Source organism: Lytechinus variegatus, chromosome 13 (genome assembly GCF_018143015.1).
Source record: "Lytechinus variegatus isolate NC3 chromosome 13, Lvar_3.0, whole genome shotgun sequence".
Taxonomy (NCBI): Eukaryota; Metazoa; Echinodermata; class Echinoidea; order Temnopleuroida; family Toxopneustidae; genus Lytechinus; species Lytechinus variegatus.
Genome location: NC_054752.1, coordinates 1015488 through 1087576, shown reverse-complemented (window position 1 = coordinate 1087576; position 72089 = coordinate 1015488). Strand labels below are relative to the sequence as shown.

The 72089-nt window shown below is 35.3% G+C and overlaps 1 protein-coding gene across 2 annotated transcripts; it reads right to left on the bottom strand.

The window, feature by feature from the left end:
* Nucleotides 1-14309: 14309 nt before the first annotated feature.
* LOC121426042 (serine-enriched protein-like) lies at nt 14310-41614 on the bottom strand. 2 transcript variants are annotated; one of them, XM_041622175.1, is made up of 5 exons: nt 41439-41614; nt 19441-19726; nt 18695-18945; nt 17591-17748; nt 14310-16431 (listed from the first exon to the last, which is right to left on the bottom strand). In XM_041622175.1, the coding sequence occupies exons 1-5, from the start codon at nt 41491-41493 to the stop codon at nt 15541-15543; spliced, it is 1641 nt and encodes a 546-aa protein (XP_041478109.1). In that variant the 5' UTR covers nt 41494-41614; the 3' UTR covers nt 14310-15540. The 2 variants fall into 2 exon arrangements, with proteins under 2 accessions (XP_041478109.1, XP_041478108.1); XM_041622174.1 differs by lacking the exon at nt 41439-41614 and adding an exon at nt 32106-32359.
* Nucleotides 41615-72089: the final 30475 nt, after the last annotated feature.

The window sequence follows — 72089 nt, the reverse complement described above, 5'->3', positions numbered from 1 at the left end:
GATGTTTGATTTGAGAAAATTCAGAGAGCATATAGATGTATGAATAAATTTTGATTAGATACTATATTAAGGGTGTTGACAAGATAAAATCAGGTTTGAGTCTTATTATGGTATTAGCATCTAGATTGCGTAAGATGCTACGGATAGGCCTTATATTACACAACAAAAACTGTGGTGTTAACCGGTGTACATAGAGGACCACACCAGTTATTTTACACCGGTGTTAAATTGGTGGTGTTAGTTTTACACCTATAGGTGTTATTACAACACCCATGGTTGTTACATTTACACTCTTTGGTGTTACGTTCAATCTCTAGGGTGTTATTTTTACACCTCAGGGTGTGGTTCTCTATTATCAACACCAATTGGTGTCAGTTTTAACACCACAATTTTTACAGTGTATATCAAAGCCGTTTGTATCATATTTCAAATGTATTCATCTCATTATGTTTGATGTTTTGAATTATTTGTGAAATGAAAATAAAATGCAGTTGATTAACGCTATTGAAATAAAGATACTCATCATACTTATTGTATTTGTATTGTCAAGAAATTAGGAGGAACCTAAAAATGTCTCATGTATTTTCCCTTTTTTCTACAGTTTGCTCTATCCAATTAAGCATCTAATTAGAATGATAGTTTGATGTGCAAACTATATGTTTAATCCTTCCCTCCCTCCTTCCTTCCCTCCCTCCTTCCTTCCTTCCTTCCTTCCTTCCCTCCCTCCCTCCTTCCTTCCTTCCTTCCTTCCTTCCTTCTGTCCCTCCCTTCCTCGCCCCTTCCTTCCTTCCTTCATTCATTCCTTCATTCATCATTCTTCTTCTTTTTCTCCTCCTCCTCTTTCTCTTCCTCCTTATTAATGTTGCTGCTGTTGGTATCATTATTATCATTATTTTTGTTATTAGTAGTATTATTATTATGATTACTATTAGTATTATAATAATCATTATCATTAGTATTGTTATTGTTGTTATCATTATCATCAATATTATTATTAACATCATCATCGTCATTGCTTTTATGAATATCATCGTCAACATCATACTTAATTATAGAACATGTGGATTACCTAGAATAATCATTAAAAAGACAAAGAATAAAAACCGATTCTAGAATATTTTGATTTTTTTTGTTTAAGGAAGTCAGACAGGCTTTTCAGTGGATCCCTAATTTTTTTTTAGATCGTTATAATGCTAATGATAATTATTTTTCTTATACCTGTTGATGTCCTGTCCTCAGCATATCTTGGTCTCGATTTGTTGTCTTTCTTCTGTTGTGTATTTTTGATCGAAAGATTAACTTGGTTCGAGGAGGTCAATGAACGTCGACACGAATCACCCATGGTGCTATGCCGTGATACCAATCTAGGGTATACTCCATTCTGTAAAACACCTTCACATTTACTGAACACTGGATATAGTCTTGTAGTTATACTTGATGCAAGCATTTTCGGTATAAATCCTCTTGATTCTTAGGAGTGAAGTTTTCTTTCCACAGAATGCTCACGTGGTCCTTATTTTGTCCTATAATGTAGAGTTTCCAAAATCGTGACAAGAATGGCAACTGAGTACTTTCTGTAAGGAACAAATATTATGAGAGCATTTGAATCTAGTTGTCTGATAAAGTGAGAACACCCCTCTGCATGGTCTGATCTGGTTGAAATGTAAGAAATGATAGTACTGACTAAAGATCGTTCGCACGAGGAAACACAAAAAGTATGGCAACAATATCTAAATACTATTCTCTCTGTTCTTTTATTTTGTGCGACCAACCAAGGATTTCCGGGCAGTCGAGAGGGGGGGGGGGGGGCGGCTTGAACTAAATAAAGAAAATATCGCTCAATATTGACTGAAATTTATGACCCGTAAAGTATTTAATATTTACATCCCCACCGAGGCCCGCCAATTATTCGGTATGTATGAGGGGTCCACGTACTACAAGTATTTGCTTTTAGTGGATTCCTCAATTTTTTCAGATCTTTATAATTCTATTAATGATTTGCTTATATATAACTTCCAGACAACTATTTGTGCACGCGTCAAAACTTTGGTTGGTGCCACCAATATGGCAATCATTGTAATGATGAACAACGCTCATCGTGAAAACAGGTTTTAAAAGGTCAAGTCCACCTAAGAAAATGTTGATTTGAATCAATAGAGAAAAATCAGACAAGCACAATGCTGAAAATTTCATCAAAATCGGATGTAAAATAAGAAAGTTATGACATTTCAAAGTTTCGCTTATTTTCAACAAAGTAGTTATATGAACGAGCAAGTTACATCCAAATGAGAGAGTCGATGATGTCACTCACTCACTATTTCTTTTGTTTTTTATGTTTGGAATATGAAATAATTTGATTTTCTTGTCATTGCCATGTGAAATGAAGTTTCATTCCTCCCTGAACACGTGGAATTCCATCATTTTAACATTTTGTGCTTCAGGCTAGGAGGTCCTAATCATCAAATTCGTAAAAATTGAAATATTGTATAATTCAAACAATAAGAAACAAAAGAAATAGTGAGTGAGTGACATCATCGACTCTCTCATTTGGATGTAACTGGCTCGTTCATATATAGTAGACTTGTTAAGAGGTTGAACGCTGCATTTTTGAGTACAAATGTCCCACTTGGCACAAATGTTCCTTGAGTCAAAAGAAAAAGATTCATCCAAAGAGACACGCTGTATCTATGCAAATAAGCAAGTAATTTGCATAAATTTGCATATTATGTCAATATAGGAAAACAAGTAATTCAGAATAAATATTTCACCAGAACTGCCCTAAAATTGGAAATAAAGACTTAGGGTAAGACAGGGAAGAAAACTGTCATAAAATAATTGGGCTATCCTTGTTTATTATTACCTAATTTACATAAATTATGCAAATTATAATTTAAAAAAGAGTATTTTTCAAGAATCCTGAACTTTTTTAGAAATAACGGCAATTAATACGAAATGTCAACATTCTACATGAAAGAGAATATATTAGCGAAAACATCGATATGTTTCATGACAGTATTAGTGTCTTAATTTGCTTAGAAAGAGGGCAAATATGTCAAAATGTATGACGTGATATTGCACTAAGACGAGACCAAAACATCCTCTATGTCACAGTCACACTCACGAATCGGACAATAAAGCGATCAATGGTATGTCATTCGAGATAACACAATCTCAACACAATAGCTTCCATCGGCTTCTCGTATCGCTTTTGTTGGTGTGTCTGCCACATCGTAATCTGTGATACACACGGGCAAAATGCATTTCGGTATCGGTAAAACACTATGAATTTTGTTTTATTTGTTTCTATTGGAAAATTTACAGGAGACATTGCTTTGCAGGTTACTGCTTAAATGAAGCTCTGGCACATGAATCCTGACGAATGTAACCTACCTCAATCCATATTTTAACTTTGTTAAAATATATATCTTTTGGGGACCCCAAAGTGGCAAAACTGCATCTCCCCGGCATTCCCGCTACTATACAAAACCAGTTTGACTTGTATTATCTACTTGGAAAACACAGATGTATGAGACATCAGACAACATGATTCCTGAAAAAAAAATATTTTTGATTATTTAAGCCAACGGGAGCCTTTCGAATTTACCCCATCCCCTCTCCGTATTTCGACTTTAAATACAAAAAATATCTTGTTTTAAAGCCATCGGCAAGGCAAATTGCGTTTTTTGTTTTAATAAAGCAACTTTTATATCTATATATCTTTATATTTACATTCATCATTATTGATATTATTATAATTATTATTAATATTATTATTGTTATTATAATTATTATTAATATTATTATTGTTATAATTATTATTACTATTATTGTTCGGCCGTTTGTAATAGTGCTCTAGCACAGTAAAGGCTATAACCCAACAGGAGCATGCCTAGGATACCCTTTCCTTTTTGGTTTTATGTATTAAAAAATAGTTTATTGTCTTTAGAACTCTTAAAAGATTACTTTTGTTTGTATTGATACCTTGGAATAGATTGAGGAGAAAATACTCTTCAATTGACATGTAGAGGAGCTGTGGTAAATTGAAGAACAGCCACACGGCCCTTTATTGATTCCACTTTATGTTGAATTTAAATATTTTGAGAGCCCAATCGGAAGAAAGATACATTTCTTCTCAGTGACGTACCGTGGGCCACGGCAATGGGGGGGGGGGGGCACCAGCAAAAAAAATCGAGTCACTTAGGGAGCGAAGCGCGCTAAGTTTTTAGGTATACTGACCTAATAGAAACATTTTAAGGACATGCAGTGCTATTAAACGGATATGTATCTCACTGATTGAATAATGTGAGCGCGAAGCGCGAGCTGAACATTTTTGATATTCAGACCTAAAAAGGGACATTATGAGCAATTTTTTTGTAATCATGATATGTACCTGCCTCGCTATACAATGCGAAGCGCGAGCTGAAATTTTTGTATATATTGACCCAAAATGGGGAATATATTTTAGGAATCCATTAAGATTATACATATCTCAGCAAAGTCATCTAATGCTAGTACCAACCTTTGTTGATTTTGTTACAATTACATATAAACACATTAAGCATTATTTGGAGACATGGTAATCATGATTATCATACGCATCTCACTAATCAAATACTGCGAGTGCGAAGCGCGAGCTGAAAATTTCGGAAATTCAGACCTAAAGAGGGGCATTCTAAGTCTTGTTTGTTTGCAGGAATTCACTAAGACTGTACGTATTTCATTAACCAAATGATGCGAGCGCGAAGCGCGAGCTGAAAATTTTTGATATTGAGATCAGAAAACTAGACATTTTAAGGACTGATTTTAGAAATTCATTGAAGAGTAGACATCTCACCAAATAACTAATGCGAACGTTAGCACGGACAGGAAATGATTTATATTAGACCTTAAATAGGGCAATCAATTTAAGTAGTCATAAAAAATAGCAAATGTCACTACATGAAAAAATTATGACTCGAATTGCGAGGTAATGTATTTGGTGTACAGTATTGATTTGAAAACAGGAGGTTTTAGTACATCAGGATTATTTATCTCTTTAAACGGTATATGCCAGCACCAGGAACAATAAAGTCATAGGCCCTGTGAGCAAATAATGTTTCATAAAGTTTGAAAAAAATGCTTTTTCATGTAATATAACATAATTATAATATAACATTTATAATGAATATAATTTCTTCTTACCCCACTACGTTTCTCTTCCTTTCTCCCGCTTTTTCTTCCTTTCCCCCTTTTTTGGCCAGCCGATTGGGGGGCACGTGCCCCCCATGCCCCCGTAGTTACGCCACTGTTTCTACTACACACAGTAAAGCCTCTTTGCGTTCTCCTCTTGAAAAAAAAAAACATAGAAGGCATTGTTTTATTTCTCATAATATAAGTTCGTGTACGTGACGGTGGCCTGTCGAAGTTGCCAAAAAACCGTTTATTTTGTTTTGACAATATATATTTAGAATATCGTCTAAATGAAGCCCTCATCTGGAAAAGGGCACTTATTAAAGGCAGCATCTACATTATATAGAGGAGGCCTTGGCACTTGGAAGAGGCTGAAGCTTGTTTGATTTCTTGGGACCAAAATTTTACATTGAACCTTTTTCGTTTTTCAAATTTACATCAATAAATTTTACAGGAAATAAACAAAAAGGATTGCACTACAAAATGATTTTTTTTGGTAACGTTTCTTTTTCGTTTTGTCACATCTGCCGGAATTCCAGGGGGTGCTATCTATCGAGAATAACACACGCAGCACATTTTGCTTGTCAAATATATTTTCGTCAAAATGACCTTTAATTTTTAGGTAATAGCGTTTCATTTTTTTGCTTGTCAAATTTTCCAAACCCTTGTCCCCCTACCTTTTGGGAGAAATTTCCGCCCCTGATACAAAGAGAAGTAATCTTTTAAGAGTTCTAAAGACAATAAACTATTTTTGAATACATAAAACCAAAAGGGAAAAGGGTATCCTAGGCATGCTCCTGTTGGGTTATAGCCTTTACTGTGCTAGAACATTATTACAAACTGCAGAACAATAATAATAATAATAATAACATTAATAATATTATTAATATAGATAAATATGAAATATAGATATAAAAGTTGCTTTATTATAACAAAAACGCAACTTGCCTTGCCGGTGGTTTTTAAACACGATATTTTTTTATTTAGTGTCGAAATACAGAGAGAGGATGGAGTAAATTCGGAGGGCTCCCGTGGACGTATAGGCTTAAATAATAAAAAAAAACTCTCTTCAGGAAACATGTTCACTGATGTTTCATACATCTGTCTTTTCCAAGTCGATAATACAAGTCAAACTGGTTTTGTAAAGTAGCGAGAATGCTGCGGGGGAATGCAGTTTTGCCACTTCGGGGTCTCCAAAAGACATAAATTTTAACAAAGTTAAAATATGGATTGATGTGGGGTACATTCGTCATGATTCATGTGCCAGAGCTTCATTTAAGCAGTAACCTGCAAAGCAATATCTCCTGTAAATTTTCCAAGAGAAACCAATTAGAAACAAATAAAACAAAATTAATAGTGTTTTACCGATACCGAAATGCATTTTGCCCGTATGTATCACAGATTACGGTGTGGCAGACACACCAACAAAAGCGATACGAGAAGCCGATGGAAGCTACTGTGTTGAGATTGTGTTATCTCGAATGACATACCATTGATCGCTTTATTGTCCGATTCGTGAGTGTGACTGTGACATAGAGGATGTTTTGGTCTCGTTTTAGCGCAATATCACGTCATACATTTTGACATTATTTGCCCTCTTTCTAAGCAAATTAAGACACTATACTGTCATGAAGCATATCGATGTTTTCGCTAATATATTCTCTATCATGTAGAATGTTGACATTTTGTATTAATTGCTGTTATTTATAAAAACAGTTCAGGATTCTTGAAAGAATACTCTGTTTTAAATTATAATTTGCATAATTTATGTAAATTAGGTAATAATAAACAAGGATATCCCAATTATTTTATGACAGTTTTCTTCCCTGTCTTACCCTAAGTCTTTATTTCCAATTTTAGGGCAGTTCTGTTGAAATATTTATTCTGAATTACTTGTTTTTACTATATCGACATAATATGCAAATTTATGCAAATTACTTGCTTATTTGCATAGATACAGCGTGTCTCTTTGGATGAATCTTTTTCTTTTGACTCAAGGAACATTTGTGCCAAGTGGGACATTTGTACTCAAAAATGCAGCCGTAAGCCCTTTTTTTGCAGTTAACAAGTCTACTAATAACCGTTTTGTCAAATAAAGCGAAAAATTCAAAATGTCATAACTTTCTTATTTCATCTCCGATTTTGATGAAATTTTCAGTGTTATGCTTGTTGAATTTTTCTCTATTGATTCAAATCAACATTTTTCTGAGGTGGACTTGACCTTTAATAATTATATCGTGATTTTTGTTTATTCTCAAATCTGTCAAAGGCGATTGTGCTAATCAATCTAAATGTGGTAATAGCGAATTTTAAAGACAGGGCTCGAGATTGCTCAATGAGCCTGTTTAAGTGCAAGTTGTGCCGGTTACAGTTGATTGAAATAACCTTATATTTTGGTTGGTGATAGATAACATTGATTTATTTTAGTTGGTTGGCTGGACATGTGTCTGGGTAGAATTGCATTGGTTGCAAAGGCTTGTATTAGTTGACCGGATGGGCTTGTTGGTCAGATAGACTTGCATTGGTTGGTTGGGTGATATGTTTGGTTGGTTATTATCATAGGGATCCATGCTCTACAGGCAGGGCTTTTAGTGGATCCCCTCATTTCCAAACAAGTTCTTGTTAATACAATTGCACAAATTTTCTTAATTTGTCTGGAGTTGATTTGTAATTATAATTGATACGTATTTGTGTTTATGCATTTGATGCACATTTGATTTGTACCGTAATCTTTTATGATGTACACGACGGAAGTTCAAAATAAACTTGTTTTATTCGGTAGGTTGGGCTTGCGCTGGTTGGTAGGATGGGTTTTGCTATGATTGGTTGGTTGGTTATTATGATCATTGGGATTCACGCTCTCCTAGTAGTTATTTTAGTGGATCCCTTCATTTCTAACCAAGCTATTAATACTTTTGTACAAATTCTAAAAGTTTGTCTGTAGTGGATTGGCAATTACAATTGATATGTATTTACAATGGTTTATGCGCACGGTGATGCATATTTAATTTGTTTTGTATTTGGTAATGATGTACAAGGTGAACTTAATCTTGTTTGGTGGGTTTGATGGGCTTTATATGGTTGGTTGGCTGGGCTTGTTCTGGTTGACAACAATTGCACAAATTTTCATAATTTGCAGTTGATTTGTAATTTTAATTGATATGTATTTGTGTTAATGCATTTGATGCATATTGATTCGTACCGTAATTTTTATGATGTACATGACGGAAGTTCAAAATGAACTTGTTGTTTGGTTGGATGGGCTTGCATTGGTTGAATGTTTGGGCTTGTTATAATTTGTTGATTGGTTATGATTATAGGGATCCATGCTCTACAAGCAGATCTTTTGGTAAGATCCCCTCATTTTCAACCAAGCTGTTAATACTATTGTACAAATATTTAATGTGTCCGTAGTTGACTTGTAATTACAATTCATATGTATTGTCATTGTATATGCATCATATTTGATTTATGTTTGTATTTGGTAATGATGTACAAGATGAACTTTAACTTGTTTGGTTAATTAGATGGGTTTTACTTGGTTGGCTGGGCGTTTGTTTGGTTGACTAGTTGGGGGTGTCTCGAAAACGAAGACCGCGGACATGCGTTATGTCAATGGTAGTAAAATTTTAATGCCAGCTGAGCTGAGCGCGATTATTGCTCAATCAATTATCATTCACATCACGATATCCATACAATTAATCATTAACTTATCAACCAATCATAACTGATTACATATCCAATATCAGAATATTCCTGAATTTGATCTGAATATAATAATGGTTTATTTTAGCTAGACGGATGCGATCCCCGGTCTTCTGTCTTCGTTTTCCAGACACCCAACAACAGGTTTGGAAAACGAAGACCGGGGACCCACGCATTGTCAATGGGAGAACATGTGTAGGGGGCAAGGTCCAAAGTCCATTCTAACCCGCGCACGTGTTTTGTACACACTTTGCACTGCTTTGTACACACTTCGTGCGTGAACTACAATTAAACGCTTTCACACGAGTGTGATATGTGTCCCCGGTCTTCGTTTTCCAGACACCCGACTATAGTTGGGCTTGTTATGGTTGGTTGGTTGGGCTTGACTGGTTGGGATTGTTTTGATTGCCTGGATGGGCTTGCATTGGTTGGATGGATGGGCTTGTTATGGTTGGTTGGTCGGCCTTGTTATGGTTGGTTGGTCGGGCTTGATATGGTTGGTTGGATGGGCTTGTTTTGGTGTTTGGCCTGATTACTGATTAATACTGATTGAGACCGTTATATTGAGTAGAGCTTATGATAGACGTCATACACTATGTTGCCCCCGTTGCCCCCCCCCCTGCCTGTTACACCACTGGTTCTCATTTATCGTTTTGCCATCCCTATCGGCCACGTGTGTATCCATGCAGGGCGCGTCGTGGTCTAGTGGTTCTGACTCTCGCCTTCCAAACAGACTCTGGGTCATGGGTTCGAATCTTAGCCATGGCGTGTTTTCCTTCAGCAAGAAATTTATCCACACTGTGCTGCACTCGACCCAGGTGAGGTGAATGCGTACCTGGTAGGAAGAAATTTCCTCGAATGCTCGAGCGCCCGATCAAGGTGGCCGTTCTAAAGCCGGGGTATAATAATAATATTATCAATCATGTTAAGCAGGTCCCGCTGGTAGAACAGTTTTAGGAACAGTAGTGTCTAACCTGGGTAAAATATGACGTTATTAATATTCTTCTTATTATTATCATTATCATCATCATTATGGTGCATCTCTTCGTAACCAGGGGCGGTATTCTGAAGATTGTCTTTTCTCCATATTTTGTCTTATCTCAGAGATATGACAAAATCGGTATTCTGGTGGATGTCATAACTTTTGTCACAAAAACTGTCATAAATTTTGTCTCTTCTCTTTAGCGCGCAGCAAAAATACGCGGCTTTAAATGCGCGTAATCCTTTTATACAAGCAAAAGATATGACAAAAGTTATGACAGGGGGGTAGCAGTCATAAATTTTGTCATATCTTTTAGTACCATATATCCCGATACCCTGCCGACTGAATGTCAAGCAAATAATTATATTATTTAGATTAGATTGTGGTATTAGTTTCACTCATCTTCCATGACAATTTTCAAAATTATTTTTTCATGCTACAATTAGTTAGGCCCTACATATTTATTCCTCCTTTTTTTCTCTGTTTTCCTTACTTTTCTACTTCTCCTCTAAAATTCTTCACAGCTCCCTAGCTGTCTCTCTTCGTAATTAAGCGCATCAATATACGCGTAGTTGCGCGATGCCAGCAAATGTTTTGGGGATACGCCCTACCTGCCACGGGGCTTTCCTATTGGCTAGTAGGGCTCCAACTGGGAACTAACGATGATTTTGATTGGTCTGCTTCCGAAAAGATGGGTGGGAACTTTGAGAGATATGACGGGGAAATGACAATGTTCAGAATACCGATTTGTGACAATCATAACGGTGTCACATCTCGGAGAGAAATGACAAAATTTATGACAAAAGTTATGACAGAGTTCCAGAATACCGCCCCAGGATAACACTACATTTTAAAGCGTTGTCATAGGTTGGCACACACTGGTTATTGTTTGTGACATCACATCACCATTTCGAACGACCATAGACATATTTGTTTGAATATCATGATTTTATGAAAGCAAGCTTGATAATGATAACTATACATAATTGACAATGCCCAAACTAAAATTGATTTAAAGATAAAGTGATTACAATTATAACACTAGAGTATTATGATTGTCTGATACAATGATTCTCCAATTTTTGCCTTAAAATATAATACAAAAAGCATGGTTTGATTAATTTGTTTATAACTTCCTTTATAATATGGAATAGTAGATTAGTAATCATAAAGTTTCAAGAAAAAGAGAGAATAGGTATAAAGAAAGACTCAAGGAAAGAATCAAGATTAGAAGGGATAACAGGAGGAGGGGAATAAACATACACATAACACAAACACATTTTTTAAATCAATTTAATTACTTTACATCATGGTTGAATCTACATCACTTGTGTAGATAAACAACAACATTTACAAACTGTTGACTACTGCAAGAAATAAGATGGAGTACTTATGTCATCAGAAAACATAAATAACATGACAAGGTTTCAGTAAAAACTTTTCATTCACAACTATTTTATTTTGATTGGCTCAGAAGCGTTGTTACATATGACGGGATTTTCTGGTACTCATTATATATTTACTGGAAAGTGCACTCGAGGACAAACTGTCAAGATTCATTAATGTAAAATGCCTTCTAAAATTCAAATGCATAGCAAAAAAATGTGAGTATTATACGTCTATTTATCTTTTATTTATGATTTTGTAATGCATGTCTATAGTATAACCTGTCCTTCAGATATTTATGATATATTAAAATCAATTGACCTAAATTAATTTTGTTTAAGATAGATTAATTCTAAATCAATCGCAGGGCCGTAGCCGGGAGGGGGGGTCCCTTGGTTCCGGAGAACCCTGCCGCTTGCTAAGAGAAAGTGGAAAGTCATTCATTTTAGCTTAAGTGGAGAGTTCCAGGGTTCCCAATGACCTCCGCTCCCAACCCCCTCCTAAAAAAATTTGTAAATTGGGTTTTCTTGGTATTTGGTAAGAATTTGTATGGGGAAAAGGTTCACTTTTTTAATTCAGACCCCCCCCCCCCCCAGAATTTCTAGCTACGGCCCTAACGGGCTACGCTTACATGATTGCATGATTGTGAATAATCTTCTCAAGATTAAACAAATCTTCACGAGCGTGTGTGCGTGTATTTGAGTTTTTTGTCAGACGTGTATCAATCAGATATGATTATTTACGTCTGGGACCGACCTTTAACGTCACCATCCGAAAGACGTGACCAAGGCTCGAACCTCTGCATCAATTTGTAACTTCCCCACAGCTTGGATTTACAGGCGCACGCCACAACGCCCAGTTATCTAGTTCATGTCATCGAAGATGGCGCTCTTCTAATCTGCAAAATATTCGTCATTAGGTCTCGATGTGTCGCATAATATCTTTGACGAGGTGCACGAGCGATAAATATAATATTAAATGGTAATCCAACTCAAACAAAACTTTTTTTTTGAAAAGGGAAAAACTCAGACAAGTTGATAGGTGAAAGTATATTGTTGGCCAAACAATAAGAAAGTTATAAATATTTTAGAAGTTGTAAAAATTGGTGATCACTATATCCATTAGTCGCATACTAGTATGTGATACTACACTTCCATGCACTCAAATACATGAGTTTTACTTCATATTATGTTTTATTTTTATTTCACGAGGACATCAAACAATATACTATCTGGGTTATATTTTGATTACAGCCCCAGGTGAATGGGTATTAACATGATTAAGGAGAAAACCAAAAATCCCTGATAATTAAGTACATCATATACATGGTCTATGTAAAAATGGCCGTGCCCCTTGTCCTAATTCACTTACCCAGTTGCCAATTTGAAACCTACATAGTCTTATAGGGATCTCAATTTTAAAGCAGCTATAACTTTCTTATTGCTTGTCCGATTTCTTTAAAACGTTCAACATTCTCTTTTATTTACCATTTTCCTTTCCAACACAACATTTATGACCAAGGCTAGATTCCCCTTTGACAGACTGGTTTCGCCAGAGTGTCCCCTTTTTCCTCTCGCTATAATATACATGCAGTTACACATACATATACAAGAAAGCTATTTCAATGAGATGTATAAGTACTGTGGGAATTGGATATATACACAATAAATAAACACTTCATGTATTAAGCTAAGAAGTGACGGATTTATTTACATTTTGTCAAATTTACAAAACTGAATAATTTAACATATGTTTTTTGTTTCACTACTTCACGTATTAATAAAGTAGTCACGTATTAATAAAGAGAGAGCTATTTAACAACATTATATCACATATCTATTTTGCATATGAATATCATGTGCAGTGGCGTACCGTGGGTCATGGCATTGGGGGGCACCAGCAAAAAATGTTGAGTCATTTTCCAGGTATACTGACCTAATAGAGACATTTAAAGGACGGTACCATTAAACGGAGTATGTATCTCAATTATCAAATAATGCGAGCGCGAAGCGCGAGCTGAAAATTTTTGATATTCAGACCTAAGAAAGGATATAAGAAAAGTTTTGTAATAATGATACGTACCTCTCTCACAAAACAAACAATGCGAGCGTGAAGCGCGAACTGATTTTTTTGGTATATATTAACCCGAAAAAGGGACATTTTAAGGACTGTTTTAGGGAATTCATAAAGAGCATACATATCTAACCATAGTCATTTAATGCGAGCGCCATGCAAGCGCTTGCTGATTTTGTTAGAATTACACCTAACCCATGCATGAAACACCTTTCGTAGTCATTGTAATCATGAACATGATACATATCTGACTAATCAAATATTGCGAGCGCGAAGCGCGAGCTGAAAATTTTTGAAATTCAGACCTGAAGAGGGGCATTCTAAAGCTTGTTTGTAGGAATTCACTAAGACCATACATATCTCACTAATCAAATTGATGCGAGCGCGAAGAGCGAGCTGATTATTTTTTATATGAAGACATCTCGCCAGTCCACTAATGCGAACGCAAACACGGACAGGAAATGTTAGATATTCAGACCTTGAAATAAAAGGGGGCAATCATGAAATAGTCATTAAAAGAAAGTATGTAACTACATAAAACAATCATTTTATACTCGAAGTGCGAGGAAATATATTTGGTGTATATTGACTTGAAAACGGGATGTTTTAGTACAATAGGATTATCTCATTACTCAGACAATGCAAGCACCAGAAATGATGAACACATTAGCCCTCTATATACGCCCTCAGCCAATTAGGCCTATGTGTCACAAAGTTATGAAAAATATTTCTTATGTAATATAATATAACATAATATATAAAATACAATAATTCCTTCTTCCCCACTACGTTTCTCTTTCTTTCTCCTTTTTCTCCTATTCCCTCTTTTTTTTTGGCCAGCCGATTGGGGGGGGGGGGGCACGTGCCCCCCCATGCCCCCCGTAGTTACGCCACTGATCATGTGTATGTCTGTATTTATACTTATAGCATCTTGTGCAGCTACCTATAACGTCTGATATATCACAGGAAAGGCAAACATTGTTTTAGCTCGTCGATATTGAAACTCTGAAAAAAATGACGAAGTCCAATTAACACCAACCGCCTTATAAGTCGTTGAATTCCGACAACCGACAATATCAATAAAATATATAAATGTGTAAAGTTATACATGTACAACAGCTTTGGAAACTCTTTTTATTTAAATATTGTAAAGAAATTGATGAAGAGAACATTGGTAGGCGTAGCTTATTTATCAAGGTTCCCCAGAGCTATCTACCCTTTGGAAAAATTGGTGATGCCGAAAAAATGTCTCTGCCGGGAATCGAACCCGGGCCCCCAGCTTTGAACGCCGGTCAGAAAGGCAGAATGCTTATTTGTCCATCATCCAACAGCAATATGTTGTTTGATGATTTGTTTCGCGAAAGCACTTCTGCTAGTTTCTGCCCTACATGCCCTATGCAGTTATTTCTTGGCATAGATTTCTTTAACGATATGTGTTAACCATGTTAACCCTGATACTAAACATTGCCTTCTTATATTGGGGGTCCTTTTACCCAATGGCACCCAGCCCTGTGCACAAGAAACAAGTTTAAGTTGTAGGGTTAAGATTATTGGTTTAAGGTCAAGACCAGCATTTTCAGTCTAAAAATTTCTTTTTTATGTATAAAAATCTGAAGCAATATTAACGAATGTTATATGACATTTCGAAGTAATCTCACCATGGTCACAAATCAATTTATTTTTGCATGATTGTGTACGATTTTGAATATGAATGCCATTTCACAAAAAGTATATGAGTGAGATTTGATTCAGAGTAGTATATCATGAAGCTGTTCTTGGGTAACGAATAAGTTTACGCATGATTTGTGGCGTTATTTTTTACCTCAATTAGCTACCCGAATCGACCTGTTTAAACAAAGAGGGAGATAATTTTCCATAATCTTTGTCAACATTATGATAAATTATTAGGTTTTTAGATAAGTTTAGCTGGTTAGAGTAAAAATAGTTAATAAATCGGTTTGACAGCCAGGAGAAGGTCATCAGCCGTACCACCATCCATACATGCGTGACTCAGTGTTGAACAGCTTTATGAGATCCAAGAACCCTAAGTGGATTCATATCATTATTAAATTCATAATAATTACAGCTGTCAATATTAATATCGTACCATGGCTGTATTGATGTGTATGAATAATAAAAATTAAGAAAATAAACACTTGACAAACAAAGACAATATATTCTATCATTATCGGGCAAGTTATATAAATAATGGACATTGCGAAAGCCTATTCGGGAAGGAGAAGTTTGAAATTACTTTCTTTCTGGTCAGCACGTCCAAAGCTACCCCCTGCACTGCTACTCGTATCAGTCCAATCAGAACATGTTGACATTGAACAACTCGTATTTGTATCACTTAAACATTGTGGACTAAAACAACGATCACGTCTAAACATCAAATCAACCTGATCATGACGCTCATCTGAGTCAGCCTCGTCATCAACATCTGCGTCATCATCGTCGCATTCGTTCACTCGATCACCGTTCTCGATATACCCGCTAGTATCGTTATTGTTATCGTGTATAACATCATGTTCAAGGTCATTATCGAGATCTACTGTTTGATCACTAATTTCAGGTATATCTGCTTCATTGTCTAGTGGGATTCTATCGATGCCGCTCGCACGCGACGTGTTCAACGACGTATACGACGTCGCTGATTTAAGCGATGACGAAGAGTTGTCTGATCTGGTTTGTCTTGAAGAGGTTGTCGGCGAATCTATTACATTCAGGCTAAGCATTGATAATCGTAATCTTGCTGGCGACGTCACAATGCTACCGGGTTCAAGACTGCTCGGATCAGCTTGGTATGCCAGAGCGGTCATAATTTTGTGATCCGGAACCGAACCGGTCGGTTTAACCGTCTGCATGAGTGTTGTTGCCGGAATCAGATGAAACGAAATGCTGTCTACAAATGGGGTCATGACGTCACGGAGCGTTGAGGTGGGATGTTTTTCTATGTATGCACGACTCCAGGCGAGTGCAGCTTGGAATTTGATGAGTTCATCTGCCTGAAGCTCATCACGTGATAAAATAAGTCTGGCCACGTGACTTGGTAGTGCTGTAAAGGCGGGTAGTCTCAAGACTGACTCTGCGTTTATGTCCACAAACTCGAGCGCCTATAGAGGATGAAGAAAATGAAATCAAATGAGTGAATTGTCATATGGAATATTTAGTATAGGAATAAAGTAAAAACTGGGGAAATAGCGTAATTAAAGCAGGATAACTCGACTATCTTCCTCCATAAAGATACCCATATATTCTCTTCATATTACCAATGTATACTTTCATATGACCCTTCAGTATTGTAGACTTCCCATTGTGACTATCATTCTCATGTTGCAATGTATTTCTATGACCTGTGACCTTTATGTATATAATACGGTATATTCGATTACACGTTGACTCATTATCGAAGCTGGTCGACAAATATAATTGTTTACCATATTTCGGTATAGAATATGATGAAATACAAGCACAAGACCACAACCCATATATTTCATGGGAATTGGTGGTTGGTACCGTGTTTCCATGCTGCACCAGCTCGCAGATCTGCACATGTGCACAGCGAGCCGGTGCAGACATGCCTTTTTTTTTGCGTGTAAACGCTTATAACTTGCCCCGGCTCGCGGGTCAGAGACGGCAATATTGCTCCGCCAAAATAGTACGATCAGACCGGCGAGCCGGTACAGACACGGCAATTTTTCTGCGTGTGAACACGAAGTCAAGTCTGCCTCGGCAATTAGTGCGCGATTCATGACGTAATTTTTTATCATCGGGGCCCGTTTCATAAAGGACTTCCAACTGTTGTAACTTTGCCATTATGAAAGCTACCATAGTAACCTTGATTCTGATTGGCTGCTGAGCCCTGTTACCATGGTAGTTGCCATCATGACAAAGTAACAACAGTTGTAAGTCCTTAATGAAACGGGCCCCTGATGTTTGTTTTTGCCCCGCGAGCCGAGTCTCCCCTCTACCTTGGGCAGCGTTTAAAAACGCGACGCATGATAATCTGCGAGCCGAGTCTCACCGGTTCTCGTGTCTGTACCGCGAGCCGGGGCAGCGCGTAAACACGGTGCATGCGTAAAGTACAGCATTTGGAACCGCTAATAATACATAGACTTCAATCGGGCCTAGTTATGCATCCTTGGGGTCATGTCTTGGATCTCATTGGACAATTCCCATCAAATTTAGACGGTGGAGGTATCGAAATATGGTATTAAAAATGCTGAAATGCAAAATTAGATAAGCATATTATTATGTAAACCCGGCACAAACCTTTTGTACTAGTGATTTGGTAGATTTATACTGAATGTATCTCTCAGCAGAACGCAGTAGTAAACACACTGTGTCGATGTTAACACAGTTCTGAAGATAAGTCATACATGCTCGTCTTAATTCGTCAAGACCATAATGATCAGATGCATTCATCAAACCTATAAAAAAACAACATAAAAAATATCAAATAAAGAATGCACGAAATAGTATTAGGTATAACAATATAAAAATTGTTCCCGATTTTCATCTATCTGTCTATCTAAATCTTTACTTGAATTTGCTATAGTGAACCAAATAAAACATTACAGAAGAGTGATCATTCGAGAATGTTGGGAGATTGTCACATGACTTCTAAATTGAACAGAATTTTAGTTCAAACAAAAACAAAATGCGAGATGCTGAGGACACTATTACATCATCTGAATTAATGATCACGAGCAGCAGCTGCTCTTCCGTGGATAGGTATAGAGGGATAACACATCAACAAAACGCGATTACAAGACTAACAGACAATGTATAATTTATTATTTCCTGCAATTAAATATAAACTTTAGAATCTTAGCTTGGCAAGGAAACCTGAGGAAAGACTTGTGGACAATATGAAGTTTTCACATCACTAAGCAGACGCTATCTGGAACGTAGAGAATCTCTTGTCTAAAGCCCTTCATGACAAAGCAGTCTTTGTCTAAACTAGGTGAATCAAACTGCATTGTCGTCCTATATACTCTGTAAAACTACATTCTGTATTTGCATATTTTTGTCATCTCCGAATCTGCTGCCCCGGTTCACCAATTTTCGACAATGAACTCTAATCTGTTCATAGTGATCAGACACACATTTTCAATAGATTTCATATGTCTTAGAATCCGTCCCCGCTGCAATTGAGAAAAATCGCTATTGTTAAACAAGAAGGGAATCCTAAGCAAGGGGATGGGGCTAAGCATCAAAGATAGGGAATACAAAGGCGGGATGTCGTAGTTTTCTCACTTTTTCTCCAATAGAATGGGTTTTAAGTGGAATGTTTGTTTGATCTGTGTATATTTTTAACAAAACCAACTTTTCGTTCGGGCGGACTTGAACTTTAAGCAGGACTCGTTGACTCACCTAGCACAATCTTAGGCTTGAGAGTAACGCAGCCGGTATGGCAGTATTGGATTAGTTGACGAAACACGGGCGGATCAAACTCTTCAATTGTAATCGTTCTCGGACAGCTGATGGCGCTATAATCTTCTCCTAGGTCAATGCTACTTCTCCGTATCATCTGTGATACTTTCTTCCCGAGTTTGTCTGTTGCCGATACATTCTTCTTACGTGGAGTCCCTCGGGCTGCTGAGTACAGCAACTTGTGGAATATTCTGCGAATATGAAATTCAAAGTAGCCATCATAATAATGCAACTAGAAATTACAGCTTCATATTAAAGAAACAAAAAAAGTGTTATTAGTAATTTTTCATAGATAATATCTGAAAGACATTTTGGATATTTTTATTTTTAGTATGACTCTTACCAGCTTTCTGGTTGATAAGAATACGTGTACTTTGATCTTGGTGGAACTTTTGAAAGATTATCAAAGTACACGTATTCTTATCAACCAGAAAGCTGGTAAGAGTCATACTAAAAATAAAAATATCCAAAATGTCTTTCATAGGCACCATTATTATCATTTACAATTTTACCAAAATATCATTAATTAATCACAGGGAGACTTATTCCATGGGATACATTAAAAATACATAAATTGTCCTAGTTAACATGGTTAACATTCAATTTTATTTCGAATTCCAAGACAATGCAAGAGTCATACCAAGGAGACTTTGTGATTGTGACATAAGTAGTTGTGATTTATTTACCTGCTCCTTGCAGCCAAAATAGCCCGCACTGCGCAGATAGGTTCTCTCGATTCTCCAACAAGGAAGGTTACGTCACAAAGTTCGGGCATGTGCGACAGGTATCGGAGATCTTCGGCCACGCCTAATTTATTCTCAAAAACCCACGAATTTCCCCGATATCCTTTGACAATATTGGGATCATCCATTTCAACTCTAGGGGAGTCCTCCGGTGTTGAGGTGGGCGTCATTGATTTGCTTTCCTCCGGGTAGTTCTCACTCCCTTCCTCGATATCTATGGTATAGTTATCTGTGGAGGATATAAATAAATGAAAAATAATAAGGCTTAAATGCGCAAAGTGATCGGCCCTGCGTCCCCAATCATTTCACAACATGTGATTAGTGTATGAAGTGTATTGTGGACATAATGATATAACATGGTATTGGTAAACAAGAATTTTCGACAATAAATCATAATGTATACATTGACATAAAATTACCTACGGAAGACGGAGTGTCATTGCCAGAAATTGCTTACCTGAAAATATGACAAACCAAAGTATATATTAAATATATATTCATATTGAATGAGCAGAATGTATGACATGTTAATCTTTATCACCATCACCATAATCATTATCCATCGTTATCATATTTTTTTTCATCACAATCATCATCATTCTCGTATTTATAGTATTAACATTGTATTAGAATAGTAAGTTACTATTCTAATACAATGTTAATACTATAAATATAAATTGCATTTAGATATATTCTACTAGAGAAGGCGAATGATGGTCCTATAGCGCATGTTCATTAAACACTTGTTGCTTAGTAACATCTAACTTGATTTGAATCACAGCTTTCACTACACGCTATTCACTCAATTCTTTCATCTCATTGAGAATTGTAGACACGACAAATAAATGCAATCTATCCACAAACGTCACAAAACAATGGCATTGTTTTCTATAGTCAGTACTGTGAAAGTCCACCACCTAAGACGATTTAGACATTAGATTGTGTACACAATTGAGGTACGTCTGATTCAGTGTATTTGCTTAAGCTCTTTCTCTAGGTTCTCTCTTACGAGTCTAGATGATTTTAAGTGGTTTAATTCCAACCCTTGTATTAATGGAGTGACGAGTATGGAAGACGATAATTATGCGCCAACCTACACCCTTGTAATTCATAGCGTGTGGTTTGCGTAAAATTTGTGAATCAAGTGATCGTAAATTATTATGCACCTGTGTTTCATGTAGCTTTATTTTCATAGTATAGGAATATGAAATTTATATTGATACATGTTCACTGGGTTCTTCTACTGTAAAGGTAATATATCCCCTCTTTCTTTCTTTCTTTCTTTCTTTCTTTCCTTTCTTTCTTTCTTTCTTTCTTTCTATCTCCCCCTCCTCTCCCCCCCTCTCTCTTTCATTTCCTCTAATCTCTGTCTCCTTTCCTTCTCAATCTCTTTTGTTTTCTCTCACTATCCGCCTTTAACTCTCACACACCCTTTCGTGTCTCTTTCCTCATCTGTGCCATATATGTGTCGTTATCGCAATATCCCACAAACTTCTAAAATTGAGCGCACAGCGAACTCGATTCATTATGCCATGTCGTCGATGATCCCGGACACAAATAATTCATACGGACGTGATATTGTTTTACCAGGGTTTTCTGATTCAGCGAAGACGAACTCTTCCACTTTGTGATTTATGAATGGATATGTCTTTATTCATAACATGTCCATCTTACTGCCATCGGTTCTATTCAGAAAACAAAGCATTGTCACTCGCCATTATTTAAAATAACGATCGAGTTGTTTTGATGTTCAGATCAATGAAAGTATGTTTATTTTTCGAAGATGTTCTATCAAACGCTATCCTTGCCTATGGCGTTTTTTAGTAGGCTACTCAATATATTGTTATAAAATTAACCTCGTCTTATGACATGTATGAGTTACCAGACGTGTAACCACACCTCCCTAACCCCCTCCAGATTTGACTGGGATCAAAGAATGGTGTGGTCTGAGAGGCGAGTTACTCTATACAGCAGGAGTTTACAGTTTAAGACCGTAAGAGGCTGAGTTAGGCACTTTTACTGGGTTATAAAACACAGTCCATGACATGATTTCTTGCTACTCAAACATGGTGAACGGAGTGGGAGGCTAGAAAAAAACGATAGGTCTTATTTTTGCAAAAGTTAAAAGCAATATTACAACAAACTTGGCAACCGATCCATATACAAATTCCTCATGTCCATGAAGCATTCCCCTATTCCTTATGAAATGTTCACCATACAGAAAAAAAAACAATCTTGCTGAAATCATGAGAATACATTTGTTCAGATGACAAGATATTTGTACTTTTTTTTTTAATAATTATGAAACCATTGCGCGTCCATTTGATATGATTTATTACGTAGTGAGATGATTATTAACGAGAGCAATAACTATCTAATGCCCACGTTTTCCATGTCACTAGGGGGATATGAAGTCCCACGCTTAAAGGACAATTCCACCCCAACAAAAACTTGATTTGAATAAAAAGAAAAAAATTCAACAAGCGTAACACTGAAAATTTCATCAAAATCGGATGTAAAATAAGAAAGTTATGGCATTTTAAAGTTTCGCTTCATTTCACAAAACAGTTATAGGCACATCTCGGTCGGTATGCAAATGAGGGAACTGATGACATCACTCACTCACTATTTCTTTTGTATTTTATCATATGAAATATTTTTATCTTCTCGTCATTGTCATGTGAAATGAAGTTTAATTCCTCCCTGAACACGTGGAATTCCATTATTCCAACATTTTGTGCTTCAGGCAAGGAGGTCCTAATCGCCAAATTCGTAAAAATTGAAATATTGTATAATTCAAACAATAAAAAACAAAAGAAATAGTGAGTGAGTGAGTGAGTGACATCATCGAATCTCTCATTTGGATGTAACTGGCTCGTTCATATAACTATTTTGTAAAAAATAAGCGAAACTTTGACATGTCATAACTTTCTTATTTTACATCCGATTTTGATAAAATTTTCAGCATTGTGCTTGTCTGATTTTTCTCTATTGATTCAAATCAACATTTTTCTGAGGTGGACTTGACCTTTAATATATCGACACCTGTAAAGAAACGTTTCCATGAGGATCAATGCACTATATTTTCTACATTATATTAGCTTTCAGCATTCATCTTATATGACGAGAGCAAAGTTGAATAAACAGTAGTACAAACCATGCAAACTATTCAAAAGTTAATAATCGGAAACTGTATATGTTCTCGGGAAGTGTCCAATAAGGAACATTGGACAACCATGACAACGGCACCTTTATTGCTTAAATATGTCTTTCACGATATACGTTTTTTTATATAAACCTCCAAAAAAGTTCTGCAACTCAAGTTTGAGTGCTAATAAATTTCTTATTGTGCCATCATCATATGTAAAAGTGGTATCATTGGAAAGTATGATTATTCCTCTTTACGATCATGTGTCATTTGTAATGCTAGTGTTATCATGAAATACACAGACATGATAAATATGCAGCAATGTAAAAAATGAAATGTTGCAAAATTCGTTGCCATGTCATGTTTGAGTTCTGCAACTCAAACTGCAAGTTTGAGTGCTAATAAATTTCTTAATGTGCCATCATCATGTGTAAAAGTGATATCTTTAGAAAGCATGATTATTCTTCTTTACAATCATGTGTCATTTGTAATGCTAGTGTTATCATGAAATACACAGACATGATAATACGCAGCAATGTTTGAAATGAAATGTTGCAAAATGCGTCGTTTCCAATAGCGAATTTCCAATTGTTTCGAGGATGGACCGAGTGCATTCACTGTCACCTGCATGGTGGAAATTCTATAGAAATGGAGACTCTTGTTAGATATCAATGCATTTTGCAACATTTCACTTCTGACTTTCCTCAATGTTCAGGGTGATTGCATATTCCATGATTACATAATCACAGCAAATGGCATGTCATTGTAAAGAGGAATAATTCAGCTTTCCAATGATACCAGTTTCATCTTTTATACTTCATTAACCAAAAAGATATCATCCCCAAAAACTGAGTTGCAAAACTTTTTGAGGGGTTTATATATTTTAGTAGTAATAAGTAGGAAAGTGCTCTCTTTAACAATAAAGATAGATGTTACTGTAACGAAAGTCATTTGAATATCGAATCATGGTTTACCGGTGAAGTGTGTTATAACAGGTATGATGATGATAAATACTACAGACTTAAGACAAATCTTGTACCAATTTACCGGTGACTTTGCTATCCTCAATAATAAGCTCTGTCGGGGAATTGGAATGATACTTTGAAATCATAGTTGGGACTGGATTTGACAGCAAAGGAATAATTCCAATAATGAATCAATCCCGGTCATCCTGAACTAAAATTCTTACAGTACCATGTAACAAGAAACAGTCCTTCGTCCTATTTGAGTCAAATATGGTTACTTCTTGAACGGTAACATTACCTTTTGGTCACAATCATTGGGTGTAGATAGATCCCATATCAGTTTGAAATGATTCCTCACTCACAGTGCAAAAACATTATAAAAAAAGAGAGACATGCAAACAGTTATAAAGCACTTCTTCCGCGAACGGTGAAGAGGAATTCATCCATTATGAAATCTTTTGAATCCTTATGTTTCCCATGAGAGAATAATACATCTATCCCAGACATATATCATATCATCGTCTTTGATGAAAATTGAGTCACTCCAATAATGAGTATCCACCGACAATTGGATTATGATGAAGATCATAGGTAGATGTGGAGGTTTGATATGTGACAGCAGGTTTGAGGAAATGATCGATCCATAAGGAATGTTTGTCTGAAGTGGTGATAAAATAAATACTCTCCAGTTGACAAGGATACAGATTGGAGATCCCATTTATAACAAATTCATTATTCTTTCCGGACTTGCACCCATGTTAATCATTAAAAATGTTTTCCACTCTTTTTACTTTACACAAAACACAATAATTAATCTAATAACACTGTGGATGAGTCAGTAAACGCTAGCTTTGTCAAATATGTTTTTTTTTTATTTAAGAGTATATGACACGTAACATAAGAAGAGATGAAGTTAGAAATTTTGAATTCGTACAAGATTTTTTTCCTATATATATATATATATATATATATATATAGGAACTGTGAAAGCATCATTTTAGAAGTTGTCGGTTTTCCTTTCTTAAAAAGTTGTGAAATGTATTTCAAGAAGAACTCGAAAACAGGGAGAGTGCAATAGAACTTAACGATTCGTGAAAAAATGGACTTGGTAAAGAGTAAGAAAATACAAGACGACGTGAAAACGACTTGAGAAAACGATTTTCTGCGAAGACACGATGTCCGTATATCGAATAAATCCAAGGATCTGTCATTTAATCGAATAAAAAGGACAGATTACCGAACATGATGTTTGGTTCAATTTAGAACTCAGTGATGGTCAGATTCTAAAGCTAAAAAAAGTCTTGATTCCGCTCAAGCCATGCGTACATAATTATGATAGGCTACTTCTTTCATATGAAGACAGGCATACGTGACAACAAAATCTGATATAAATTACCTCATCGTATTTCACACTGTAACCATAGGACAAATTGCGAGAATCTTCCTGATTTGAGGGAAAGGAACATATCAAAAGATCATAGAGCCTGGCTATGTTAGGATAGATTATAATTTGACTCAAATTTTATGACCTGAAAATAAATATTGAAATAGAGGGAGGCTATCGCATTTTTTGTGACATGTGGCCCTAATAATGCTTGGTTTTCAAGAAAGTTGTGTTTTTACTGGCCTGTTGTGTAAATTCATCGTAAAGATTTATGTCATGAAAACAAGTTTTGATTCACTTTATTTATCATATTTACCCCATACTTACTAGGTCTATAACAGATCACAATAAAGATAATGTTAGTTATGGTATATTGTTTATCAGTTTATTCGCTGGTACGTCTTGCTTGTCGACGCTCGACAGCAGTCAAATTCAGGAAGAAATTTACTCAATCCAGGTGACGTTAATCGGTACAGGCAGGAAGTAATTGCTCAAAAAGTGCTGCAGTGCGCACCGGAATCGGTAAACTAGCTTAGCCGAGGTAATATAGGAGCGCCTTGAGCACCTGGAAAGGTGGATACGTGTGCTATGCAAATCCTACATTATTATTGTTATCATTATTATTATTATTTGTAATAAAGAATATTGGGGAGTGGGACTTAACAGACAATACGTAAGGTATGTACGTGCCAATAAATCATGTACGAATAGCTCAAAATCGTTTCTTGATCTTAAAACATGACTGAGTTTTTGCACTGTGACGCTAAACGGATTCAAGAAGACAGTAAATGTATTGAAAAACCCCGTCAAATGACATCTGGGAGATCTCTGTCGAAAATTGGTGAATCGGAAAAGCAGCTCGGTCCTGAGTTTCGAAAAATGGCATATATGTTGTTTTTAATCAACGATTTTCGACAAAGACTGTTTGGATGCTCTTCGTTATGAAGGTCATCTGCCAATACATTTTCTATGTTCTTGAAAGTGTTCTGCGTCACTGTGCGAAAACCTCCTGCCAGTTTCGCGGTAACAAAGTTCACAAGACAACGTAACTGCCTTCCGGTGAGCACTGAGATGACGGCATGCTTTGTTTACGCCTTGAATGCATTTTATATCTGTACAAAAGAAGAATTTAAGGGGGTGTGAAGGTTTCGTCTATCTTTAAACTAGTTTGGACAAAGAGATCCAGTGACACAATGCAAACGTAAAACCCGTAATATTGATTGAAGTCCTTTGTCAAGTTCCCTCTGGAGGGATTAAACTCAATGTAAAGGAAGGGGTCGAGAGATGCTCAACGGGTAGATAAGAAGCTTTTAGCTTGACACCAATGACCCCCGCCATCATCACTCGCTTAGATGGCGCCTGTAAGTGATAGAAATGAAGTTTTCCCATAAATTGACATGTCTTGTAATATTTCTAATGTGCTCTTATCATGATCTGATAAGAGCAAAGCAATTTCAAATAATCGCACACACGCAAAAGCAATTAGCCCACATATACTGCAATAATTTTTACTCAGCTGAATATAACTCAATATATCTTAATTGATATTTTTGTCAAGTAAAGAATACAAGAAAAGGTAGGAAAGACGACAGGAGACTTCTAAACAGGTTGAGTCGTAAAATTTACCGAACCCACATATTATTTAGAAGACGAGCAAACAATGACGTCAGTTTGGGGTCCTCTTTGCCCACCCCTATGTTCACCTCCTATCTATCTTAAATTCTATTTTGTATCGAATCGTCTTTCAAACCATTGAAATTTCAAATTAATGACCACTTGATACTTTCTTACCATTTCCATCAGCATTTACTCCTTTCAATACTTTGACAAACACTTTGCTATCTTAAAGAGTAATTTAACCCTTCGTACATTATACGAAATTGGATGGGTAATTAAAAATAATGCAATTCAATTCGATTCTTTATTCCATTTCCATTCAAAACATAATACAAAGTAATATAAATCAGATACAATTTTACAGATGAACATTCTTACTTCGTAAAAAATAGCATTAATTTGAAATTAGTATAATAAGGTAACCGGAATGAATTAGAAACATGATAATAGGGCAACAACTGAATTTTTACAATGGTGATTATGTAATTTCCAATCCAAATGTAATATGAAATTTTAATTTCAATTTATTCTACTTTCAAAATGAAGATAATGCGAAAATGAAAATAAGAATCCATCAATGGGCACGATTACCTTTGGAGTTGATAGGCCTATATGGGAAGATTTTATTTGAAGGATATGATTTGGTATATTAAGCAATAAAAAAGAACTTTGCTGTTTCTGAAAGGGTGATAAAAACTGACCATTTATCGAAAAAAACGACGAGTTCTGATTAAAGTTTGATGAGAAAGAAATATAACGACTCCTATGCCGACGACTATGTTTCCATCATAGAGCTTTAAGCTTGATCGAGTACACGTACTGATGAATGTCAATCTTTGGAGATTAAATTAGCAACAATGTTAATCAATTATTCTAAATGGGATAAGCAGTTGTCGATAAGCCGTTCTAGCATGTTCCTATTATGCGCTAAGCCATGAGGATTGTTGACGACAGGCTTTAGAGATAATTAGAGCAGTGTTTTTGTTTCATGAGACAAAATGACACTGTCCAGTGACATGTTGATAATGACGGCTCCGTTTTGAAAACACTAAGAAGACAAGAACATCAATAGATTAGACTTGATCAACAGTATTCCTTCCATTATCATATTTCTCACGTCAAAAACACTATGCCAATTAAGCATACACCTGACTTCCTCCCCAGCACCAAGACAACACCTAGAACAAAATCTACTCCCTGCCACTTCCCCCATTTAGGCCAAATCATAGCCTAGTTTTTAAGTTTCTGAGAACAGACATACTAATAAAAAAGCTCTAAGAATGATAAATGTTCTTTCATTAAACAAAATAAAGAATTCAATTCACCAGATCAAAGCCGCTTCCAATTCGGAAATGACGATTTTACTTGTTAACCAATCCGTTCACTGTAATGTTTTAGGCAGGTCGTTCCCTCATGTTTAATTTCTGATGACGGGTCTTCTAGAATGGGTCAGATAAACCACTTTAAAATGATAAAAGAACATATATCTGAAGATGGATTTTTCAAAGGGATTACAACTAATTACCGTTGTTCATTTATTCCTTTCCACTTTACCGTATTGATCAAATTGATTCCAATAGATAGAGTAATAAAGAACTCAATCTAGAAAGGGAAGGGAAGAGAGAGAGGGAGAGAAATAATAGTACTGGATAATATAATAGACGCTGATCAATAAGATGATAGAAATTTTCCTGTCATTATTTCGCCCTCGGTGGTGAAATGGAAGAACAACAATGGTACGGATAATTTTGCTACAAATAAAATACATGATCAAAAGGTCGCGAATCAAATGGGTGAATTGTGTCGTTTCTATTCCATCCAATCCGTTTCATACATCATTAAATTGTACATTTAAAAGTAATATTACACGAGCAGGAGGGCAGCAAAAATTATATACTTGAAAATAAGACGTCTCCGGAATAGTAAAAAAAATACATGAACATATCAGATGCAGACACATTAAATGAAAAAAAGGAAAAACGGAATACACACCACCATCATCATAATCACACCCGCCAAACACCTATCCTAGCGATGACAATTATTAGCAAACCTGACTTTGTGTGAAATCAAAGTGGAAGAATAAAATTGATCTTCATTCAAGCTCCATTTATACTTTGATGAAACACAGGGGTTATGTGCAAAAAACACATACAGTGAAACTTAAAAATGACAAACTATCTCCCAGCGACAAAAAAAAACACGAAACAGAAAAAAAAACATTTCAAAGAACTTTAAAAAAATGAGAAAGAATTTCAGGTAAATCCTAAAAAAAAACTGAAAATGACTTATAAACTTTGTAAAATAAATAAAACAAAATAAATAAATAAATATAATGAATAAATAAATACATCTACGATCATCAGAGGTACATGTATCGTTACAATAAATCGGTCTAAACTAAGTCGGATTCACGGGATTGCGTCTGTGCATCTGGCTACCAATATTAGAGAAAGAGCCGTTTTAAGTTAAACGGTTGATGCACCACCCCAAGATTATACAATACCTAGGTTTGCTGTCAGTGAGTAGATAATGATTATTAGGAACAGTGACCCCCCCCCCTACACACACACACACTTATTGGAATTCAACATCATTCGAACCAAAATCGACCCCGAACCGAACTTATATTCCGCGGTTTTTTTTACCCATTTCCTCTAATAAAAATATCTATGAATAAGAAATTCACGTTATCATGGTTAAAGGGTAATGGTGCTAATTACTTTTATGTTCATAATTTTATGGAGGACCTAGCACTTTAATCATTGTTGTTACTAAATAACACATCATGGTATCCATCAAAGCACGTTTAAATCGCAATTATTACCCTTATTACCCCCACCTTTTTTCCTAATTGCCCATTTATATGTACGTCCATTTCGATTATAGCAGGTGTTTTCCAGACTATTATGATATTTTTAAGAAGCAATCAAGGAAGGGTCTTCTTTCGCACCGACAAATTCATTGAAATTGTATGCATCGATCTTTTTATTGCATTAAAGTACAGCGTACAATAGGGAGAGATTGACTGTTACTTTAACAGGTATAAAGGCAGGTGTTTGGTTTAAAAGGCATGATTCTCAGATTTTATAAAGATAAAAAAAGAAAGATTTTCCATGCAGTTTGAAATCGATTTAGTTAATGGATAGACAGTTTACCAATTAGATTATTTCCCACGTTATGTTTACAACCTTTGATTTATTACATTCCCGCATTGTGTCAAAATGTTTATTGTTTTGAGGAAAATCCATCAAAGATTTTAAAGGCTATTAGAATTTCAATTTCGAATGTTTACGACATATAGGAGCAGTTTCCCTTGTATCGTCAGTTGAAAAGAAAAAAATTCGATGAAAATGTCATTTTCTCAGAAAAAAAAAAAATTAGTTTTATTACATCTGCTCCTGAACAAAGAATAAGAAATGGAATTAATGCATTTTATTTAAACATAACATATGGGGCAGCTGCTCGTATATGACGTCATAGATAAAAAGTCACAATTCAAATATTTTTTTCCCTAATCTCTAATGGATTTTCCCCAAACCTTCACCAATATATTTTATTATTTTCCTCATATCTTTACAGCAAGTTTTTCGTCAAGAATGAACTTCCAGTTAAGCACAAAGTACGTTACAATCATCGTCCCAACCATTTAGATGTCATTCTAATCAATGTTTCTTGTTCATAAGAAAAACAAATTCAGCGAATAAATACATTGGAGGCAAGTCACTATGATATAACAACCTTCCTCATGTACTTTGTACTGGCGATAGGAATAAGAATTCTAACTATATCTTTCAAATCTCAGCACAAAATCAGTTTAAGCTCTAATAAATCGCAGGGGTAAAATCAATTATCATATTAAATAGATATGAAAATGCCTTCCACTAATTTTGCAGGATAAGTTGATAATGGTAACAAACACAGATCAGATGAAGAAGAAATAAGAACACTTTCATCAAAATAAACATGACTAAGGAATTTACTATAAAAAAATGTATATATATATATATATATATATATATATATATATATATATTGAGTCATTGACACGATGGAGAAATTGTAAAAATCAACGATAGTCGTATAACCTCGATCACAGTGGATTGGAGATGGAATATCATTAAACACAGTTAAATAAACTGAGTGGAATTGATCATATATCAGTGGGTTATAATGACATTACTTGTGATATTGAATGGTAGAAATTATAACAATCAGATAACGAGCATTTAATCGGGACACTGGATTAGATACAGAGATGTATTATGAGATCTGACCTAGATTTGTATTTTAATCGGATTCCGCACCAAAACTGAAAATGTGGACTTAGAGACTTTAAACACCAAGTCAATGTATTTCATTGATCTATTCAATCTGCTTGAAATAAAATAAAAATCAAGAAATGTTCGTTTTCACCACTCTATGTGTTGAGATCCCCTCAGAAAAAACAATAATTAGGATTCTGTAGTAATAAACATTACCGTTGTTGATTTTGATAGTTCACATAAATGCCAGCACATTAAACGTGAAACAGACAAGTTCGATGACAAACAATTTAGGATTCGACAAGTAAACAATAATTCAAGCAAAGTGAAACAATCATCTTTTTATAAAGGAAGAAACGCGAAACACTTGACTGGTTTCAGACCTACTATACAGGATAAAGATTAAAGGCAAGCTATAAGGGGAAATGGGTTCGATTTATCCTATTGAGTGGGGAACAATGAATTGTAATGGTGGTAATGACCGAATGGACAGCTATTGTCCGTCTCTCAAAACGAACATGTTTCACATGATTGAATGACACAATACTTTATGATACTGGAAGATTGCCACTGTCATTTTTTTAATGTTTTCGTGTAAAATCAAAAATATAAATGTTAGAATTGCACACATTAAAACCGCATTTCTGATTCGTTAATCTTTAGTTTAGCATTGTCATGATTGTAGACCATCCTTTTCTACGTTTTTAAAACTTGGACCGACACAATGAGAGCTTCTGCAATTAAAAAAAATATATTTTTTATATTATTTTTGTTCAGCAACAGTGCAAAGGCAAATCTATCTTTGTTCATGGAATAACGATAATTCCATAGAATGATAATAACAATAAATAGGTATACAATATACAAATGAAGAATTAAATGAATAAATAAATATACCTATCATTATCAAAACTGAAAATGAAAAATCGCATACAAATTATAATCATTAGAATGAACAAATGAAAATAATGATAATTCTCGCTATAACAGTAAAATAAAGCCCAAAATTCGAAACAAACCACATGTACGTTTGAAGCCGTTCCGTAATCGATGACAACGACAAATTTTTTGCGATAAAATTGTTTGATTCCCGAGTCCAAAATTTGGTACTTACTTTGGAGACAATCACTTCAAGTAACACTTCTATCTACGGGACAATACACAGGTTTAGAAATATAATATTGTCAAACTCCCTTTTATCTTGGATAAATTACAAGGTGCTGTCTTACCTCGAAAAGCCAGTTTGGTCTTGGGTTTTGAAAGAAGCTTCCTTGTTGTTTTCGTAAACATTGCACCAACATCAGCCAAGTAAGTTTAGAAGAAAAAGGTGATTAGGTAGATCAATGTGACAGTATTGTCATCATTATGGTTGTGCGTTGATAATGCTCATTAGAAGTAAGTTGGGTTATTAAATATCAAACATGCTGATTGGAGATTCCTAAAGGTTGAAGGATGGACTATGAAACTCGAATCTTGGATAATCTGAAAAATCAGCACGAGTCTTGCTTTTTATCCCATATAACAAGAAACTTCGTTGCTCAGTTGACTGTTTGTGGTAGATATGACGTTACTTTCATCCTACTAAGATCATACAATAGGTCCATGCTATAGATGTATCCACCAGATCGCCACGATACCCTCACTGTGCACGCTGTTGGTGTGTTTGACACCTCAAACATTTCGGTTTCATCCCTAAAACTCTGTTCCCATCATTGCGGAGGAGATCTGCGCATGCGTACAGTGACATGGGAGTAACTGTCACTTTCAATACAAAAGATGTTACCCCATTGATAAAGCATTGTTTGGTGATGTTCTTCAATTGGGTCACACAATGTAAAGATATTGATCGGGGTTATTGGTGGTAGGCATACGTCAATGGGACATCGGACATCAAAAGATTGTGCCACTTACGTATTGTTCTCACTTCATGTCAGATTGAAGATTTTTTTTTCTTCTTTCTTAATCTTTTCATTTTGTTTCCTCTCATGAGGTTTATGGTTAAGTCACAGAAACTGACTATTGACCGATCTAATTCATTGCCTTGTTTCCAATAGCAGTTATAATATCGGTTATTCAGGAGTTCCTCGCGATTAGATGTCCCATTTTTGTCAATCTTTCACTTGTACTTATTTCATAACTATAACTCAATCTCTTTCTTTTGTCACCCCTTCCCATACCCCCTCTCTCCGTTCCTATCTACGAATGTGTGTTCTTTGTTTTCTCGTTGTTCTGTATTTGTTTGTTTTTAATCAAATAACTGCGCAATTCTGATACCAATGACAAGCCTTCTATCATAAGATTCGTCCCCTCTTCCCCTTCTTGAAAGAAAACTCTAAATCTTTGTCTGTAAAACCTTGAATAAACCAAATACTTCCCCCAAAAAATAAGAGATTCAAAACTTGTGACAAACCTCTTAGAATTCTATCTCAGAAACTTGAGCACAAACAAGTATGCACGTGTACACTTGGTACCGTCTATTTTGCCTCCTTGGTCCTCGATTTTCTTACAAGAGTTCCGTCGCCTTTTGTGTGAGGGAAGTATTCCAATTCACAGTTTCGCCCCCGTACAATAGAGTCAAATAATCCACAGTCCTAACAAACTATTTACCAAGTCTATTCATACCCTTTTACATACCAGCCAGGGATTGAAGAAAAGTGAGAAGTTAATTCTGGCAACCACGATTGTGTTGAATAGGAACAAACTGTTAATTATAGAGTCATCAAACGATTCTTGGTTGCATGGTTAAACAATGACACAGACTATGTATGGGATGTTGTAGAGATCTGTTAACATACTGCGAGAACATTCGAAAGTCTTATCAGTAGGTCTGTATATATGTTCCTCTGAAAAGAGCATTAAATACTTTTGTATTTCACAATCCCTTTCAAATTATGTCTACTACCAATTTAGTGATTAAAACTTAAAAAGGAAAGGACACCATTTCTGTTGCAATTTTTCTCCAAACACTCCTTCTCACTCTTTCATTTTCTTTCCCTCCATCCTCTCCCATATTATGTTTATCGATCTCGCTGGTTATCTGTATATATTATAAATATACTCTCTTTTGTATTTCTATGTTGTTTCCAGGTTTAACTCTTAATACATATTTTTTTCATTTTTAGTTAATCAAGATTGATTTCATCAGAACTTACAATGTTATTTAACTAACTGACTTAATAAGACTATAAAATCAAGATATCATATGGGCCAAACGGTTATTTAACATGGCCTATGTTTCGATGTAATATTGAATCATGATTGACGATATTTTGTTTTCATCTGTTTTCTCCATATGACTCTCTTCATCCTCCTTCGACACCCTCTCTCTCTCTCTCTCTCTCTTACACACGCTCTCTCTCTCCCCTGCATGCTTATCCCTCTTTTCTATTATCTATGTCATGAGAAATTTACTAAAAGTAGACCTAAGTTTTGATGAAATACTGTTGTTATGTTTTTGCTTAAATTTGCTTACGTTCCTCAAATTGATTTTTGGGGTACTACTTTGTATTTTTGTTCCGAACAAAACAGTAATGTTCTAATAAATAAATGTATTAATTCATCCATTATAGTCTAATCAGTGCCTTGAGATGACCACATCTTTGAGTTTTAAAACACACCATGGAATCAAACCATTACACCAACAAAGATTACATAAAGGGAATCTATGGATAACACTTTGGCGTTGAATTTTCATTGATGTAAACAGTCCAGTGAGTGGCTATCTCTGGTTGTGTAGTCTTAATACACCATGGTATACCATCGCCACACTGATTTTCCAAAGAATGTGACAATGATCTATAAAGAAATACGAACAGAAATTGGATAAATATTCCGATTTTTCTTAAAGAAAACCTCACGAAAATGTAGTCAAAACTTTAGATGGTGCATGCTGACATGAATTGAAATAATCTCATCGAGCAGTTTCATTTTGCACCCCAAATCACATCTAATTCATCACAGGTATGCCTGATGTGAGCAATGTTAATCTTACCGTGAACAATCATGACAATTGCGATTTACATCTGGGCTTACAGTTGGATAAGGTTTAAACAAATCCAGTGTAAAATATGACCAATATCTGCGAAAAAAACATTTTATTTCCCTTTACGTCAAAAACTTTTAGCAGACGAACTTGACAAATGAGTTCTTAAAGTTTGAAAATAATGAAATCAGTGAAACAAAATCAATCATGATCATATCAGAGGTTGATAATTTTCAATTTCTTTCTCATCGCTCCATCTTGTCATTTTTTTCTCTTCCCGATATCTTCTTTTTTTCATATTTACCCCTTCTCTTAGAACTCATCTTCCTTCTACTATTCCTTCTCTCATCTTCTTCTTTCTCCTCCTCCTCTTCTTCTTTATTCCTTTCTTTTTTTTTCTTCTCATTCTTCGTCTTTTTCTTCTCCTTCTTCTCCTGTTCTACTTCTTATTGTTCGTTTTCTTTTTCGATGTTTTCTTTGTGTATAAGAGTTAATTAAATCATTTTCAGCTCAGTGAATCCTGAACTTGTACTTTCTTTCAAACCAATCCAAAAATCATTATCCCATTGGACTGCGCCGTGATGAACAATACAATCACTTCAAACCCCCTCCAGGCATAATACTACACTTACATCAACGAACCTGACTGAGACCGATCAAAGCTGTAATACGTCATTATCAATGGAATATTATCGGTCGGTTTGTAGTCGATTGCTTTTATGTGACTGTAAAACAAATCAAGAAGCAAAGTAAAGCCTTCCAGATATGAGGCGTGATGTGGAATATAATTCATTCTCGAATGACGGAGAATCGTTCCTTCTTACATCTAATACCGTAACGTGTATTAACACGTATTTACGTTTCATTAGAAGTCATCTGGCTTCGGGTGAAATAGAAGACTGCACGTCTGGTCAGTCACGAGCACGATGGATTAGAATGAAAGCAAGGATTATCTTCGGTAGAAGTAAAACCACTGAGCTTCCAAGACAATGTTGTTGAGTGCCAACAAGCATTGCCTTGTCATACAGATTTCAGATAATGCAAGATTAAAGTCACTCCTGCAGTTCACAAAACAACATGTTTGCTATCGCAAGTCAGTCTGTGCCTTGAGCGTTAATCCCACCCAAGAATCTATTTTTCCTCAAATTACATTTAGCTGAAAACGACTCTCAATAAAGCGCGCAACAAAGAAAAGGAAAATCTTTCATAAAAGGTACTTCTGAGTGGAAATGATTACAAGCCCAAAATTTGTTACACGTAAAGACCATTGGATTCCTAGATTTATTAGTTTAAAACAATGCATTTTAAAGGGATGGTCCGGGTTGAAAATATTTATATCTTAATAAATAGAGTAAAATTCACAGAGCAAAATGCTGAAAATTTCATCAAAATCGGATAACAAATAACGAAGTTATTGAATTTAAGTTTATACAATATTTTGTTAAAGCAGTTATATGCACATCATCATGAATATTCATTAGATGGGCTGATGATATCACATCCCCACTTTCTTTTTTCTTATATTATTACATGATATAATGAATGTTTCATTTTTTCATACATGTGGAAATAATGTGTCTCCATTATGATGAAATAAGTTGCGGCAGTAAATTACTAATGCACCTAATTAGTTGTCAATCCAATTGTTTTAGTTCTCGGTAGAAATCTTTAGAATAAACCTAATTTCATATAATAAAATGCAAACGAACAAGTGGGGATATGACATCATCGGTTCACCTAGCATGCCTAGGAAATATTCATAAAGACTGTTTCACCGGAATAATGCAATGCTTTAAAATTCAATAACTTTTTTTATTGAATTTCAATAACTTTGTTACTGAGCTAACACAACCGGTGTGTTGGCTCAGTTGGTAGAGCGTCCGTCTCACAGCCGGGAGGTTGGGGGTTCAAATCCCGGCTGCGTCAGACCAAAAGACGTTAAAAGATGCGAGTTGCTGCAACCCTGTTTGGCGTTCAACGATTAAAAGGATAGAGCCTCGTCGATCTGGATCTGCACAGCGGCTGCCGGGTCCACGATCAATTGGGCAAAGCAATTTTCGGAGTATTTCATATTATGTCTATTTCGAACAATAAAATATGGATTTTCATTTTCATTTGTTATCCGATTTTGATTAAATTTTTAGCATTTTGCTTTCTGAATTTTACTCTATTTATATTGAGATATGAATATCTTCAGCCTGGACCATCCCTTTAAGCTATGAGGGTAATCATTTTTGGGTTCATCATGGTTGATATCCTCACAGGAGGTTGATCCAGGAGGAAATGTATCAGAAGAGTGGCGATTATCTAGTAGATGTTTTCATGGAGTAAGTATCAAGATACATGTAGGATAGGGCTACGCTTGAACCTCTCCTCTTCCTCTCACATTCTTTATTTTGATCATCATAATTACTCTTGACACTTTTTCTTTTGCGAAATTTCATTAACAAGAACAAGCATGATTATGATCTACATTTCCTTTTGAATAGATTTACGCTTAAAAGGGTACTCAATGCTGAAAATTGTATGATTTGAAAAGATTAAGAAAAAATCAGACGAACAAAAAAAAGAAAATTTGATCAAAATCGGACAAGGAATAACGAAGTTTTGACATTTGACAGATTTACAGTATTCCGGTGAAACAGTTCTAGGCATGCCTTCATGAATATTCAATGAACAAACAGATGAAGTCATATCCCCACTTGTTTTTTTGTATTTTATTATATGAAATTGGGTTTATTCAATTTTTTTCTCCAAGAACCAAAAATATTGGAATAACAACTGACTAAGTGCATATTGCTGCAACTTATTTCATTACAAGGGAGACGCATCGTTCACACATGCATGACAAAAAAATGAAACAATTATAATTTCATGTTGTAACATACATGACATAAGAAAAGGAAATGTTTGTACAATATATTGCTAAACTTCAAAATTCCATAACTCCGCAATTTGATATCAGATTTTGATGAAACTTTTAGCATTTTTCTTTATGAATTTTACTCTCTTTTTTAAGATATAACTATTTTCAGCCCGGAACATCCCTTTAATAGGCAAACTGAACGCTATTGTTAAAGGACAAGTCCACCCCAAGTTTATTTGAATAAAAAGAGAAAAATTCAACAGGCCTAACCCTGAAAATTTCATCAAAAGCGGATATAAAATATAAGAAAGTTATGACATGTTCAAGTTTCGCTTAATTTCACAAAACAGTTATATGCTTATCCCGGTCGGTATGCAAATGAGGGAACCGATGACATCACTCTCTCACTATTTCTTTTGTATTTTATTGTATGAAAATTCTAAATTTCTCTTCATTGTCCTGTGAAACAAAGTTTCATTTCTCCCTGAACAAGTGGAATTGCCGTCGTTAAACATTTTATGGTTCAATCAAGTTGGTTCTTATTGTCAAATCGGTAAAAATTGAAATATCGTATAATTCAAACAATAAAAAAAAAGAAATAGTGAGTGAGAGACATCATTGACTCTCTCATTTGGATGTGACTAAATTGTGCATATAACTATTTTGTGAAAAATAAGCGAAACTTTGAAATGTCATAACTTTGAATTTCTTCTCTTACATCAAATTTTGCTCAAATTTTCACTTGTCTGATTTTTCTCTATTAATTCAAATCGACATTTCTCTAGGATGGACTTTACCTTTAACAACTTGTTGAATGACATCGTCAGCGAAAGTAATAAGCGAGAGGATTTCTAACATATCATGGTCAATGGTCACATCAGACAATAAGAAGTAAATATCTTTGGCGACTTCTTAAACATCAACCTATATCTAAACATACCAGACAGTCAGATATCGATCAAAGTAATCGATTGCAAGCCAACCACAAATGGGGTGGTACTTGAAGCTCAAGAAAGACTTTACTAACAGTTATATAAAGTAACCTTGTAAAATGCAATCTAGGTAACAAACCCCTCTTCAAATGGAGATGATTGATGTTGTCTTTACTAGTCTTGTATCCATTCATCATATTGTCATATCACCAATCATTTCTTCAAAAACTCTATGATTTCTTTGTTATCATGCTTATATTTAGCAAACAATAGTCATGATAGCAGTCTCTCTTACACATCACTGTACTTGGCTACTTATTAACTACCTATAATGTAAATGTGAGGGCGATCAGTCAACTCTATGATATAATATAATATAAAATGATATAACATAACATAATATAATATAATACAATATAATATAATATATTATAATATATTATAATATAGGGAAAATGGAAACCTTTGCTGTCCAATTGTTGTTAGAAATTCTGTGAACATTGACAATTTTCTCCTTAAAAACGAGGCGAAGTTTTTTTTTAAGAAGATATACACCGAGATGTGATGATAGATGTTCAAGAAGATTAAATATATGCATAACATGTCTTGATCATTTTAAACTTAGATAGCAAGAAATTTATCATATATGATAAACAGGGTTTTCATCAGATATCCCGCAAAGGGAAAGCAGCGGTCTCTGATTACACCTACTGACATTATTTAACAACCTGTTTAAAGTTAAAAAGAAAACTTGTTTAAAACTTTAAAGAAAAGTTGTATAGCGACGGGCTCAAACAACGCGCTTAAAATCTTAAACAGCTTTTTTACAGTGTGTCATTAGTTACAGCTTGGATGGCGGGTCTAGAAAGACGCCAAAATAGTTTAGTATGGATTATCAACAAACCAATTAATTTGACTATCCATGCTATTCGGGCACTGGAGATCGATCTTTACCTCATTTTCGTGCCAGACATCATGCTCACCCTACTGAATCGGATACTTACGTAAACCCGTAAAACAAGTCGATATTTTCAATCCTAGCCTATGGCAATATGACGTCGGTTGTTCTCAGAACACAGCGGACCCTGGATTATTCTGGATTATTCATCCTTTATTATCTTTTCATACCCATATCTTTCCGAATTTCTATTCTCAGTGTTGCCTTGTCAATCCGATAAAAAAAATAAAGGGACTAGATAATAAGTATTTCTTTTGTAAAAATGAAATACAGATAGGCATAGACATGATAGATTCTATAATGATATCTGGACCTCGTCTCACAAAAATAGATTTCTCTAAAACTCCAATAACAGTATAAGTTGATAATGATTACATTTGTATTTGATACGAGTCCTTCCAGAAAGACCCCATTTTTAAAACTTTCTTTTAAAACAAATTAATGCAACGGGGCAAATGAGAGACATTCCGACATTTTTTATTTGATATTTTTAAGGGAGTATAGGGTAAAGTGATGTACATTTTAAAACGGATACTAAACAATTTGTATTAACATGATTGAGAAGTACATTGATCAATCAACTGATCATGTTTTGAAAATACATGATAATTCTATGAAGATGGTAAAATCTTTTAAAATGTTAGTACTACTTTGGTTCTAAAAAAAAACCCATAAAGGTCCAAACCATTTTATGGAGTCCCCAGTTTGCCCCATAGCGTAATACAGCATTTCTGATAAATATGGCCATTTGGAATAAACACAAATATTATTTTATATTGTGTGAAATGTGTGTTGTAAATAAATATTCCCTTTTAATGTTAAATACAATATTATGAACAATTATAGACAGAGCTCTACAGTAATACTATAGTGGGGTATCATCATGTCTGAATTAAGCCATAATTAGACATAAATCTCTTATCAGAACACAATGCCAATAATGTTCGTGAACCGTGACTCCATTTTATTGTGACGTTAATGAAACTGACCTTACAAAGCTACAATTTCTTAAAGCATTTGAATCATATCTTTTCATATACGTATACGCATTCATTAAATTTCAGCGGGCAAACATTATCAGTGATTACATCTATAGTGGTTGATTGTTATCTCTCAGATCTCTCTACTGATCAGATTAGATCAATATGAAGATAAAATATTCCTCTCCTACCAGATCACCTCAGACACTGCACATTGTAGATTTAAAGCTATGTATCCATGGTAACAGAGAAAACATCGCTACGCTTGATTTTTGTCTATGAAACAGACAAAAGGAAGCTTCAAATAGGATACCAAAAATAAATTTAGCCATAGACGTGTCTTATGTGACCATATTTGATTATCATATTATTACTGCTTATTTCCATTTGGTCTAATACCAATTCATCCAATTGCCAACTCGTCTACTATCATTTGGTCTACACTCAGCTTGTCCAATATCCACATGGTTTAATTGCCATTTCGTCCTCTCACTCTTTCGTCTGATAACCAGTTGGTCCAATAGTTTTTAGTCCATATACCGTTTGGTCTAATTAGAGAAAGTGTTAATTGAGCGAAATAAATGAAAAATAAAACAAATATTGGACCAACTGGTTATGAGACGAAATGGTCACAGACGAACTGATGCTTATCAATAGGTCCATGCTCAAAGAAAGTCTAGCGCAAGACTATACAGTTTTTTTGTACTTTGAATTCGAGCTGAATTTCTTCTTTGAGTTATAAATCGGTGGGGACAAAGATCAAGTTTTTTTTTTTTTTATTTTCATTTGGTGGAATACACGGAATAGATACTAGAATTCCAAAATAGTTGTTAAAATGACTTACCGTTTGCACTCCTCTCTCTTCGTTTCATTCTCCATTTGTCCCTGTAACCTGGCATATCTTAATACTCGTTATTTCAATCATACGATCAACATTCCAAAGAAAATAAGTCAATGACCATGATGACGAAAACTTCATCTCACGAAGCAGGTCAACGCAGTTAACTAAATCATTATCATCCCGATGTGTTTCGATTGTATTGCATTGGCATATGTCAATTTATATTGCTCTCTACCAAATACCTTATATCGGCCTTTCTCTTTTCTGATATCGATTTTGAAAATGAATACCATTGCAGATAGCTCGTCTTGTATTGTATCACCACCAAAACAATTTACTCTCCACCAATCACCTGACAATGAGCGTAAGACCATTTAAAATGAGAATGAATTTCTGCCTTCTAAACCGATTAAAAATCAATATCGATGGTAATGCGCTGTTCGTTATATGGGGGATATGGATGGAAGGGAGTGAGGGGTTAAAAGGGAGAGAGATGGAAAGAGAAGGAGGGAGGGGTAGTTGGAGGGGGAGATAGAAATTGTGGGGAACATTGGGGAAAATAAAGGGGAGAGAGGGAGACGAGGCCGGGTGATAAATACACAAACGACAGAGGGAGATATAAAATGATGTTGAAAAATTGTGGCACTCCTTTAAAAACGCACTCCTAGACATCTGTGACTGGCATGCCCCCGTGATATCAGTGCGGCAAAAACAAAGAGGGGTACCTTGGATAAATGATGATTATTTGGTGTTAGCACGCGAAAGGGATTATTATCGAAAGCAATTTAGAAAAACAAGATTAATTCATTGGTGGAATAAATTTCAGTCTTCCCGTAACAGAGCTAATAACTTGATTAAAAATTTGAAAAAGAAGTATTATCAGGACAAATTTAAGGACTGCGGAAATGACATAAAAAGAACTGGAACATTTTATCGAAGCTTCTACCTAAGAAAAATAAAACCACGAGTCATGATGTTAAGTTAACAATTGATGATGGTCAAATACCTAACAATGAAATAGCTCACGTTCTAAACAAAGCCTTTAATGAAGTCGGCTCAAGGTTGCAAGCCCCTTCGAATAATTTCTCGAAAGATTTATTAAACAATTTACAAACTCTTTTTATTCCAGATTGTGAATTTAAATTTTGTGCAATCAAAAAGGAGTATGTTTTGAAAGAGCTATTACATATTGATTGTTCGAAAGCGGTCGGAGTAGATGGTATTTACCCTAAGTTTCTTAAGCTGGCAGCAGAGAGTATAGCTGGACCTTTAACCCATTTTTTTAATGCAACTTTGCAAACTAGTGTTATTCCAGAAGATTTTAAGACAGCAAGAATTACTCCTGTACATAAGGGAGGATCTTTTGATATTGACAATTATAGACCAATATCTGTGCTTCCAGTCCTGTCCAAAATACTAGAGAGAGCAGTACATGATCAATTGTATAAGTACTTAAATGTAAATGATCTACTTGCAAATTGTCAGTCTGGCTTCAGACCGTCTTATTCCACTGCCACTTGTCTAACTGAGATTACAGACTTTTTGTATGATAAAATGGACCGAAAACATGTTACTGGTGGTATTTTCTTGGACCTACGCAAAGCTTTTGATGTTATTCCTCACAATTTTATACTTGCAAAACTTAAGTACTATGGTATTACTGGCAATGAATACAACTGGATGGAATCGTATTTAACAGACAGAAGGCAATTTGTAATGATTAACAATTGTCGCAGTGAATTTTTAAAGATAAAATCAGGTGTTCCACAAGGATCTATATTGGGTCCATTGATATTTTGTATTTTTATTAATGACATGTGTAATTTGAAATTGCATGTACATTCTAAAATGTCTCTTTATGCTGATGATACCGCCATTTTTAATCATGGTGAATCAATTAAGGAGGTACAAAAGTATTTGCAAGATGATTTTGATTCAATATGTAAATGGTTAGACTTAAATAATATGCATTTACACCCGCAAAAAACAAAAGCCATGGTATTTGGTCAAAAGAAAAAGTTGAGGGGTGCTCATTTGCCAGTGAAATTCAGGAACATACAATTAGAAAATGTAAAAAAGATTAAATACTTAGGTGTCATGCTCGATCCGGGCTTGACTTGGTGTGAACATATTACTAATATCGTTTGTAAAATATCTCGAGCAATAGGTTGTATAAGGCGGATTAAGCATTTACTGTCCTTTAATATCATGAAGAAGCTGTACTTTTCTATGATTTTACCTTACATTGATTACTGTAGTACATCTTGGGGAAGCAGTGCAAAAATACATTTAGATAAGATACAAAAACTTCAAAATAAATATGCCAGGATGCTTTTGAAAAAAGATTATAATACATCACAAATATCTCTGTTGCAGTCACTGAAGTGGCAATCAGTAGATCAGCGTATAAAATATCAGTATTGTGTTTTTGTATATAAAATAATGAACAATTTATTTCCAAATTATTTAAAACCTTTAGTATGTAAACGGCCCGTGAAATACAGGACACGGTTTTCTTTGCGATGCCCCCTTCAGCTTCCCAAAGCTAGAACTGAATATAAAAGAAAATCTTTCGCATATTTCGGACCCAAATTATTTAATGCACTTCCTTCAAATTTACAAGCCTGTACGTGTACCTCCTTGTTAGTTTTTAAAAAATTATGCAAAGCCTTTCATACGAATTGATGAAGAGCGAAATAATATTCCATTGATTTACAATGCTATGTACTTGTATGTTTAGATTGTCACTTCCCACTCTAAATTTTTTGATGTTAATTGTTTCTGATGTTAAATAGTTTGTATTTTGTATTTTTGACGTTGAATGTTTTTTGATGATATATTTTATATTTATCTTGACATGTATTTTAAACTGCAGGGCGCCTTTGTAAAGCAGTTTTAAGAACTGAACAGGCCTACCCTGCAGTATAAAATAAATAAAACAAAATAAATAAATAAAGATATACATTATGCGTGCGTATTGATTTAGATCGTTTGCAAATTAGGAAAAATGCCATTGCTTGGAAACAGAAAATGCAAATTACTAACATAGTTGAAGATTCAAATCAGTAGGCTCAATGTCTATAAACAATTATTTCCTCGAATTGATCTTACAAAACTATAGGCCTACATTCAAAACGTTACACAAGTATATGGATGGATGTAGATAGTCCGGAATTTGGACAACCGAACAATACATTATCATGGGGATCTGCAGCGCTTAGGAGGGATTCGAATCACAAACCCTGTAATTCAATTTCATTATTTTTTCAATTTTATTTATTTCAACAACCAGGTTAAATTCCGCAAAATGCATTTCAGCTAATCGATATTGAAGTGATTCAAGTATGAGGAATTGTGAGAGAAAGATGGCTGAGGCCACATGATGTGAATAGTCATGGATCTATCGATTACGTCACTGACAGTTTGGGGGAAAGTGGGTCAACGATTCGGAGAATATGCTTCAGAATTTGTTTTGAACCACAAGCATTTCAGTAAACCATATAGGTATATGCCGAGTAAACCAAAGAGTTATAACTTGCAAAGCAAATCATTTTTAATCAGACAGAGAGATGTTAGCTCTGGATTGGTCCATATTTGCACGCGATATAGAAAATTAAACATACATTCTTCAAAAATAGGTTTAACTTTGCTCCTTTAATATATTTATTTTGATATTATGAAGTTTGTAGACCAACTTTATGAAATCTGCTTAAAAGTTTAAAGATGCTACTCTACTCCTACTTTGCACCTTAAGCTGCAGCTTTTCAACTTTTTACCCCTGAAAAAGGGCAAAGCTGTACCTTTAACTATTGAAGTGTGACATATGTTAGTGTTAATGTACAAATTTGAATCTATTTACCTTAGAGAGTTTGCACAACAATTACACTTTCATTTCTGTAAATATATAAATATATCTGTATATAGGGACAGGGGGTCCGTCAAACAAAGGATCGAAGCAGATTTATTTTGCTAAATAACGGAAGACAGATGACTCAATTTAATAGTGCATATTTCTTACAAGAATCTGAGTCATATACACACTAAGAAATAAAGGTTAAAAAATGAACCCCGAAAGGTTGATGCAAAATCAGCACCCCAGGGGTTCAATTTTTGAACCCATAGGGTGCTGATTTTGCATCAACCTTTCGGGGTTAAATTTTGAACCTTTATTTCTTAGTGTGTATTGCCATAAAGATATGATAACAAGGGCTGATATTCAATCCACATATTGATCATACAACAATATAGCTCTTCAGAAAAATATTTCCGAATTTTTGCCCCCCCCCTCACTTGAAATTTCACACACCGATAATGTTGCTAGGGCTATGTAAACATTGAACTTTTGACCAATCACATGCGTGGTTATACCCACACTGTAAAAAAATAAAGTGTTATTTTAGCACTCACAGTGCTTGCATAGTGACTGCACTACGGGTGCTAATTTTCTAGTTCAAATTTAAACTAGAAAATCAGCACTCGTAGTGCAGTCACTATACAAGCACCTTAAGTGCTAAATTAGCTCTTCAATTTTTACAGTGCATGATCACCCAATCAGCATTGCTGTTTTACACCTACAATTTACTGTAGACATGGTAGATGTTTGGGATACAGAGTCCAATCCCGTAATTCCACACGACCACTATCAACTCACTCCTTCGAGACCTTGCATAAACCAAAAGGGTTTGGTTCAAGCAGGCTTTGGATGACGTGTGATACCTGGCGCTTGGTCTATCGATCTATCCCTATGGGCGGTCTAGTGGTTTATCGAAATATTTACTCTTCCTCTTCATGGTCAGGTGGTTTCAAGATGCAGAGCTGACACAAGACTGAAGGCAGGGAACCAACAATCCAACAAAAGAAAAGACAGGGCATACTTTAAATGAATTTGATATTCCTGCTTCGCTAAAATTAAAGATGGAATCTTCCAATCAAACGCACCCTGGGTTTTTTTTTCTAAGGCCATAGACTGCATGTTCTCATAGGCCTTGCCTATAAGTGTTCGTATAACAAATCAAGTTGTCTGAAATTTCAACATATTATGAATTCGCTTTATTGTGCAACAAAAAAAAACACATTTCACATTCTTGCAAAGTGATGCAGAACTTGGCTGGTTCATTCCAATATGATTGATGGACCATGTTTTCATGGGCAGTCAACTTATGACTGACAGTCTTACCTTCCTCCGACCAAGTTACTCCTGCCTCCAATCAGGAGTCGTGCATATCGGAGGTAGGTCGCAGTAATTCTGATCTGATGGACACTACTCCGACCCTGCCTCCGATCAGGAATATCTTAGTCGGGCATGTCGGGGGTAGGTCGCAGTAATTCTGTCCTGATGGACACTACTCCGACCCTGCCTCCGATCAGGAATATCTTAGTCGGGCATGTCGGGGGTAGGTCGCAGTAATTCTGTCCTGATGGACACTACTCTGACCCTGCCTCCGATCAGGAATATCTTAGTCGGGCATGTCGGGGGTAGGTCGCAGTAATTCTGTCCTGATGGACACTACTCCGACCCTGCCTCCAATCAGGAATATCTTGGTCGGTCATGTCGGGGGTAGGTCGCAGTAATTCTGTCCTGATGGACACTACTCCGACCCTGCCTCCAATCAGGAATATCTTAGTCGGGCATGTCGGGGGTAGGTCGTAGTAATTCTGTCCCGATGGACACTACTCCGACCCTGCCTCCGAATTGATTTCCTCCGATCCTTCTTCCAAATTTCAAAATAATCTTTTGTATTCTAATGAATGCATCTGAAGAATTACTCCGACTATATAGGAACCCACGTCTGAACGAGCCTTGAAATAGATTTTATATCTTTAAAAAATGGTTAGTTTAAGGGTATGCCCATTATGATCCTGCTTTGAAAGATGATTTAACCTTTTAATTTTATAGATTAATAAAAGAAAATATCAATACAATTTAATGAGAATTATTGTAATCTATATGTATAATTGTCGTGGCTAATATCCATAGATGAAGTTCTTCATGCTTTTCTGTCTTCTGTTTACTCGGTGAACGATTCAGTTGGCCAAATTCTATGATAAATCCACATCACTATGTAATAAATACGATTTTACACAAACTTCGACAGTATTCATGTGTAAATATAGTATGGCTCTTTTGTAAAGCAGACCAATTTGGCTTCAACCGACATAGCCAAGTCTTTTGAAAGAAAGCGTCAATAAATAGATAAAAGTAAGAAGAAAAAATAAAAGCATTAACTTGAATGTTTTTATTCGCATTGGAAAATTTGGCACATTTAGTTGAAGTAGGCCTAAGCAGCGGCATTCAAGCTGAGATTGGAGAAATTGGCGCCTACTCTCTAAATATTTTGAAAGGAGAATTTCCTTGAACAGAGCAAAAACAGAAAAGAATAGTCCCATTAACCGATTAAGTTCCTGATAAACAAGACGAAACAAAACCAAACAAGCTTAAATGGTACTTTTTATGTTTATGTTCTAAAGAACTATTATGGCATCTGTGCATGAAATGAATGATATAAGGAGCCAGGTCACAGTCCGTAACATAAGTTTAAATTGTTCTTGATCATTAATCTAAAGAGACTATTAAGACCCGTCAAAAGCTAGGACTTGTAAGCAAAAACATTTCAAAGACAATCATGCAATCGTCATGACGGTTTGGTAACGCGGTTAACCGGACAGTGTTTCCCTGGAAAGCCTCGATCGGTGTTTACAATAGTCACCCCTGCGAAACCTACTCTATGTAACTTTGTCATCTAATGGTAACTACCATGGTAACGGTGATCAACAGCCAATCAAAATCAAGCATTCAATGGAACTTACCATTGGATGGAAAAGATACCATAATGGTAACTTACATAGTAACGCTGATCAACAGCCAATCAAAATCAAGGATTCCATGGAACTTACCATTGGATGGAAAAGTTACCATAATGGTAACTTACATAGTAACGCTGATCAACAGCCAATCAAAATCAAGGATTCCATGAAACTTACCATTGGATGGAAAAGTTACCATAATGGTAACTTACATAGTAACGCTGATCAATAGCCAATCAAAATCAAGGATTCCATGGAACTTACCATTGGATGGAAAAGTTACCATAATGGTAACTTACATAGTAACGCTGATCAATAGCCAATCAAAATCAAGGATTCCATGGAACTTACCATTGGATGGAAAAGTTACCATAATGGTAACTTACATAGTAACGCTGATCAATAGCCAATCAAAATCAAGGATTCCATGGAACTTACCATTGGATGGAAAAGTTACCATAATGGTAACTTACATAGTAACACTGATCAATAGCCAATCAAAATCAAGGATTCCATGGAACTTACCATTGGATGGAAAAGTTACCATAATGGTAACTTACATAGTAACGCTGATCAATAGCCAATCAAAATCAAGGATTCCATGGAACTTACCATTGGATGGAAAAGTTACCATAATGGTAACTTACATAGTAACGCTGATCAACAGCCAATCAAAATCAAGGATTCCATGGAACTTACCATTGGATGGAAAAGTTACCATAATGGTAACTTACATAGTAACGCTGATCAACAGCCAATCAAAATCAAGGATTCCATGGAACTTACCATTGGATGGAAAAGTTACCATAATGGTAACTTACATAGTAACGCTGATCAATAGCCAATCAAAATCAAGGATTCCATGGAACTTACCATTGGATGGAAAAGTTACCATAATGGTAACTTACATAGTAACGCTGATCAATAGCCAATCAAAATCAAGGATTCCATGGAACTTACCATTGGATGGAAAAGTTACCATAATGGTAACTTACATAGTAACGCTGATCAATAGCCAATCAAAATCAAGGATTCCATGGAACTTACCATTGGATGGAAAAGTTACCATAATGGTAACTTACATAGTAACGCTGATCAACAGCCAATCAAAATCAAGGATTCCATGGAACTTACCATTGGATGGAAAAGTTACCATAATGGTAACTTACATAGTAACGCTGATCAATAGCCAATCAAAATCAAGGATTCCATGGAACTTACCATTGGATGGAAAAGTTACCATAATGGTAACTTACATAGTAACACTGATCAATAGCCAATCAAAATCAAGGATTCCATGGAACTTACCATTGGATGGAAAAGTTACCATAATGGTAACTTACATAGTAACGCTGATCAATAGCCAATCAAAATCAAGGATTCCATGGAACTTACCATTGGATGGAAAAGTTACCATAATGGTAACTTACATAGTAACGCTGATCAACAGCCAATCAAAATCAAGGATTCCATGGAACTTACCATTGGATGGAAAAGTTACCATAATGGTAACTTACATAGTAACGCTGATCAATAGCCAATCAAAATCAAGGATTCCATGGAACTTACCATTGGATGGAAAAGTTACCATAATGGTAACTTACATAGTAACGCTGATCAACAGCCAATCAAAATCAAGGATTCCATGGAACTTACCATTGGATGGAAAAGTTACCATAATGGTAACTTACATAGTAACGCTGATCAATAGCCAATCAAAATCAAGGATTCCATGGAACTTACCATTGGATGGAAAAGTTACCATAATGGTAACTTACATAGTAACACTGATCAATAGCCAATCAAAATCAAGGATTCCATGGAACTTACCATTGGATGGAAAAGTTACCATAATGGTAACTTACATAGTAACACTGATCAATAGCCAATCAAAATCAAGGATTCCATGGAACTTACCATTGGATGGAAAAGTTACCATAATGGTAACTTACATAGTAACGCTGATCAACAGCCAATCAAAATCAAGGATTCCATGGAACTTACCATTGGATGGAAAAGTTACCATAATGGTAACTTACATAGTAACGCTGATCAATAGCCAATCAAATTCAAGGATTCCATGGAACTTACCATTGGATGGAAAAGTTACCATAATGGTAACTTACATAGTAACGCTGATCAACAGCCAATCAAAATCAAGGATTCCATGGAACTTACCATTGGATGGAAAAGTTACCATAATGGTAACTTACATGGTAACGGTGATCAACAGCCAATCAAAATCAAGGATTCAATGGAACTTACCATTGGATGGAAAAGATACCATAATGGTAACTTACATAGTAACGCTGATCAACAGCCAATCAAAATCAAGGATTCCATGAAACTTACCATTGGATGGAAAAGTTACCATAATGGTAACTTTTATGCAACGGGGCCCAGATCTTTTACTAGTAAGTTTATGTACAATGACCTACCACTGACCGGCTGGTATCGTGAGTATAGCATTATCATTCCTATAATGGTAATGATAACAACAATAATGATAAAACAGTTTTATATACAGCGTATAACGTAACTTATAACGAAAAGATGTGTTCCTGAGTTCACGTTGTTGAATGAGTTACAATTTAAACAGAAGTTCATTGGAGTAAATTGTTGAAAAAAACACGGGTGTTTCATTAGCCGTCCGTGATTTTACTTACGAATGGAATTTGTCATATGCCAAGTCACCTACAAAAACAGATATAAGTCCATTATAATAGTCACCACTTGTGTGTTGGCGCAGTTGGTAGAGCGTCCGTCTCACAACCGGGAGGTCGGGGGTTCAAACCCCGGCCGCGTCAGACCAAAAGACGTTAAAAGATGGGAGTTGCTGCTACCCTGTTTGACGTTCAACGAGTAAAGGGATAGAGCCTCGTCGATCTGGCGCTGCACAGCGGCTGCCGGGCCCACGATCAATTGGGCAAAGCCAATTTTCGGAGTATTTCATTTCATGTCTATTTCGAACAATAAATAAATTATGGATTTGTGCCTATTCTCCTTTAACTTACGAAAAGTTTTACGAAACTTCTACCAAGTATTTCCAAATAAGGCGATCTAGCCATTTGATCGAAAACACTTCTAGGCCTGTGATATTATAAAGCAATTAAATGTATAAAATTGATTATTTCATGCATGATACATTATAAATAAGGAAGGCTAAAGATATACCAAGGGCTCACTGGACATGCTGGATATACCAAGAAACTCTTTGGATTGTATTGTTGTACCCAAAGTACTATTTTGCTTTATAATACCATTATATATTGAGAAGAGAATGACTTCCAAGATGTCAAAAGTGACGGCAATTTAAAGGTCAAATCCACCCCAGGAAAAGGCTGACTTGAATAAATAGAGAAATTTCAAACTAGCAAAATGCTGAGAATTTCATCAAAATCGGATGTTATATAAAAATGTTATGACATTTTAAAGTTTCGCTTATTTTTCACAAAATAGTGATATGCAAAATTAGGTGAGTTAGTCGATAATGTCCATCACTCACTATTTCTTTTGGTTTTTTATTGTTTGAATTATACAATATTTCATTTTTTATAGATTTGATAAGGACCAACTTGACTGAACCATATAGTATTAATGCTTATTCCACATGTTCAGGGAGGAATTTATCGTTGTATCACTTGACAATGAGGGGAAAATTAGAATATTTCATATTATAAAATACAAAAGAAATAGTGAGTGGATGACATCATAGTCTCCTCATTTGCATACCAGCCAGGATGTGCATATTTAAGCGAAACTTAAAAAATTGTCATAACTTTCTTATTTCACATCCGATTTTGATGATTTTGACTGGGCGTTGTGGCGTGCGCCTGTAATCCAAGCTGTGGGAAAGTTACAAATTGATCCAGAGGTTCGAGGTTCGAGCCCTGGTCACGTCTTTCGGATGGTGACGTAAAAGGTCGGTCCCAGGCGTAAATAATCATATCTGATTGATACACGTCTGACAAAACTCAAATACACACACACACGATGAAAGAGACTGTCAATCAACTCTTTGTTGGGATGGACTTGTCATTTAATTCATCGGATGACCTCCCATGACAATGATACAAATCATATAGATATACTTCTTCTCAATACGAATGAAGATGGTGTACAAAATACAAGCGCTCTTAAATGCGACATCTAGAAAAACTGTTTAAAAAAATCCCAAATGGCCAAACCTTCGAACTCTGATGTATTTGCACTTACGCTAGAGAGCCGCAGTCAAAATGGAAATCACTTTCACAAGAACCGGTAAAACTGACTGAATAAGCACTTTTTAAGGATTTAGAAGACCATGATATCCATTTATAAACACATGTAGAATACTGCAAATAGTTTGTGAGAGAAAATAAGCAGATTAATCCTAACTAGAAAGGCAAAGTTGATTTGGAAAGCGTTGATCGGATAAATCTTTAAAATCGTGAATTTTCGTCTTAACAGTCCTTAGTGTGGTATTTGCAGAAATACAAATGGAGATAGGATTAGATAGAATAATTACGTAAAATCTAAGTAAATGATTTGTCATAAGCTCCAACCTTGTGCAAAAGAACAACTCTTAAGGAGATAGCAGGATTAAGAAAACAAAGATCTTGCGCTCGTGGATATATCAGGACTTAAAAGTTTATTTCTACAAATATGTCGGATTCTGCATTCCATGGAGATTTATTAAAATACTATGAAGACGGAAAGGAAAAATTATAAACGATAAGACTCCGATATAACTTTAATTTCAAGAACGACAGTTTCAAGCGATGCAGAAGCTATAGGCTAATTAATACACGATGTCGTGATGTTTGGCTTGTCCCTGTATCATATAGGCCCATGATACTGGGGAGCATTTCATGTATCTTTACTGACTGTTTATATGGTTTATTTCTAATTCGTCCATTTGCCAACTCGTCTACTGTTTGGTCTACCACCAGTTCGTCCACTGTTCACATGGTCTAATTGCCAATTCGTTCACTCAACATTTGGTATAATAACCAGTTGGTCCAACAGCCATTTAGTCCATATACCATTTGGTCTAATTCATTGGACTAAGTTTTAATTCTGTAAAATGAATGAAAATGAAATGGATATTAGACCAATTGGTTATGAGACGGAATGGTCATAGACGAAATGGTGATTACATGAAGTGATGATTGGACCAAATGGTTATTGGACCAAATGGTTGTTAGACGAAATGTTGATGGACCGAATGGCATAAGACTAAATGAAAGTAGACACTGTGGTGACTGGACGAGTTGGCGGTAGACGAATTGGCAATTTGCCTTTGATATACGCTACTGAAATCCTCATTTCTGATTGGCTTAGAACAAATGAAACCGATATTTGTTTTATGAAAGGTGCTCCTGGTATTAATTAGCATACAATCAACATCATTATCGATTCAGAGGTCACTTTTTAACTATTCATGGGTATAGCGAACTGGTAGAGAAGGGGAGGGATCCCAGGAGCATATCTCTTGTTAATATATTGTAGATCAGCTTTTATTGGAGAGTATACACACTAAAGAAATAAAGGTGCAAATTGAATGAAAGACTGGTGGATGTAATCTTGCACCATTTAGTAAGGTGCAAAATTTCACATTATCTCTATAGCACCAAGGAATGCTCGTGTAACTTTTTTACATTTTAAGGTGCATAATACTTGACTCAAGAAAGGTTGAAATGTGCAAATTTATTACATGGTTCATAATCATCTGCGCCCCATTAGGGTGTTTTATATTGTGCTACCTATACCCTTCATGTGCATAGTTACAATTTTATGCATCCTAGATACCAACCACTATGGTTCAAATATCAACCCTTTCTTGCCTAACTCCTTGGCACCCACTCGATCCTCTCTCAGTTGAACATCAAGCAAGCAAGAATCCGGGACAGCAATGTAATTTACATTGAACATAATCAATTAATATGCTTAGTGGCTATACAGGTTTTAACCTACTATGTTCTTAGCTATATCAATCTAATCGACAAATGTGACAACACTTATTCATACAGTGTATCATGATCAGAAGAAATGGCGACATTTTAACAGTAATACTCACAGCTTCGGCTTCGCTTCATCCTGATTAGCTGGCTTTTTCTAAGTGTATTCATGAGATTGATGCATTATCATTGTACCGAGATACCAATTCAAGGGCTTTCGTCCGAGGTGGATTAATCGTCAAGGCTTGATATTAAAACAATGCTAATCAGACCTTCCTAACTCGATCAACATGGATACGATTCTATGGTAGAATGAGAGGAGTACTGAAGGAGCTTAGATACCTGGTCACTATAATCTCTCCAACTAACATGCCATGGTGAACCTCCCTTAGCCCCAGGCAAAAATGTAGGTATTAAGTCCTCCCTAGCAAATAAATACAATGGCTGTGATATACCGCCTACGGCACTGAGATCTACTGTAAGAGAGATCGATTTTGTCCTTAGGGTATATACCATACAACTTCATTATAACTGTCTTCTTCTTGTCTCAACGGACAGATAACCCAATTCTTGACAAACATATATAACTGAAAGTGTGATAGTATTAGACTAAAATAAAAGGATTAAAAATTTGGATGTATGTTATTGCTGAGAACGGGAAAGAATTAAGAGGGAGAAATGCGAATTCAAATTCCTATGGCGCAAGGCGAAAATAAGCTTATATTGCAGGGGGGGGGGGGGGTAAATGGAAGGGAAGTTCCCTCATTATGTTGTTTTCTCCTCTCGTAATCGTCACTATGGAACTCATTGTCCTGCGTGTCTGCCTTATTAGGCCATTCTGTTTATAAATTACGAAAAGCCAAAAATGTCAAAATTGCATTTATATTACGTTTCTTATAATCACTTGGCTCTTTTCTCATGTTTTGATGATGAAGAGAAGTAATTTCCTATATTCCCAGTCATTTATTTTTCGAATGATTTTAGTGCCCCACGAGCTGACAAATCGTTACAATTGGCTATAGGTTAAAAATTTAGACCAGGGTTTAAATCAAACCCAAGTTCAGAATAGAGCTTATGAGTAATGACGTCATTGATCTGATATATATCCTATCATACATTCCCTATATCTTCTAAATTGATTATTCATTCATAGCAATGCCGACAATTCGAAACAAGATTTAACCATGCATGGTAGTAGCTCCATGATTTATCAATTGAGGTGTCTTCTGACACAGAATACTGGTGTACTACTAGGTGCAGGGGGGGGGGTAGGTGGAAGTCACCCCCCCCCCCTCCGAAAAAATAGTAAACCAAATCATTCCCATGATAAAAGGCAATAAAAGGTTGTGGGACATGGAGGGAGTCGCTCGGGACAATTCTGATATGTTGATATCTAACTCACATAATTATAGTCATGATAGTAAGTCCACTTTTCGTCCTTCGAGTCAACATTAAGAAAATGTAATACTTGTTTTGACTTTCTTTATCTCAAGAACAGTATCATCGATTGCTTGTATCGAATGTAGCAATACTTGCCCCTCGAATGATTTATTGATTTACATCAATGAATCATTCCTGAGAGAATGTCTCGAGATTAATAATTGATAAGGGAGGAAGTCGGTAAACAAGATGAACGTCTCTCTGCTAAGAATCACTTCTTTTCATTGATAAAGGAATCTTCTCTCACCATATTTCATCCTCCTCCAACCTTGATATTTTGTTATTTTGTGTTGTTCGATTTATTGATTTTACAGATATTTATCTCGAAGCTAACCATCATCAATATGAAAGAAATAATCTTCATTCTTGTTGCCGCTTTCAAATCGACATGGGAGCTATGTATCATAATGTATATATCCTGGAGTGGAGCCCCCAACCCTATAGGTGGCCCGCCAATGTCTCTTTCCTTTGGAAGTTTGGCTACTGATGGTTCATTTAAATTGTAACTTTTGTAACTTTTGTTAAATTTGGAATGAAAAAGAATAAATGCAATGCAATCAATACCAAAAAAAATGCCGAAGTTGCTCCCACCAGATATCACAGTTTTAAAACGTTTTATTAGTTTTGACGGTTTTCGCAAAATCTTCATTTTGTGTGTTAATCTCTACAATTTTTGTGCTTTTATGAAAACAGATTGCCGTATGGGTTAACTTCAGCCGTATACCATCCTGCGCTAAACTGGAATTTGATATATAACAAAATTACCAATCTAAAAATGAGTAATCAAAATTGATTTTTAAAATGCATGAAATAAAAAATAGGGTGTTTTCGTTTGGTAGAGTTTCTTCGAATATTACACAGTGAACACAAGAAAAGATAAAACATACTTTAGTCATTCTGTATGAATCTCATACAATCTGGATTACTGCATGGATCGGTCGATTATTTTAAGTTAAGAGTTTTAGAAACAAATCTAAATTGTTAACATTTGTTCAAAAGTTCAAACTTTCCATGCTGACGATTTTTTTTTCTTTTACATTATACGGTAACGTACGACAAATTTGTACTATCTTTAAAAGCATAGATATTGAAAATGAAAAATCATTTTCAGTTATATTCCAAAATCTTTCTTCAGAATGTTAACAGTACCTCATCAATTTATAATGATCAAAATGTATGGGTCTTGAACTACTTTTTTATAAATGCTCGAACATGTCCAGTGGGTCGGTTAGTTAAAGGTCAAGTCCACCTCAGAAAAATGTTGATTTGAATCAATAGAGAACAGACAAGCACAATGCTGAAAATTTCATCAAAATCGGATGTAAAATAAGAAAGTTATGACATTTCAAAGTTTCGCTTATTTTAAACAAAATAGTTATATGAACAAGCCAGTTACATCCAAATGAGAGAGTCGATGGTGTCACTCACTCACTATTTCTTTTGTTTTTTATTGTTTGAATTATACAATATTTCAATTTTTACGAATTTGACGATTAGGACCTCCTTGCCTGAAACACAAAATGTTAAAATAATGGAATCCCACGTGTTCAGGGAGGAACGAAACTTCATTTCACATGACAATGACGAGAAAATAACAATATTTCATATAATAAAATACAAAAGAAATAGTGAGTGATGTCATCAACTCTCTCATTTTGATGTAACTGGCTCGTTCATATAACTATTTTGTTGAAAATAAGCGAAACTTTAAAATGTCATAACTTTCTTATTTTACATCCGATTTTGACGAGTTTTCAGTGTTATGCTTGTTGAATTTTTCTCTTTTTATTCAAATCAAGTTTTTGTTGGGGTGGACTTGTCCTTTAACATGCTTTACTACAAGACGTGGCGAAATTTACCTTGTGTTTGGTTTTATTTCACCTCATTAGCATGCATTTTCCTTTTCGGTAAGTCGTTCTTTTACAAATTAGAGAAAATGTAAACTATAATTTACCTTCGAGGTCGGTGATTTTGACATCTAATTTGGCCCAACCGTGTGCGATCCGTGGCTTGTTCATTGCAGAAACGTTTTACGGACACGTCCAAATAGGCCTACAAGTTCTAATAGTTCTTGTGTAGAACCAGATTGATCGCACTTGAGATGTTCAGACCGTGATGGTGTATTATACATCCAAATTGAAATGAAAGAAATCTGACGACAATTTGTTTAAGAATTTCTAGTCTGTGTTGGTCAGGAATATAGTCTAAGCATGCAATATGTCTATGGTCCGAGGAACGGGTAATGCACTTCAAATACAGAACATACGATATGAATTCTTTTTCAGTTTCCAGCTGACTGTTTTAGAGATTCATCAGAACCATCGAAATAGTATTGTTGTATTCACATTTATTTCAATATCAAATACACGCTCTGGTGAATGGTAATGGAGCCCAAGGCTCATTATCATCACGCTCCGTTCAATTCCATGCGATTCCATTTTCAATTATTATCTCATTTGATATAATCACCTCAAACAATGCAATGAACAAGGAATAGGCGTGCAAGGGGGTAAAGTATCGTAATCATGTAGATATCAGCTAGTGATAAATACACAATCAATATATTTCCTATCGTTGCTATAATCGATGTAACATAACACACATTTAACACTGGGTTATCTTACAGAAAAATGCTGTAAAATTGGGTTACTCTCATCTATATAGTAAATAACACGCTTACATGGTTATATATAGGTTCAGAAAGAAGTCTATTGTCATACATCTAGCACCGACTTGTCTGAATCATATGTTCCATCTATCAAATGGTTTCCAACTACACCGCAAAAACTGCAGTGTGAAAACAACGTCATTCTGTGTCCTGTGAGGGCCACGCACTTAAGTGTTATTCTAGAGGTTAAAAATCACAAAAATGTGTTATAGTAACACCATTGGGTGTTAAAGTAACCATGGTAACACCATAAATTCATTATTGGTATGAACTAACTTGCAGGCATATGCATTCCGGCACGCAACAGGTCTACTTGTTGAATATTTTCTGACAAATCGCTTCCAGTAGTGTTGAATATTTTCTGACAAATCGCTTCTTTGTGTCTTGATATCTTAAATTAGTGAACAAAGTAACACTGAAGATGACCTTGATGATGTTAACCTGCTGCACCTTCTATCAATGTAAAGAGAATAAAGGTAATATAATAAAGAGAAAACAGTGCCACTATCCGTTGGATTTTCACCCAATCTTCTACAGCAGACGGAGGTGATCCATAGAGATATCTCCTTAAGTTTATTGTAGTAAATGTACTCTTTATGTCCATGTTCAACGGTGCATACAATCATGGCCATTACGTGGGATAGTTTAGAACTACACTTTAAGAAAATTTCTTCTTAAAAAAAAACCTGCAGTAGAGTCTCGAGAACACCTGTAATCTTACTGCACTGTGTAATCTTACATGCATTTGTGTATTACAGAACATTGGTATTTTGTGTAACCTTAAAAATCTATTGTAAAAGAAATGCCCCCCCCCCCTTTCAACAGACCTGTTCTGTAAACTTGTAGAAAAAATGTAAAAAAATCTTTCCTGTTATAACAATTTACAGAATGATTTGATTAATTCTTTCTGTAAAATCTGTTTTTAATTTTGTTTCTGTAAAATCTTGTTTTGTTTTTAACAGTGTGATAAAGACAGAGGGAAAAGAATTTCGTCTACATTTTTGTCTGGAAGTGGCTTTGTTGAATGTCATACATGAACACCTTTAAATTTAAGGTCCTTTTACAAAATGCAAGTTTATTTTTAGATTCTATCGCTTTTCTGGATATTCCAAGATGGTAAAAAGTAAGAATAGATTTGTTGACAATTGAGCAAGAGGCATGCAGAAGCCAAGTGGTGGTAAGATGTAAGAAGTTAGATGTTCACAGCCTATACCTCCCTGGACATAACCATTAATTCAACCCAAATATTATCTGTTTTAACTGAAAGTTATTTTAGTATAGTAGCAGTAAACACTAATTTCACGAGAAAGACTGTAAAGCAAGGGCAATTAGGTACAGTTATATAAACTGAACTTTATGAAATCATGAAATCCAAGTTGAAGAGCCGTCATCCTGAAGATCACCAACACAGATATTACCTGTGGGGAAACCACAGTTATTAAAGACTCGAAATTGTGATAGGATACCATGCTTATTTTATTATTGCGTATTCGTCAATAATCAATTTCTTCCACCATCCTTTGGCTCATACATTTATTTTTAATTTGCTTATTTGTATTATGCAGACACTTGGACGGTGGTTTTATTGGATTTTGTGCCAACTCATTTTGAAATCGTTACAAAAGACAGTGTAATGTTCTTGATAAACATTTGGTCGGTGCAAATAAAACGATACTTTAAAAAAAATCACTGTTTCACAAATCGATTGAAAACTACTCTAAGGGTTTGTGATAACTGGCGCTGTTAAATGATAATGTTTTGTTTAATCGGGACTCGTAAAAGATCAGTGTTGCCATCCTCCAAGAAGTTGAAGAAATCGTTACTCAACACAGATGGCGCTATAGTGCATTACTAATGTTGCCGGATTGTCTGAAACACGTGAAAATAAACAGGATATATAGTAACCCGTAATTAGTAACCATCTGGAATAAAATTATTGGAAATGGTTTTTGACTGATTTGAGTAGGTATGGGTGTCAACATTTACCAAAAAAAAGTTAGGAGGAATACGGGTTGGGGAAAGTGCTTTATTTCAAGGTCAAAGGTCAATGACCTTTTCATATATACTGTATAATGGTATCTCTGAGATGGAAAGGCGCAGGTTGGTGATAATTGTGTCAAAATACACAAACTCTTACCAGAATATAAAATAAAATAAAATTAAGTACCTAGAATGCACATTAAAGAAAAACTTTCAAGGTCAAAGCCTTTCAAAGGTCAATGACCTTTATTACATTATGTACCATATACGGTACAATGGTATCTCTGAGATGAAAAGGCGCAGGTTGGTGATCTTGGTGTCAAAATGCACAGATTCTCACAAGAAGATAAAATAAAATAAAATCAAGTGCATACAATGCTCATTCACCAATGAAATTCAAGGTCAAAGCCTTTCAAAGGTCAATGACCTTTTTTACATTATGTACCATATACGGTATAATGGTATCTCTGAGATGAAAAGGCGCAGGTTGGTGATCTTGGTGTCAAAATGGACAGATTCTTACAAGAAGATCAAATGAAATAAAATCATGTACATTTAATGCTTATTCACCAATGCAATTCAAGGTCAAAGCGTTTCAAAGGTCAATTACCTTTTTTACATTATATACCATATACGGTAGAATGGTATCTCTGAGATGAAAATGCGCGGGTTAGTGATCTTGGTGTCAAAATGCAGAGGTTCTTAAAGAAAGATTTAAAAAAAATGGAATTAAGTACCCAGAATGCATATTAATCCATAAAGTTGAAGGTCAAAGGTCAATGCCCTTAATAGGCTATATATGATATAATGGTATCTCTGAGATAAAACGCATGTTGGTGATTTTGGTGTCAAAAAGCAATATTTGCAAGAAGATAAAAAGGCTCAAAATTATAATAAAGAATTATCCTTCGCCTTTAAAATCCAAAATCAAAGGTCAAAAGTTAATAAATATTCATATATCCATGCAAGATTCCCCCCCCCCAGAAATTAATCCATCATATTCACATTTTATTTGTGAATAGTAGAAACAAAGATAGCTATTTGTAATGAAAACTTGCTTGTTTAATAATTTTACTCTGAAATAAGGATAAATAATGGCCATGAAAAATGAATTTAGGGGTTATAGGTCAATCAACTCTGTCAATAATGACAGGGCATTTAAGTAAATAGGTCGATAACTTGATTGTGGCATGTAGGTATATAAAGTGATTCTGATGGGAAAAAGACTGACCTATTTACATTATCACAAATAAAATTAGAATAAATGTTTGTTATTTTAATGTCATACAGATGTATATAATATTTCATTTGATCTTGGAATTCAAGGTTGAAACTTTATTCTTTATACTGATTTTGGTGTTGTTTAATCTACTTGTACAATATTAATCTTTGCATTTTGGCACCAAGATCACCAACCTGTGGTGTTTTATCTCATAGATACCATTATATAATATGGTATATAACAGATAATTGACCTTTGGCCTTAAATTTTATGGGTGAATGTACATTCTAGATACTTATTTTTTTTTCTTCATTTGATTTTCTGGTAAGAATCAGTGAATTTTGACACCATTATCACCAACCTGCACCTTTCCATCTCAGAGATACCATTATACAATATGGTATATATAATGTAAAAAGGTCATTGAACTTTGATAAGCGTTGACCTTGAATTTTATTGTGAATGTCCATTCTAAGTACTTGAATTCATTATATTTATCTTCTTGTAAGAATCTGTACATTTTTACACCATTATCAACAACCTGTACCTTATCATCTCATAGATACCATTATACATTGTGGTATATAATGTAAAAAAGATCATTGACCTTTGAAAGGCTTTGACCTTGAATTTTATCGGTGAATGTGCATTCTAGGTACTTAATTTTATTTTATTTGATATTCTGGTAAGAATTTGTGTATTTTGACACCATTATCACCAACCTGCGCCTTTCCATCTCAGAGATACCATTATACAGTACATATGAAAAGGTCATTGACCTTTGACCCTGAAAAAAAGCACTTTCCGCAACCCACATTCCTCCTAACTTTATTTTTGGTAAATGTTGACACCCATACCTACTCGAATCAGTTGAAAAACCATTTCCAATAATTTTATTCCAGATTGGTTGCTTTGGGGTCTAATTTAGGGATACTAATAAGGTTTTCATTTTCCTCAAATCGTTTAACAATAATGATTTTTTTCAGTATCTAAACAGCGTTCTTAGTCACTCCTAGACTGTGAACTTCAACAAATGTATTTGTTAATAGAGATTATCATCCCTGCATCAAGAAAGATCCTATTACCAACTGAAGAAGGGGGGGCACTTACATTGACGAGTGGATACCATGCGCGACCTAAAAAAAAACACGTAAAAAGGTTGTCTTTTTCAAGATAGGGCACGTTACGTACGTAACGTAATAAGAATGTCAAAACACTAAAATAATGAAAAAGGGTATCTATTTTTGAAAGGAAAGCTACGTGTTTAGGGTCAAAATTAGGAGGGTATAAAAAAATTCAGACTATATATGTTTCATATAGGATGTACTTTTTGCCCGAAGAGTCAACACTACGTGTTTAGTTTACGATTTGCGCGAGGTGTGGGAGGTGGGGCTGTACTAAACCCAATATAGGTAAAGGTAAAACCGACGACCGACGTCTGTGACATAACAATAGAAATATCGCTGTACTTGTTTAGGGGTTCAATTCAGAGAATACTTGCTTAGAGTATCGTTTTGTTTCCAGTACGTGTTAAGGGTAGGGTTTTACTCGTCAATACTTGTTAAGAGGTGCATTTTCCGTATATGAAAACACGTGTTAAGGGTGCGTTTCGAGACCCCGTGGTCGCGCATGGTATCCGCACTCGTGAATGGAAGTGGCCACCCGCCCCCCCGGGGGGGGGGGGTAAACCAGATATTACTAAGCCGCGAAGATGGCCTGCATCAAACATCAATTTCTGACAAATAGTCATAGCAAGTAGTTTGCAATTACTTGTATACGGGGGGGGGGTTGCAGAAATCTTGCATTTTGACGAATAAATAGGACTTTACAATAGACAAGGTAAATGGGAGGCAAAAGGTTCGTATAATGAGTTGACTTTCACAGTAAAAAATGCAGCTTTTCACACACATAAAATGCATCGCGGCACATTTTATTTCCTGATGTAGATCCGTTGCTAAGGCACCACTGATTGTTTATAGCAGGGGAAGATTTTACGAGGGTGCTGGTTTGGGTAAAATGACAACCCCCCCCCCCAAAAAAAAAAGGGGGGGGGGAGAAATTTTCATTCCAAAAATAAATGAATGAAATTTCGGTCAGAAACAAAAAAAAATTGACAAGCAAAAAAAATCGTTCCAAAATGAAGGTGATTTGGGTCAGAAAGCGAAAAAAGCTAAATAAAATATTTTTTTTCAAAATGAAGGTGATATTGGTTAAAGCATACAGAATACCAACCAGATTTCCAGGGGATGCTTAGTGCTTACGTATGCAGTAAACATCTTGGGGGGGGGGGTGCTTCAGCTACCCAGGGTCATGTAGGCCCTACCTTCAGCAGATTTACTCACCATTGATAACAATCGATGGTATCTTTTGTTTCCTATTAAATCTGGGTGAATGTCGAGGAGACGAACAGGGTGATGATCTCAATGATGAACACAGGAATGTTCCTGCTCTCATTACAGGAGAGCGAGGTCGTTGATATCTGGTCGATAGGTCTCCAACATCAGGGTTGGGGCAAGATTTCCTGCGCCTTAACATCTCCATGCTGCCCTCTACGTTCCCGAACTGAAGTGAAATGTGAAAGAAATGTGATTTAAAGGGATGGTCCAGGCTGAAAATATATACATGTATATCTTAATACATAGAGTAGGATTCACTGAACAAAATGCCGAAAATTTCATCTAAATCGGATAACAAATAATAAAATTATTGAAGTTTAAAGTTTAGCAATATTTGGGTGAAAACGGTCGTCATGAATATTCATTAGGTGGCCTGATGATGTCACATCTCCACTTCCCGTTTACCTATGTTATTACATAAAATCATATTTTTTTCATTATTTCATACTTGTTTGACTAATATGTCTCCCTTATAATGAAATAAGTTGCAGCAATAAATATCTAATGCACTAAATCAGTTGTCAATCCAATTTTTCTAGTTCTTGGAGGAACAAATTGAATAAACCTTATTTCATATAATAAAATAAAAAAAAGAACAAGTGGGGATGTGACATCATCAGCCCACTCAATGAATATTCATGACGACTGTTTTCACAAAATATTGCTAAAATTTGAAATTCAATAACTTCGTTATTTGTTATCTAATTTTGATGTATTTTTCGGTATTTTGCTCAGTGAATTCTACTCTAAAAACACTTCCAGCCCGGACCATCAATTTAATAAAACCAAATACCCCACCCCCACCACAACTGAAAAGATTACCTACTACTTATGGTCAGGTGATCGGTGAACCCCCGAGGTGGAGACGAGTCCCAGTTCGAAATTTGTTAAGTAGCAAATGATAGAGGGTCGACTTGCCCCCCCCCCCATTACCAAACCAAACATCTCACGAAATGACTGCGTTTGGTACTGTTCATTGGCTCTCATGATTTGCATACCCCCCCCCCGTGTCTTACCAGTTTTGTGAAAATAAAGCAAAGTTAATGTCACCCCCCCCCCCTTAGATTAAATCAACTGGCTCTTTTATATTTTGCCCTCACTGTTTTAAAAATCTTCCATCGAATATCATGATCACTGATATTCAAATTCAACCCTATTTTCAGAATGCATCCACCCAACATTTTATATAAACCCCTTAAAAAAAGTTTGGAAGTCTGTGTTTGGCCATTATTTTCTCTCAACTTCCAATTTTACACAATGTATTTTTGATATCATTCAAAAGATCATTTAATTCTCTTTAAAAATGATACCATGCTTGTTATGATCATGCCATCACGAGAAGAGTAGGATTCAAAAGTCTTGGATGCGGTCTGAATTGAAAAGCTGCAAAACGAGCAGAAATTGAATATGAAGGGTCAATACAGAACATGATTCTTATGTATGTGAGACCGTTCATTGGTAGTGTAGTGTATTGTATTGTAGTGTAGTGTAGTGTAGTGTAATGTAGTGTAGTGTAGTGATGGTTCTGCGAGATAACATGGTTTGAGTCGTGGTTTGAAATACCCATGCATGTTTGTTTGTTTGTTATGTGTTTGCTTGTGCAGAGGTGTATTTGATTCCATGTTAATGTTGATGTTAAGGTGCATGAAAATAATTTAAATAAACCGTTGAGAAAGTCACTCATCACCACTGAAAAAAGATCAGTAACTTTCAATAATGTGTCATTTTGCAACTTTTGAATTTTGCCCTTGTCCCACATTTCAAGGCACTGCACCTCCATGTGAACAATAATCATATCATGTAGAGTATCATTTGAAAGAAAATTAAATGATCTATTCATTGATGTTAATTACACATTGATATTTACTAAAAACGAAGAGGAATTATCGATTACAGTCAAAAGAAACCGCTGAGAAACTCACTCATCACCACGGAAAAAAGAACAGTGACTTTTAATATTATGTCATTTTGCAACTTTTGAATTTTGACCTTGCCCCACATTTCACATGTTTCAAGGCACTGCATCTCCATGTAAACCATAATCATATCATGTAGGGAATCATTTTTAAGAGAATTAAATGCTCTTTTTATCAATATTAATTACACATTGATATTTACTAAAACCGATGAGAAATTATCAAATTCAAATTTATTCATTTCACTTCCATCAAACAAAAACAAATTGTATACCATATATAAACATAAATATTTGTATCCGTTGCAAACAAAATTAATGATACATATGTTGTGAAAAACACTTCTACAATTTGGGCAACACATTGTAGGTTTTAAACATGTATACTATTTTTCAATAGAAATTAAATTAAGATGGAAATGGAGGGACCCACTAAAAAGAAATGCTTGTACAATGTGGGCCCTCAAAATATAGATAACACAACAATAACAAAATAACAAAGTATAAATACAGATAAACAAATGAGAAAAAAATAAATAAATGAGAGGGAAATACTCACAAAATAAATGCAAAGTTATCAAAAATATATAGTTTGATAAAGGACAAAACAACCCGTCCTAAAAATATCCACCCTTCCCCACCCCCCCCCCCCCCAGAAAAAGAAAAAAAGGGGGGAGAATGCGCTGAGAATATGGATGGGTGCTGCTGTACGTAGATAGAACACATGCCGTCGTGGACTCAAGCAAACTGGTTCCAATGATGTGTATAAAAGGAGAAAAAATATATATATAGTAACCTGGAAAGAATATAAAATGCACGAAAATGTGATTAATGCCGTAAACAAATAACCGGTATAGGAAGGCGGATAAGTGGACAGGAGAGGAGAAAATAGAGGAGAGGATTATCAATCAAATTCAGATTTCCAAACCTTTTTTGAGGACTTTATTTAAACGGGTAAGGACTCAGATTGCCCCCTTTCATTACGCCCCTGATCAATATAGGTTAGAACTAGATGTGCGAGGGGGGTGGCATGGTTCAAATGCCCCCTCCTTATTCTCTGTGACAAGATGCGACCCTGCTCCCATTCATTAAGTGAGGATGGAATTACATTAATAGCCCTTTTTATTTTTGCCTGTGCATTAGATAAAATTATCTGACAGTCTGTACAGATCTGCACCCCTCAAAATATATCCTATAGTCACCCCTTAATCAACATATTTTTCTGCTTTCTTGGCTATTATACTTCATTTTCCTGTGACTTTGCATGTTTTCTTTCTTTTTCAGTGCAACAGAAAACTCCATTAGAGTAGGATCCATAATTAGAACCAATATCTAACACAATAATAATTTGCCTGAACGTTAAGTGTTTTTGAAACAACATATTCATCAAATAAAAGTTTAGTGATGGAAATGTCCTTCGAAAATTATCTATCGAATGATTATTTTGGTTCACTCTAAACAAAGGTTATTTCCAAGCAAGCTTGAAAGTCGGGTCATAAAAAGCGACATGATAAGCTTAGAAGATAAATGAGCCCTCTCGAAGCTTATACTCGTCTTAGCTTTGAAATGCTCTTACGCCTGTGATAATTTAATCATAAAAAGGCGGCAGACTCTATATAATTACGGAAAGATTTTTATGATACAAATCCCTATTAACGCTTTTTTTTTAAAGAAGACAACGGGTGTTGAAGCCATTATTTATTCAATATATTGAAGACAAAGTACGTCATAGGCAATGAATTATAACCTGACAACCAGTGTTATGAACCATGTCCTAGCGTCCTTTGGCAAGGCGTTAATCCACACTTTGCCACTCTCCACCCAGGTGTTAAATGGGTACCCGCTAGGATGTGAAAGCCTATAATGTAGTATGCCTAGCAATTGAGTCTCGGAACTCTTGTTGGAATGCTCCCCAGGGAGTGGAGAAGGTGCATACATTGTATGCGGGCATGCAAGGATCCGATGACCGGGGTAATAATATGTCTGTAAAGCGCTTAGAGACGTCGTTCCGATAAGCGCTATATAAATGCGGAATATTATTACTATTATATTATGAATAAGTTAGATGTTCTTATTCTACAAATCACTTCTCAAGCATGTAGCAGGATGAAATAATATATACCTGTAGCTTTTTGATATTCAATTAGTGAATTTAAAAGACTTTTTTAGGTTTGGAACCTCGTCATCTCGTTGGAAAATGAAATGAAAATCATTTTTCACAAAAACTAAACGGTGGATATAATGCGATTGTGATCGGAGAATGATTCATATCATGCATTCTGTACCAGCATGACCAGGGAATTCAGATCAGCTAAAATGACTCTCAGATCATTGTAACAGGAATAACTTTGGCTAAGAGTTTATATAAGGACAAAGTGTTTTATGGACAAGTTTTATATTTTTCCCGCGGGAACCGGGCCATTCCTGTTCAAAGCCTTGGTATAAATTATGTGAGTAGACAACAGGTTAACATTCATAACCTACTGAAATGGGTGATCCCTGCAAAACGTTTTTGGGGAATTACAAAATTACTATGTGAATAGATGAAGTGATGAATGAATTTCCAATGCCATAAGTTGGTAATTTACCCAGAATTCACTGAAATTAGTCTTTGTGCTCATGCTTTATCATTTATTACAGATACTATTTTTTGCACAGTCAAATTGTAACCAAATTAATGAATTGAGTCAGGTTATTTAGGGGGCAAATCGATTACAAAATATGATTACGAGAGAAGTTTTTATACGAATTCTTTGTTCCACTATGTTCTTCCCTTTTCTTCACTACTTGATAGAGAGCTAATGCCACTGCCCCCCCCCCCCCTCTTTCTCTCTCTCTCTCTCTCATTCTCTCTCACACAAATTCAAATTCAAAAGTTTATTGATATAAAATCCTGACATATACACTCTCTCTCTGGCACCGTCTCCCTACCCCCCTGTGTCCGAGCCCCCCCCCCCCCCGCAGCTAGCTGCTCAAGTAACGTTCGATTTTTCGAGTGTCATTTAGTATTTCAACATCACAAAGCATTCAATCACCGTTAGATATATTGTTTATTTTATTGAAATATATTTATTCAGGAAAACACAAGATCAGTATAATAACACTGTTTTACATCAAGGTCCTGAAAAGGTTAAAAAGCAACATCGAAATTCTATGCTGATATAAGAATACGACCAGCTGCATATAAATAAGCTCAAAAAAAAGAATCATGACGATGGCAGTTCGTATTACGCAATTTTATTGAGAATCAGTAAAGTTAAAATGAGAAATAAAAGAGAAACCATGCAGGAACCATTTGCAAACCTCGTGATCCATTTAAAGAGTAGGCCTACACACTACGCACCCACCCATCCATCCACCCTATCACCCAACACACATTCACCCACAATTAATCACAATCAATCACAATCAGTCAACCCCACCGAAGTTAATTCATAAACTCTCAAACAATCATGGTAGACAGATCACCCTGCAACAACACATGAATAAAAACACACGACTCATTCTCTGATTGTTAAAAAGGAAACGAAGCTTGCAATGTTCTCCTGTGATTCCTTGTGAATAAAGTGAATTTTAGCTTTCAATATTTTCTCCGGCCAATGTTTTATTTATCTTTTGAACAGACCACTCACAAATTTGGTAATTGCATATATCGCAACTAAAAAAAGAAAAGGTTCTGTTCTGAATTATACAAATGAAATTGAAAAAAACACTATAACATACATTGTTAAAAGAACCCTGATTTTACGGAAAAATAAAAGAAGATTTCGCAGAAAGCAATAACAGAATCATTCTGTAAATTCATAAAACAGGAAATTTTCATGCAATTTAACTGAACAGGGGCCCGTTTCAGAAAAAAAGATGCAATCGATTGCAACTCTAAAAAATCATTCGCAACTTGATTTTCAACCAATCAACAACGCTCATTTGGGACTTGCGTTTTAACGCAGCTCTTTCAGCAACGGAATCTAGGTCTGTTGGGGTAAAGTTCCATTCACCAAATACCAATTTTATGAAATTTTATAAGATATATATAAGATTACGCAATCTGGTATAAAAAAAAAACAGGTGTTCTCGAGACTCTGCTGCAGGAACATCTTGTATCTTAAGGGTAAATTTTCTAACAATTTAAGACATGTAAGAGTCAGAGTGAATGCCAAACTAGATATTATTTTCGAACAAAATAATATATGTTTTCCCGTCCAATTTCGTCAAAATTTCAACCGATTTCATGTTGCAATAGGTAAATTTGCAACGAATTCGAATGACCTATGAGATCAACATTTAAAAAGACAAATATTTAATTCAATTTGATTTTATTGGCAGGCGATTTCATGGTTATTTCATTTAAACATGTATCAAGAATTACGATCAGATTAAAATAGCTCAAGAAGTGCTTCAAATTCGCACCGGCACCGTCGCGTTGCGAACGTTTAGAAATTGAAAATCATAAATGTGCCATCACTTACAAGATATGATCAGTGTTTTTCGTTGCTTTTTTTAAACTTATTTTGAATAACGGAAAATGTGATTTACTTTGAAGTTTGATGTTTAATTTTACTAAAATTTATCATCCGTCTGACAAACAATCATCGAAACAACAGCTAGTTTTCGTTCCACTATCATAACGATAGACTGTGGTTAACATTGTGTTCCCTTCCCTTCCCTAACCATGCTAACACGATATGAATTACGATTATGTAAAAGAAGAAGATGATGATTAAGAAAAAATAGCCAACATAGGTCACACATCCACTCACCAATCACTAAAACAATAACAGTTTAGAACCATATCCTATAAATTATGAAAAAAAATATTGTATAACATTATAAAAAAACGCAGAAACATCTGAATATTTACCTTTAAAATGAAAATATATGTGCCGATAAATGAAATTGAAAATGGCATTTAAGGCGAAAATTGAACGATCAGTAAGTCGTCGCGAAATTAGATTCAAGATTCAAGAAGTTTATTTTATTTCCATAACAAATATAAATCAAAATACGAGTACAAAATAATTTTAACTTAGCATAATTATATAACAAAAGCTTGTATAAATAGTAAAAAAAAAAGCGCATAGGGAAATGAGGGGATCCACTAAAAAGCATTGCTTGTAGAGCGTGGATCCCATATAGCAATTGAGACAAGGCAAAGCAATAAAAGTTACGTAAATATGGAAAGTCATTCGATTGTACAAATATGCAATATTATAAAAAAAAGGTAAAATGTGATAAATATAGTAGGAAAACTATTTTAGAGAAAAGAAAGGAAATGATAGCAAAAAAATGGAAATAAGGTGACAGAAATACGGGACGTCATGCATTATCAAAGACACACACAGACACATGCACGAAACGAAGAATTAGGCTGACCGATAGAGAGAGAAGGGGAGAGATAGGGGGAGAGGGGGGGGGGGTGGACAAGGTTTGAACATGGATCAACAAGAGCGCTATCATGGAAGCACAGATTTGGGATTGATACCCGGATGATAAAGCAAAATTTAGTGTTAAGATACAAGATAATCAGGACCTACAAACAAATCAACTTCGTTTGTAGGATACTAACAAAAATACTTTTAATTTTCTCTTGAATGAGTTGATGGAGGTGGCCTGTTGAATATCATTGTGGAGAGAGTTCAAAATTCGGGGGCTGTAAAAATGAAAGTACTTTGAGCCAAAATAGTTCTAAGCACATGAAGCAGTGGCAGATGAAAGTGATCGCCATGGTAGGATATTTAGGATAACTATTATTTTGAAGAAACATATCGTGGAATACGGAGGGAACCATATCGTTTTATAGTTGTACATAAACTGTCCTAGTTGAAATAAATACAAGTCTTGGATTTTAAACAAATTATATTCGAAGAATAGCGGATCAGTGTGAGAACGGGGATGTGAAAATGAAATAATACGAAGAGCTTTCTTTTGTAGTAGTAATATTCTGTTTAGTAAATTTTGGTGTGTATTGCCCCAAACCAGGATTCCTTAGTTGAGATATGGTAATATAAAAAAAGAATATAGAGTTAGTAGAGAGGTTACAGGAATAAATGTTTTTAACCTATTTATGATGCCTATATTACGAGTGATGGTTTTGCAAATATTGTCAATGTGAAATTTCCAGGAGAGTTTGTTATCTACATGGACACCCAGGACACCCAATTAAATGATAACTTTGGGCCATTCATTTGAAAGAATTTCTCTCTAAATTGAATTTCTTCAAAATTTAAAGGAATGATAATATAGAACGGAATTGAATGCTGAAAATGAACCATGTGTGCAGAGTGTGGACA

Excerpts from the sequence above, each read along its gene's own strand:
- LOC121426042 (XM_041622174.1), bottom strand. The coding sequence starts at position 32,166 with ATGTTTACGAAAACAACAAGGAAGCTTCTTTCAAAACCCAAGACCAAA. Across the intron at positions 17,749-18,694 it reads CAAGCCTAAGATTGTGCTAG|GTTTGATGAATGCATCTGAT; the intron begins GTGAGTCAACGA and ends GTTTTTTTATAG. Across the intron at positions 16,432-17,590 it reads CCAAATCACTAGTACAAAAG|GCGCTCGAGTTTGTGGACAT; the intron begins GTTTGTGCCGGG and ends CATCCTCTATAG.